The 71062-nt window shown below is 47.2% G+C and overlaps 1 protein-coding gene and 1 long non-coding RNA gene across 3 annotated transcripts; both read right to left on the bottom strand.

Moving 5' to 3' along the window:
- Positions 1-13085: 13085 nt before the first annotated feature.
- Positions 13086-44337, bottom strand: LOC126913383 (uncharacterized). Of its 2 annotated transcripts, none has more exons than XR_007708584.1 (6): positions 43657-44337; positions 18775-18841; positions 18564-18611; positions 17535-17740; positions 14646-14727; positions 13086-13222 (listed from the first exon to the last, which is right to left on the bottom strand). It is a non-coding gene; the product is annotated as an uncharacterized LOC126913383 (long non-coding RNA). The 2 variants fall into 2 exon arrangements; XR_007708583.1 differs by having other exon boundaries at positions 13132-13278.
- Positions 44338-46071: 1734 nt separating this feature from the next.
- SIK1 (salt inducible kinase 1) lies at positions 46072-59469 on the bottom strand. Its single transcript, XM_035546085.1, has 14 exons — positions 59296-59469; positions 58895-59109; positions 58039-58155; positions 55450-55513; positions 55085-55246; positions 54695-54819; positions 54457-54580; positions 53232-53455; positions 52846-52995; positions 52111-52233; positions 51630-51855; positions 50672-50947; positions 49926-50157; positions 46072-49129 (listed from the first exon to the last, which is right to left on the bottom strand). The coding sequence occupies exons 2-14, from the start codon at positions 59045-59047 to the stop codon at positions 48709-48711; spliced, it is 2397 nt and encodes a 798-aa protein (XP_035401978.1). The 5' UTR covers positions 59048-59109; positions 59296-59469; the 3' UTR covers positions 46072-48708.
- Positions 59470-71062: the final 11593 nt, after the last annotated feature.

Raw genomic sequence — 71062 nt, forward strand, 5'->3', positions numbered from 1 at the left:
GATTACCACTGTTTTGTTTTTGTTTTTGTTTTTTTTGTTTTGTTTTGTTTTGTTTTGTTTTGTTCTTTCTTGTCTCCTCTACATCTTTCCTCCAGCTTTTTGCACATCCTGTAGAGAGGCTACCCACAGCCTCCCCATGCTTCCCATTTTCCTCCGCTGACTTTTCTTTTGCTATTCACTGTGCCAGCACCCAAAGAATCACAGAATCACTGGGTGGTTGAGGTGGGAAGGGACCTCTGGAGGTCACCTCCTCCAACCTCCTGTTCAAGCAGGGCCACCCAGAGCAGGCTGCCCAGGAACACATCCAGATGACTTCTGAAGATCTCCAAGGTGAGAGACTCCACAACCTCTCTGGAAAACCTGTGCCAGTGCCTGGTCATGCTCACAGCACAGAAGTGCTTTGTGGTGTTCAGACAAAGCCTCCTGTGTCTCAGTTTGTGTCCACTGCCTCCTGTTCAGTCACTGGGCACCACTGCTAAGAACCTGGCTCCATCCTGTTCGGACCCTCCCTTCAGTTATTTATATACTTGATAAAATCTCCCTGAGCTTTCTCCTTTCCAGACTGAAACCATTTTGTGCATGGTTAACTGATAGAAGTGAAGGAAAACTCTCCCATGCAGGCCCTTTTGCACGTTGATGAAGGCACATATTTTAACCAGGGCTGCAAATGAAAGTTGCTTTGTCTTAGGTAGATCAGCCGGGTTGTCTGTGCTATAAGTAAAACACTAATACATAATACCCAGCTGGCATTATTCCACTGGGCATGGGTATGAGCAGAGAGTTCACTACAAAACCCACTAGAGAGCCAGGTGATGCTCAGGGGGTTGCTCCTGCTGAGCTTCCTGCTGCCCAGGCCCCACCATTTTGAGGGAGGCCACGGTGCAGGCCTGCCCTTGGTTCTCCTCACAACTGATGAGGAAGGGAAGAACAGCCTATTTATTCCCTGTCTGTTTTCTGAAAACCCTCCTGTGGTTCCCATCCAGCTGTAACCGCAGTGGTTGACGGCTTTGGGAAAGAGGCACCTGGCTGATCTGACCTTCACTATCTCACAGGGAGCAGTGGAGCACGACTGCGCTGTGAGAGGGAGAGAAAGGAGAGCATATCCCGATCTGCTCAGTCTTGGGTGGACTAATACTCTGAAACAGTTAGGATGACATTCGCAGGGTCCCAAAATGCAGCTTGGACCTGGCCATCCTGAAGAGAAATGGGACAGTACTTTTCCTTTTGGCTTAGCTTTAAAAATATCAGCTTGCATGCTGCGGCGGTGGCCACCGGTCAGGTTTCATCCTTGCTGCCAGGCAGAGGGATAATCCTGCTGTCATCTGTGCTGCTGGCACCTCACGCTGCGCTGCTGTGGAGATCCCCTCCTGCCCCTGCGTGTCCTCTGCCACCGGAGGAGAAGGCCTCGGGGCAGCAGTGCCCCTGCCACCAGCACTCAGGACCCCGAGGGAAAAGGGGGGCATTTGCTCTGCCACCCCCTGCATGGGTTTGGACTCAGCCGAGGCTTGGCCTGCTGCTGTGGTGGGTAGTGGGGGTGGCAGCACGGATGGTGGCCACTTTCCTCCTCCTTATGGAGGAGGCCGAGGGTGCAGGAAGGAAGGATGGATGATGGAGGGGACGCTGGATGGGGAGACAGGGTGGCAGTGGCAAGCAGGAGAAGTGGGGGGCTTCAGCAGGGGCTGGGGCCTGGAGAGGGACAGGGCTGGGTGCAGGGAAGGACAAAGACTGGGCAGGAGGTGAGGGGATATGTGACAGGGACAAGGGAGAGCACTGGGGGAAATCAGCCTTACCCTTAGGAAGAATGTAACATTTTTTTTTCTGTTCCAGCCTTTTCATTTTAATAGGAGACATTCTGTTTTTTTCTCCCAGCTTTCTTTGCCCATTCTTTCCCTCCTGTTATTTGACCCTCCATTGGTAATTCCGCTTCAGTGTTTGCTAATTTTCTGTCTCTTGCTCTGCCAATACAACTGTCATCGCATGCATTGTGTTCTGTCCTTTATGAAATGATGTGTGGATAGCAAACAGTCTGCATGTACAATACAAAGGCTGCTCTTACCTCCGAGCTGGCAGACAGCTTAGTCTCCCCATCTGCAATTATCCTTTCAGTTCTTCTCTTCATCCTTTTCTGTTCCTCGGGCCTTGATTTTCTCTTGTGTTTCCTGCAGCCTGGCCCCTTGCCAGCTTTGTTTTCTCCCCTCAAGCTGAGTCTGTCCCTGTCCCTGCTGTTGGTATCACTCGCAGCACTTCTCCCCCTTGCCCCGAGGAGCCTTGCTGAGGCAGCTGGAAGGCAGCAGTGCAGTGTAGCAGGGAGGATGTGAAGAACATCTATTGCAGATCTCTGTGGCCATGGCTAAGGTCAAAGAGCCAAACGTTTATGGTTTGTGCGTGGGTGTTATGTAAACAACAGCAATTATTCATTGTCAAAACTTCATAACTCAGCCAAAATTCAACCATTTTTGCTGGGTTATTCACAGAGGCTGCTACTTCTAAAGACTCGCAACCAAACTTCAGCCTTCCCCTCCCAGCTAGAGAATTTTGTTATTGCAATTAAGGTGAATAAGTCAGTCACAGTTATAGTAAGCTTCCCACCACACCTTCTCCTGCTGCTAGTGATGTGATCCTTGCTGGGTATGGCCCCAAAAATCATACTCACTTGCAAGTGGTACTTGCTCTTACATGACTCATACATGAGATGGCTTCTGATGACCCCTCAGTTGCCCTTTCAGAGACCCCAAGTGTAAGGCAGAGGGTAGAGTTTCTTTGTTATACCTAGATCCCCAAGAAAATCCCTTAGTAATCCCCGTCCTTACACTGCTTGCAAGAATGCTCTTCCATCCTCCTTCTGCCATCACATGCAGTGTAATCCTCCTTTTCCTGCGTCACCCGTTCAGTGATCCTTCTTATTCTGCAAGATCACATGCATTGTATATAGCAGCCTCCCTCACACTCACAGGGTGAGCAATGAGTCTGGGAGAAAAGACTCTTCCTGCCATCCTCCTACATGTTGCAAAGAAAGCCTCCCTTTTTGCCCGTCCCCCCAAAAGGCCAGGGCAGTTTAGATCCCCTTTCTCTCACTCCGATGCCATGAGACCACTCTTCCCTGAGTGGTACCAACAACAAAGGTGGTGCTTATTTACTTAATCAGCTAGCTTTTGCTGCCTGTCATTGATATCCGTCTCCCTGTGCTGCGATAACCTTTCCCACCCACCCTCCTCCTCTGAGGCCATGAGCAAGGCAACACCGTGCTGACGTCTTCATTCCTGACACAACAGTGGGACACGCTGAAAGAACAGACCCGGACTAGGTTATTCTGCCAGCTCTCCCATGCACTCATGTCCTTGCTCCACACAGAAAGCATTGTATTGCAAACCAGTGTACTGCTTAGTCACAAGGGAAGCCTGTACTAGCTTGTAGCCTCAGGTAAAGAGCTGCATTTTTTCAGTGTGAGAAACAGTGTGCAAAATGAAGAAAACATACTCTGTAAAAAGGCCTCCCCTGTATGTGCACTCCCAAAGGGCCAGGATTCACAGTCCTTCTTGTTGCAGTGTCACACACCCCACTGTAGCCACTGCAGTACTGGGGTAAGAGCTCCATGCATTATCCATCAGATGACCCTGGGATGAATAAGCAGGCTCAGAAGCCTCTGCTTCCTAGATTAGTGTCATCTCCAATGGAACAGCAAAATTGGGATGAAGATGCTAAGATCCAAAAGTGATGGTGGCTTGCCTACCTGTACAAGAGCATGTCTGTGCTTCTTCCAAGACAGCCTTTCTCGTCTTTGGTGGAGATGACTTAATCCAGAAGGAGTGATGAGAAGGAGAAAGATTTAAATCAAACCCGATTACTGTGACTTGATAGGCTTCCCTGGCAAGCTGTTCTGGGATTGACCCAGCAGTTGTCAGCTGGCTGCCTCCTCCCTTGACGACACTGCTCAGAGGGCTTGGGAGCCAGATGAACTAAGACTGAGCTCTTAACGCTCCTCTGGGCTCCAAGAACAAGCATCAACGTCTACCCTTACAGGTGTGCAATGACGATCTTGTGAGAGGCTGAGATTCGCATGGCTTTTAGCCAACCTTCATCGGTGGGCAAGCAAAAAGAAAAACGGCTCCACAAGTGCTTTGTACGAGACTCTGGAAATGGCACGCTCTCGTTGTGGCTTTGGAAATAATCCACCTAAGAGATTACTCTGGTGTGGCTGTCAGATAATACTGTGAAGCCATCGCGTGTGCTTAGCCACCATCCCCCAGGCACCTGAGCCCTCCCCAGGCCTTTCCCTAGCCATGTGAAGGACTCGTGAGGGCACCAGGCAGGACCGTACCCACTGGAGGTGCCCGTCTGTTGCAGGCAACAGATGCCTACAGCCATGAAATGAGAGGCAGGAGGAAAAGTGCAGCATGATGCAGGGGGAAAGCTTATATCCTGGACCAAGCTACAGCAAGGTCAGTTCATGCTGGCCAGCACCTGAGCCTCCCAGGGGGAATGCAGGCCATCAGAACTGCTGGAAAAACATTTCAGAAACGATTCTGAAATGAGTCAAACATGTCCATTTTTTTCCCCTCGATTCAGTCTTATATGCAGCTATTAAAACAGATTGGGTTATAAATAAAAAAATGGGCCAAAGCAGCATGAGCATTTTTGTTAAAAAAAGGAGAGTAATAAAGTAAAGCTGTAATAATAACACGAAAATGTTGACTAATATCTGTGAAAAGCTTGGAGAACCATGGAGGGAATGAGCTATTGTGTTTTGTGGCGGGTGGGGTGCTGGTGAAGTGTTTGTGGTTAGGACAAAGACTCTGACTTTTGCAAGCGGAGCTGATGAGTTTTAGGGTTTGCTTTCTGGAGACTCCCTGCACCCGTGAGGAAATGGCTGGTGCTCAGGGAAGGCCAAAACAGCCAGGGTTTTATTGAACTCATAAGAGCCTCTTCCAAGGGTTTTGTCTCTCCTTTTTGTCTCCCCCTTCTACTGCCTGGTGCCACCGATGAAACACGTTTCAATATCGCAGACAGAAAAGCGGTGGCAGATGAGGAAGGAGCTCCTTGTTTTGGAGAGCCGCCGGTGCACACCCAGTGGCACCTGCCATTTTACCTCGCTGAGCTGGCGCTGGTGGGGCCTGGCAGGGGGAAGGCTGCGTCTGTGAAAACGTCAGTGAAACACAAGTTCAAAGGCGGGGAAGGGACGGGGAGATAAGAGCGCTCCGAATCTTCATTTAAAAAAAGAAAAGACGATCTGATTAAGATGTGCTGGCTAACTCAACACACATGAGCCCCAACATCAAAAGGCTCGCAGCTCATACACGTGCTGTAGATAATTATCAGTTTCACTTGGTAGTTCCCGCAGCAACAGAGCTGAGTCGGGGCCACTCCAGAGACAGCCTTTCCGACCAGCCCTGACGCTGGTCCTCTCCCTGCCCCTTGCCCCGCTGCGCACACCCTGCCCGCACCCGCTTGGGCCTGTGTGGCAGGGCTGGGACAGAGCCCACTGCCCGCCCTCGTGGTGATTAGGCTGGGGGAGCCTGTCGTGAAATTTCCCACATGTTTCTGAAGCCGTAAGGTTATGGCAGAAGGCAGGTAAAGAATGCCAGGCCTTTCGAGAGAGATGTGCTTAGCCTTTACATGAGAATAATGTGACTTCAGGGGATGGCACAGCAAAAAGCCTCCCTTCTTTGTCTCTGTTCAGCACCAAACCCTCCTCCAGAGCTGAAATGACCTCTGTCCGCCTGTCCACGGGAGACAGAGACAGACAGAGACGGGACACAGGCAGAGACAGAGAGGTCATGCTTTTGTTGGAGGGAAGAAATAATCCAAAGAGCAGTGCTGAAACACTCCTAATCCCCACAGCACTTTGAAAGGGGGAGCTGGGAAGCCTCTCTCTCCCTCTACCCCTGCATGGCCCCACGACAGTTTTCTTTCACGAGAAGCTCTTTGCACTTCATCCACAACCCCAAGACCACCTTCACTACATCCCTTTTTAATTTGAAGATTTTATTGGACTGAGGGAGGAAGGGGAAAATGCTAACAATTACAACTAAGTCCCCTGCTGAGCACCCTCTCACTACTCTGTCCTTGTGGAAGACTTCTCTTCTTCTTCTTTTTTTTTTTTTTTTTTTTTTTTTTTATGCACTTAATCCTTCATTTAATGGATACCCAACTGCATGGGAAGCTTCAAGGTCTATAAAGAATGAAGCCGAACCTGCAAGACACTCTAGTAAGTCGACTGTTTACAGTAAGCACAGCAATCCATCAAAGTAGCTCTGAAGGCTTCTGAGGAACAGCTTGAGGCCAATAAAAAGCTGGATTTTGGGAGGGGATGGGGGGGGAGAAATATACCTATAAATAATACTTTATGTCTGTGCCAGATCCGAAATGCAGGCATCTAACTCCACAGAGAATAAGCCAGCTCACTTTATGGCAAAGTGGATTCGCACTCTGTTGAATATTAGACACACACCAGCTGATGGACCTCCTCTGGAAGTTCAGCTCTGTCCCACTTGGTAATCAATTGCACCTCTTCAAACAGAGCATAAAGCGTCATGCGTTTATTTTAGCAAAAGGAACTCCAGATACAGAACGTAAACCTATTCCCACAATGGTGCTTTAATTACCCAAAAAGGCTGACAATAAATTTACATTTTAATTAAGAGTAATGAATTATGCATGATTGCTTAGCTCTTTCTGCATAGTTAGCAGACAAGCACAGAGAAAGGTATGGTATGGATTGCAGGAATTTATCCTGACAATACAGAGAAAAGGCTATTTTGATTGCAGTGGCTGGGGATTTGATTGCTCCCAATAGGTGCCAGTCCACGAAAAAGGTCCTACTACACCACTGTAGTTCTGCTACAGGCTCCATGCTATACTATGGTGTACGAGAACTGAGTCCAGCTTCTCTCCCTGTCATGACAACACAACACTTGAAGATCATTTCACTAGAAATTTAGCCCTTCTGAACACTTTAGGACTGTGTACGTAGGAAGAGTGATGGCAAAATATTTCCCATCCTCAGCAGGGACATGGAAACACCAACATAACTGTTGATGTTGCAGACTCCCATGATTTTGCCTTGTTTTGTCAGCCTGTCTGTCATAAGTGTCACTCATCCCCACATAAAACCATAGCATCCATCCAAAGGAAAGAAAAAGGAGGAAGTTAGCTCTTCTGGATGCATAAAACAACATGCAAATTTGAGCACATATGGACATGAATCCTGAAAAACAAAACCCCTAGAGGACAAACTGGGCCTGCAATGAATGCTTGAACTGTGACTTTTGAGTTATTTTAAACCGTGGGTTCTTAGCATGAGTGGGCAATAGACCATTGGTGCAAAATTATTTGAAACTTCACTACCTCTTCTGCCTTGTAAGGCTTTGACCTTCAAAACAGTTTACATTTGAAAAAAAAATAAAATAGGAAAAGCAGGACAAAAATTGGAACCACCAGTGAAATAAAAGCATGAACATATAATTGGAATCATCCTGTCCTTATGTCAAATTCTAAGTTGACCGAGTTGCCTGACTTTCATATTTTAGCTGCTTGTTTTGGTATCATAACACTAATTTGCATTTTCAACTGCAATGTGATTGGTGCTTCAGACATTTCTCCTCCTTGCTGGAGACATCAACCTTTCATACCCTTGTCTCAGGGAAAGTACCACCTTGGAAAGTGGGGCAGTGGCACTTGGACCTCAAGGTGAGGAGCCACTGTGAACTTGACATGGGTGCAAATCTGAGTTTTGCAGCAGCCAGTAGGGCTAGCACAGAGGTAGCAGAAACTCAGGGCTAGTCAACAAAGCTGAGCTGAAGCACATAGTTCTGCAAGTGATGGCACTACATGAAATGGACTGGGGCCCAGCAATCCCATCTGGCCACAGCAGATCCAGGCCAGGGCCTCATGGATCCCAGCAGCTTTCAGTCAATGCAAGGGACAAATTATAAATGTTAGTAGGAGCATTGCAGGGGACTGTTCCTCAGCTGAATGACAATGACTGTGACCAGGACTTGCTATACAAGGAACCTTGTTCTTGATGGAGCTTTCCCATTAGCCTCAGCTGAAGATGGTCTCCCAACTTGTTTCACATAAAGATGCAAAGAGGTGGTTCTGTGCTCATTTTTCATTTTCTTTCCAGCCTGAGAGAAGTCAGTGAGCACAGATATGCCCTTCATGGAGACAGTTACTGAACTGACTGGGGCTTTCCCACCTTGGGCAGACCCCTAAGCCAGACCAAAGTCTTCTCTCAGACAACAGCCTACGCCACAGAGAAAGGGGCTATCCCTTATATTCAGTGGTCACATCAGTAGCTCACAGAACAAGATCTTCCCAAACTGCTCACTTAAAGGTATGCTTTTGACTCTTTTTATGTAATACTCCAATTTTGAAATATGCTGCTCTCCCCCCAACACACTTCTATCTTCCTAATTGCTTACTCATATAATGCTCACCATTCCCTCTCGTTTTCAGATGCTAACGCACCCTGAAGGACAACTGCAAACACTTGCTTAATATTATTGTTCCATTTAAGTGATCTGTCGTGTTGCCAGGGGGATATTATCCGCTCTCCAAGGAGAAGAAAGCATATTATAACATTCTGTCTGTACAGACACAGATCTCATGAGGAAAATATCCAAGAATCCCTGAGCTTAAATTCGGATCTATTTGTACCATCCCAAGCAATAAACAAAAATAACTTACAGCCTTTTGCAAAATGTTCTCAGTGAACTCTGTCTTTGCCACCTACCTCTGTGTTTTCTGCCTACTAGCAGTGGCTTCAGACTGCAGATTCTCCACAATTCAAAATATCAGGCGTATACACATAACCAGGTGTCAGGACTACACCTACAGCAACAAAGTGCAGTGGCTTTTTGTTTGATTTCCAGTGTTGCCAAGAGCAAATAACAGGAACATTTGCAAGAACCTAAAATTGACTAATCAGAGATTTAATGAAAATAAAGGCATCCTGCAAGTCTATCCCCAGTACCCAGGAAGTACCTTTGTTACCAGAGATTATCACTTTGGTTAACAATGGATTTTGGTACTTTGTTGATGAACATATATTACCACCAGAAAACAGAGGACAACATTTTTACTCTCTTCTTTCACTTTATTTTACAGGAATGAAAGATTTGACAGGCCTCTTTTTGGTCTTTCTTTACATTGTTGCTGATACTTACAGCATGTGTAATTTCTGTTACCCAAAGTTGCTTTAAAAGCACACAAATGAAAAGGCTGCTGCAGTACAGAAGTTTTGAAAGTATTTTACAGTAGTAAAAATATATGTGAAAGCCAAAACTGAATGCTACTGATACCTTCATCTTTAATTCGTTGAGTTCTGCAAAAGGAGAGCACAACACCACAGCACCACAGGACTTCACCAGAAGCTCTGAATTCTCCCTACAGAGAGATACAGAGCATAAAGCAGCCTGCATCTTTTCAGACAAGGTGTTCTCTGTAAGCTGTAATATAGAAGAGGCTCAGCATTTGGATGCTGCTATCTTATGGCACATTTAAAGTTGGAGTCGCATGTGATAGTAGAAAAAAAATATTTTGACGTGTTGCAAATATACAAAACATCTTTTGCTAACATTTGTGCCCTAAAGCTCTACCATCCATCTCCAACAAACAGGACAAAAGTTCAGGAGCAAAGAGATGTGAATACATCGTTATTCGATACATCGGTACAAAAGACTTCAGTGAACTTTGTTATTCATTACCACATGTCAGTCCATCAACGATTTTCATAGTTCTGTTTGGTGATATTTTTTACTAAACACACATCAATTACCTAGTTAAATTAAATGGCTACAAGAGACTACCCATTAATTTCACACAGGCCACTGAACAGCCACCATTACAGATTTTAGCTGCTGCTAAACCTTATCTCAAGTCAAATTTGTAACCTTGAACTGTGGCAGTATGATCTCATTACCAGTCCCTGTAAACTAGCCAGTCCCCTAGGTGGGACTTTTTTTGTTTCTCTTTTCCTGCTTGAATTTCCCCTTTCTCGTGACATTGAAGGGATTTTAATCGGTTCAGCCACCAGAAGCTACACCTATGCTCACGAGTTGCTGCCTTTTGAACGGCTGCTTAAACTGAAAAAGTGGCTGTGAAAAAGCGTGTGGAAAGAAACTTACTGAAGGCTTTGATGATGGAGGTGGAGGGAGGTTTCAACATCTCTCTGCTTCTCCGCAGACCTCCAGGTGACATGGTACTTTTTGATCTCAGTCCGAGTCTGCTGGGCTGTTGCCATGAAGAAAGCAAAAGAACACCCGCTTTCAGTTTGCTGATGTGTTTGCCTTTGTCTTGCTCTTTAGCTGAACTCTCCAGCACCAGAGGGGGATGTTTGACTCATGCTAGCGTGACTTTGCGTTTCACACAGCACGGTCCATTTCGTTGCTGCAGCTTTGCTTGAAGCAGGTCATGGGGAAGAATTAAGCTCCTTCCTTCACAGTCATGCAGAAGCACTCCAGTTCAGGCAGGCTTAGTGAACGGGAGAAGAGATTGTCTGTCTCCCCCTGTGCAGCTGTAAGCGTAGAGATAGCCTGCAAGAGTCTCAATAGCACAGCACTGCTCTAATGACCCCGACTCACAACCTTCACAAACCTCTTGATTCCAAAATGCCTTTTATGATGCACAGATGAGCTGGGTTTTCAGACAAAACAAACAAACAAACAAAAAACACACAAACTTTTCCCTCCTCTCCACAAACACACACTCACACACACTTCAGTCCTGGCAAATGCCACACTTTCTGGTTCAGTGGAGGGCCCAGCTGCACCAAGTGCAGTGAACTGATAAAGGCAGGCCAAGATGCAGGTTTGGTGCAGAACTCAGGGGCTTGTTTGTATCCACTGTTGGGTGGGTATAGAGCCAAATGGCAGGTTTTTCCTCGTGCTGGCTAGGGCACAGGGCTGCCTGCAGAAAGTCATGCAGCTTCTGGGCTGGAAGTGCCTCATTTCTGAGTGATGCAGTGTGAGTGCAATGAGATTGGGTCTGCTCTCACTTCCCCATGAAGCCCCATCCCAAGAAACACAAAGACACCAGAAGGTGAATGTCACATTTCCACGACCAATCTGGAAGAAGACAGTTTATAATGGAACCTGGCAAAAAAAGTAACTATGCTGAGAGGAAAGCCATCTCAAAGCTTTGGGCTTAGTAAGAGCTGGTACTCGATGGAGAGAGTGTGACCAGAGCAACTGAAAAGGATATATTTCCAGCCAGAAGGAAATTCAACTGAGCCAAAACTGGAAGTCCCCAAATAGTCAGGATAGTGATACTTGCAGCTGAGAAAGTCCTAAAGAGAAGTCTTGGGGACTGATGCAAACTCAGGGGTCAGTGTGCTTCTTGGCTGGTTTATTGGCTGGGGAAAAGAAAAAGCACAACATTGCCTAAATCTTTCATGTGAGTGTAAGCACAGCTTAACAGGATCTATAATTTTTGAAATGAAGGCAAAGGGAGGCAGGGGAGACAAAGCTCATGCCTATTCTTTGCGTGCTACAAGAAGCTGGTGAGAAGCATACCACAGCTATTAGATCAAGTCAAAGAATGATTATAGCATAAATAACCAAAGAAAACAAAGCACAGATTTGCTCACTTTCTTACAAGAAAGCTGCATTTATTCCACGGTATTACTTTCACTTTACTAAGAGAGCCATTTGGCTTTAGACATTTCACTGCTATCTCTATTGTACTGAGGTCAACATTTTGATTCTTTACCCGAACAGTGTTTTGGGTAAAGAAGCTCTGCTGGAAAGGGTGATGGGGCAGATACCAATCCTGTCAGCCAGGCACGATGCTCACAAGGCAGGTTTCCTCCTGCCGACAGGCAAGGTACAAACACACTAAGCACATGGCCAAAACAGCACCAGCTGCCTTCTCCCTGCTCTGAGCCCACCAAGCAGTACAAGAAATTAGTCTTAGGCAACCTCTCTCTTCCCAGATCAACCCAGGGTTTTGACCAGGCACCTCCAGCTGCAGGCTGATGGGATGCCTCTCCACACCTGCCCCAGATCCTGCCCTCCTCTATGTTCCTCCATGTCCCTACACATTCCTCCACGTCTTTCCACATCGCCCCATATCCTGCCATGTTTCTCCATGTCACTCCACCTCCCTCTGTGTGCCTCCCCATCCCTGGCAGGTTGCTACACCTTGAGAAGAAGAGGGAGCACTAAATCAAGTGTTCTGCTGGGCTGGGTACTTCTTTTATCTTTTCCTTTCTGCAAGGACAAGGAGAAATGCCAGGAAGGGCCAGTGCTGCCTAAATACAGGCAGCCTCCCTTGCCTCTGAATGCTGGGTGTGCTCCCTGCCTGCCCTATTTCTTGAGCTCAGCTGTGTTTGCTCCCTGGCAGGATCATTCCTTACAGATCCTGGCACAGGAACCCGGTCCTGTTCTGCGTCTCGGAGTACTAATAATGGCATGTGCGTGCCCACAGTAATGAGAAGGAGCTGAAAGGTGGAGTGGAGAGCACCCTGATGTGAAATGATAGCGGGCTGGGAATGACAGCACAGGAGTGCATAGGCATAAACTACAGTGCATTGGCTCACGGGAGACAGCTCAGCCTGTCAAAATCAGGCACAAAGTGATGGCTGCGCTGAAGAGAAGGAACAGGGGCACAGGGGTGGTCTCAAACAGGGCTGAGCACTCGTGGAAGATGGTTTCCCACAGAGTCAGGTCCTGGTCTCTGTCAATATCCAGTGCAGCTGGTTATAGTGGGGACAGAGCGGGTCAAATGTGCAATAGGGTAAGGTAAGGCACTGCGTTACTTAACAGGATTACCCTGCAGACGGGAAGGTGTTCCCTGGCTAAGTCCTGCTACAAGGCACATCTTCAGGCTTCTGCTTCCTTCCCCCAGCCACTGCTGAGGCTTTTGCCTTGTGCAATGTGGCCAACTTTGCCAGCCCTGCAGGGGCTGGGAAAAAGGCACAGTCAGACAGGGATCTGCAGCAGGCAGTGGTGCGATGCGAAGAGTGAGTGGAGAGACTGAAAGCAGCCACAACACATCTAAAATCCACAGCAATTCCATTGAGACCTCTTAGGGCTATGATTTATTTATTTATTTTCATTTTCTGCAGGCTGAAAATGCGGTTTGTTGGTTGAAAAGTGATGCAGGCTGGGGACCATGTGCAGCTAGTGCCTTGCCCTCCTTGCTGGTGCATGCAGTGGAAAGCCAGTGCAGGCTGACGTCTCTCCAGGTGGTGTTGAGGGCACGGCTGGGTTTAGCGTCATCCATCCTGCCCACAGAAGATGTAGATCTTGGCTAGGAGCTCTTGGTGAGGCTGGTACCCCACTATGAAACAAGGAGCCGAGTAGATGTGGTGCTGTGGTACATTTCCATTGCTCTCCTCCTTCCCACCCACTACCCCATTCCCCCCAGTTTTTGTACTAGAACTTACTGGGAAGAAATTGCACTGTTTAACCCAGATTTTCACTCTGAATGGCAAGTAGAGGATTTCAAGGAAACATGGGAAGGCAGGAACAGAGCAGGGAGAGCTCTCAACATGCTCGGGAATCACACTGTTTGTGGGAGCACTGAGGCACGAGCAGGGCTACCTGGAGAGCTCAGCAGCCACCTGCTGTCCCCAAGAGCTGTAGGCCCCTGAGAGGGACTGAAAAGCAATGAGTTTTTTCAACACCATGTCTCTTTTACTTTCCAGACAGTGGCTGAGGAGTCTTCGCAGCCCTGGTGTAAGCCCACAGAAATGCCAAACCCATCTCCAATTCCAGACTAGCAGAAATGCGATGTGATACACTGAGGGAGGGAATTTGTTGGGACTGACAGAAGCGCTTGGTATGTGTGCTCTTGGGCTTAATCTGTGCCATATCCTGGAGTAAATATACAACAGGATAAGGTGAAAAAAGGTCTAGAAATGGCTTCCTCTAGTAAGGTGGCAACTTTAAGCTAGGGCTTTCTGACATGTCACGCTGGCCTCAAGCTGCCCTTGCATTTCTGCACCACCATTGGAAGAACTGCACAAACTTCTCCTCAGGCTGCTCCTCTCCACGCATGCGGCGCGGCGTGGCACTTCCCAGCCAGGCAAGCCCTAACCCGAGAGTAAGCTGCTTTCACTTTGCAAATTGCTCATGGCATTTCCTGTAAACACGATCAACATCACCTACGGGCTGTGAGCAGGGAAGCACAGTGACATTACAAAATGTCTTCTGAAAGGGCAGGCTGCCTCATTTTTTCCATTGTTTCCCAGTTTCCATACTTAGGAGAGCTAGAAATTGCGGGCCGAGGTGGGGGAAATCCCATACTGATTGAGAGGGGGGCAACCACAGCAGAACTTCAGTGCTGGACTTTCCAAAGCTGTCCATAACCTCAGCGTGGTGCAGTCTTTTTTCCCTAGAAAACCGTGGGTAAGAAAAGATGAGTTCTCTGATGGATTACCAGTTTCCTATCCAACTTCTGTACTCACTGCTCCTGAGGAAAAAATGCAGTTGTGGTCTAATGTCAGGATAAAGAGCAAGCCTGAGGAGGATGTATAAGCAAGGAGAGTAACACAGAGCTGCTACCTAAATAAAATACAACCAATCTTGCGTGCTTAAAAGTTTGTGATTCAAGCTTCCCCACACCGTGACATTGGATTATAGTGACTTAAGCAGCGTGCTTTGAAAAGGACAAGAAGACAGGTAAACAACGAAACCTCAGCCTACCTGAAGGTCTATTTGTCTTCTGATATCCTTGTCTTCAGGTTCACTGTGGAGGACCTTAACCATTTCCCTGTGACCATGAGGCCTAGAAACAGCAGAAAAACTAATGTCTCAGATTCTCATGTGACCACAAACATCCAGGCTTTTAGAAAGCAACAAATATCACAAGATCCATGATAGATCACAAGAGCAAGGAACCATCACCAAACTTGCCACTAACACAAAGCAAAGCAGCCTGACAGTGTCACCTTACACAGGCAAATACTGATGAGGTGCTGTAAGAACTGGCTTCAAGGACTATTTGAAGTCAAACTTATTTTCCTTTTGTTTGTCTTATGCGGGCATTTGCCTACACCTCAGTCAGGACAGGGGGGTCACCTTGCCAGGAGCTTTATAAAACCCCTTTTTTTTGGTTTTCCTCAGAGGCTCACAATCCAGTGTGCAGTGAGGTCCAGTGAGCGGGACCTACAAAACTAAATCAATGAGCCAAGAAGATCCACGAGGACTGGATCTAAATTAATGCTCCAGAATAGATGGAGGAAAAGACACATGCACACACAAAATCCACATGATGTAGTATCACAAAAATGTGAAAGAAAGCTAAATACATGGCAGCAGCCAACACAAACTGGCAAGTTCCTGGGCTTTACTGGCGCTCGGCCAGAGGGGTTGTTGCCATCTGGCCCGCAGCCGTGCCAGAGGATTCGCTTAGATGAGGAGCAGTGCCTGATGAATGAGAAGGCACAGATGCGGGGCAGGTGGAAGGGGCACGAGGAGGGGAGACAGTGCAAGACGGAGCCAGTCGGGCAGCAGCACGCTTGGACATGCACAGCTATTAGAGTAAAATCTCCAAGGCTTAATTTTTTATTGCAAATTTCTGAGCCCACTTCCACTGAGTTCTGTCTTTTTCCAAGAACGGTCAAAACTCTCTTTCTGCTGTGCACAAGGGCTTCACGTCACAAGGGAGTGTGGTCTCTTTTGAGAGTCCTCATGCCCTTTTTATAGATCAGAACAATCTGGGACTATCCCAAGGAAAATTTCTCATACTCTCTCTGCTCCTGCAGATTAGCCTGGAAAGAGACTTGTAGAGGGGACAGCTAGTCAGTCTGTTCCTAAACCTCCCATAACCTGAATCTATTTTGGCCCAGCAGGATCAAAATAGCTGTAGCTGAGCAGGTTGGATTTTCACCTCAGGCCTCCTCCTTCCCCTCCAAAACCACACGGCACACACACAGTGTATCGTGTGGGATGTTTCTTTGCTGTTCTCGGTGTCATCTGAAGCCATTACCCCAAGTTACATATTGACCCACGGTGTTATGCCCAGTGAGCAGGAAAACTGGCAAGCAGGCAGGCATTGTGCACGGCCCGCCCGATACACCTGCTTCCTCAGCGTGGTCAGCAGCTCTCGCAGAGATTTTACAGAGCATTTTGCCTTCTGGCAGCAAAGCCTCAAGGTGAGATGGCAAGGCAGAGGGCTGGACCGTAGTAAAAGGATAGTATCGGCCAGCTACTGAATCAGAGAAGGGTTTCTATGCCTTCTTCTCCTGACCAGGATGAGGATGGCCCAGCTCATGACCAGCATGAAACCTTCACGCTCAGGAGGTACCAGAATGAGCAGCGCTGTCCTGAGGAGTTTTCAAAGAGCCCACAGTATGCTGGAGACAGGCTCTCAGCAGCACAGGCCTCAGGGCCATCTGGGAGACAGGGTTGGAGACAGTCACACCTAAAGCATGGACCAGGCAGGGACAGACAGCCCCAGGCCGAGCTGAAATTGGTCTCCTGGACCCATGGGCTGGGTGTGGGGGAAGGCCCCAGGTGAGACTGGTCCAGGCCATTAAGGGTTGTTAGTGTCCTCAAGACCCCGACAGATGTAAATGTAAGGGGAAAAAGGGTGTATCTCCTTTAAAAACAAGTCATTTCCCTCCCCTTAGATTATGTCCTGAAGGGCACCCGATATGAAGCCTTCCTATGGAAGCACCAGCTCCCTAAGTGGTGCCTGCAGACTTGTCTGCATGAGGAATGTCTGGAGGGTGGCCCTTCAGGCAAAGTCTGCCCTCATACCAGAGAAATCCTGCTCATATAGCTGATGTTTGTTCTTCAGCATCAGTTCCTCACAGCACGTAATGCGCTCCTTACAAACAACATTAATGGAGGTGCGGAGTCCAAAGTTAGGAAATGCTATGATTAAGGCCACCTGTGGCCTTACATCATCGTCTTTGTCTGTCTGCCTTGGGAAACAATTTCTAATTGCCTGCTCCTCAAGTTCTTACCTCACTCAGAGCATGAGATGGCCAGTGCACTGCTGTTTTAGTCTTCAGCCTGTTCTGTACCTATGAACTTGTGGCTGCAGGCCTTGTGTGCTGCACCTCTCTCCAGCACTGCTCTAAAACCCAATTATTTCAGTGTTTTCTGAACTCCCCATCACTAATGTATCATGACATTTGCCAAGTGGCCCCACCCAGCTTCACAAAATCCATTTAAAGCTGGAAAACTGAGGAAGAGGCAAGAAGAATGGATATATTAGTTTTGGTGCTGGAACTGGAAGTGTGACGCTCTCAGAGCCTGAGCTTTCCCAGCACTCAGCATTATAGAGGGCTCAGTGTCTTTGACAGACACTACCACATTAAGCTGCATCAGAAAGCCTGCAGCATGTCTGCAAATCAAATTCTCCTGCTTCCACTTATAGCCAAACTGAAGGAACAGCTGGTTACAGTTTGGTGTCAGCCACTTGTTTCCCATTGCAACACAAGCTTTGCAGAGTAGGTTCAAATAGAGTTCCAGACTCTAAGACATCATTTTAGACAAGACATATTTGAGATTCAGACTGGGAAAATATACAATATTCATTTTACACTTCCATGCACTTTAAGATACACTTTTAGATACACTTACTTGTATTTTACATGTATATGTATTTGGGGCATCCCTGTTACCAATCTATACATAAGCAGACACATGTAATTAGCACATTTCAGGAGGCTTTGTTGGCAGCAGAACAACCGTAGGACTCTCCAGCTTGGTTTCCAGTCTGTGTTCGAGAGTGGTGTACACTCAAGGCAGTAAGTGTTTTTCTGTGTGCCCTGTGCAGGCTTGACACCCTGGAGTTGGGAGGAAGAGTAAGAGGTCAGCAAGCATCTTTCTGGCAGCCCTGCCTTCTTCTCCCCTTTAACTCCCTGGCTGTCCTCTCCTGTGACTACAGCTGAAGTCCCCATCATTTCCAGCCAGCCTTCCCCCAGCCAGAGCTATCAGCCTTGCAGTTGGCAGCACTCAGCCTCTCTAGCATCTAAGGTCTAACAAACTCAGACAACTGAGGATTAGCTGCACGGTTCTCCAGCCACAACACAATCCTCCCCAGGTGCCCTCGGCTGCTCTGCCAGGCACCAACCTGTTGCCCTGTGCCCAAGCCCTGCCTCCTTGCAGCTCAGACCTGCTCCTGGTTCCAGTTCCTGCCTCCCAGCATCCTGACATTGAAGTCTAGTCTCTGATAAGGCTCTCTTCTTGCCCTTCAGCTTCCGTTTAGCCTTGTCTCTTCAAAGAGACAAACCAACCTTTATCTAACCACAGGGTTCTGCCTCCTGTGTCCCACTGAAGATGTCCCTCTGTTCTACAACACCAGAGGCCAAAGCACTGCTCCCTTGGACAACCTGTCCCTTTGCACTCTGCAGAAGGACCTCACCTCTCCTCAGTCTTTTCTCTCAAATTTCTGGGGGAAACCTCAGCCCTCTCCTAGTGACCCCAACTCCAAGTCCTTTCCCAGATATCTCCTCCTCCTTCCTTTCTCTGAATCAGACCAGCCTTTCTGCCTTCCCTTCACAAACTGTCCTGATACCCATATCCTTTTCTCTTCTGCTCATGTGCCCCCATCTCACCTCCCTTACCTTCTCCCAGGCCTTACTCTTTTCTCTTAAAGCTCTGGCTTACCATCTTCTAGTCCATCTTCCTTTCTTCACCTGGCCTCCTCTTTATGTGCTATTCATGAGAAAGTTCATAATTTAAGTTGGTTTTTCACAGAAAAGGGGAAAAACACATCCATCCTTAACACAATTCCTGCCATATTTCAGACCTTGTGCTCTAGAACATGGGGACCAATACAGCAGTTTGAAGAACAGGTCCTTAAAAACAAGATACATACCTTGTTCTGCCCTAACCTTTTTCTAGGAAACATTTCAGTGGATGTACCTTCCAGATGATGCAGACACCTGTAATGAAAAACTTGATTTCAAACAGTTGCAGTCTGGCAAATGTCTAGCCATCTTAACACAGGGTTTTATGTAATGGGAGACACTAGGCATCCTAAAACATAGACTTTGTGTTTTGCCCCACCTGTAATAATTTTGCCTATGGAGAACTGAAAGACAGAGATAGGCCCATCTCTTCTACTTCATGTTATGAGCATGCAGCTCCGAGTTACGCTGCTCTCAAGGCAGCTGTCCTCTGGAAAGGTGGAAGATCAGACTTGGAGATGACAGAACTGGCTGTATGTTCTTTGAACTCATTCTCACACATTTCTGAAAAACTGGACACACATAACAAGCAAAACTCAGCCAAACTGTTTACCACAAACTGAGTGCTCTTCCCTTTACTCAGATATCCTTTTAGCTCAGGAAGGAAATACCACATCTATATGTGCACAGGACAGGCTGTAGGCAGGTGTTTTGTGGTTTTTGTTGTTCAAGGGAGCAGCCAGATTTGCACTAGAGGCAGAAGGCAAAAATAAACTGAGGAGACAGATTAGGGACAACCACAACAAGTGATGTGGAAATGCCCCTCTTTCCTCCCCGTTCTTTACCAATCACCCGTCTAAATGGACATTTGATTAAAAAATGCCAGCAGTTCTTCCTCTTGGTGGTATGAAGACAGAGTACAAGTAGTTCCCACCCTCTCCAAAATGAGGGTGACCAGAGGTGAATGACTGAATAGCTGAAGCAGTTTCTTCACTGATCATTATCAATCAGGCCAGCATCATTCAGCATGGCTAATTCCACCCACCACAGATTTGTTTTGAAAGCAAGATGGTGCCATTACTTGTTGTGGATGCACTGTTTAGGCATGTTGCAGTATTGCCTAAGCTCAGCAGGAAAGAGAATAACATTGCTAAGGGCAGGTGATGATATCATTTCTGACTGAAAGCAAGGACATGTCTTTCCCAGCACCTATAGGGAGTAGAAACACTGACAATAAGTAAGCAGCAGGAAAGAGAGGAATTGCACAGAGTCCGATTCTTTAGGAAGGTCCTGATACAGCCAAGGCCCTGAGCCCATGCCCAATCCCATGTTCACGGGTGGCCCCCTCTGGCTGGAGCCAGGCATGCAAATATGTCACTGAATCGGGGCCACGATAATGCGGAAATACCAGACAGAAGCCCTGTCTTGAAACTCACCAGGCCCCCAAACAAGAATCCAGCTATCTGCTCCAGAGAGAAGGGTAGGAGGGAGCAGACCAACTGGAGAACAATGGTATCTGCGATTTATTTTTGTACGGTGCCTACAGCTCCCTGATCTGTAACAGAACGTAAATACATATTCAACACATCAAAGAGACAAAATTCTTGTAGGCAAGCAACATTTTTTCCTAGCTGAAGCACAGCTATTGCATCAAGACTCGGTCACCCACTCCTCCAAAGGATGCCACGCAACCAGGTGGCAACCAGTCTTCCAGATTTGGGTTCTTAAATCACACCTGGGAGGAGGGAACAGAGAGGGCTAGTCCCTGAAGTATCACAGGACAGAATTCATCTGCAGTCCCAAAACAACTGTAGATGAGAAATCATAAAAGAAAAGGGTAGAGGAGGAGGAAATTTCTTTTTCCTTTGGAAACATCTGTGTTTGTGAACAAATAGGAAACAAAGGCCTAAAACATTTACACCTGAGTTAGCTGTGTATGGAAAATGGGGAGAAGCAGGCATTTCTAGGACACAGTTTGCCTCATCCTTGGGTAGACGACGTCTAAAAGAGACGTGATGACTCACGGCACGGGAATGCCTGCTATTCCCCACTGACGATAAAGGGAGCCTAGAGCAAACAGAGCTATCTGCAGGCGCTCACAGTGGGACGAGGTACACCCACCCCATCTGCACCATCCCCAGGTGCCTGTAAAGACCTCCTGTAAGTGACTGAGTCACGGTTGCTTGATTAAAAAGAGACCGTGGTCACAGAGAGGATTGTCTTCAGGGTGACCTGTAGCTGCACCTAGGCTTTCCTTGGGAAAATCTGGTGACATGGTTGACTTGCTCTGGGAGGCCAGGCAGAGCCGAAGGCTCAGCTGAAGAAGGACAGGGGCTCAATGGCTATGGTAACACAAATCCTCTCCTTCAGAAAGGAACGGAAAACAAAATAAATAATAAAAGCTTCGTAATTTGCTCAGAGAGACTTTTCGCAGTCGTTTGAGGGAATCCCTTGACGCCGCCGAATAACCTTTAAAGCGGAAGGTGGTGGCTGGCAGGGCTTTCTGACAGGCACCTCCGGCACGTCACCGAGAGAAAGCGGCGTGATTCAGGAGCGCGGTGAAACCCCGGCGCTTTGCTCGGGGAACTCCTTTCACTGCATCCTTTAGCAGGGCAAAGCCAAGGCGAGGGGCAGCCAGCTGCAGCCAGCAGCCCCGTGAGGAAGAGGAGGGGGGGACCTTTTGTTCCTCGGAGCTTTTGAATGCGACCATCTGGGCTCTCCTTCCTCCTTGCCCTTGTCCCCAGAGCGAATGCAGGGCAGCACCAAGAAAGCAGCATTACACGGGGCAGGAAGCGAGGCACAGCAGTTAAAACCTCTCTGCTGCTCGAGAGGAAGCACGGCAGCACCCTCTCAGCAGTGGCTGCTGTGTCATTTCCCTCACTCGGTGGTCTTGGCTCCTTGTGGCAGTGGGTGGTGCAGGTGTGGGGTGGGCTTCAGCTGAAGAGCCCTCTCCTGTGCCCCTGGGGAGCACCCTGCAGATGCGTTTGGGAGGACCCAAAGGAGTAAGGTCGTGTTGACCCAAACCTGGCGCTACAACTGGCTGGATGCTGGCTGGTCCCATGGAGACCCTTTCAGGCGTCCGGACTCAGCATTTTCCACAACCCGTATTACCCAGGACTTTTTTCCCCACTATAATCTACTGTATCCTGCCCTTTCTCCTTTGATAATGGCAGTTCTTAGGTCCATACCTCCAGCAAACCAAGTTCTCAGTGGCCATGCAAGCATCGTACCATTTGACCTTGGCATTTTCCAGCCTGCAATGCAGCACCGTTTCCCCTCTTTGTTTCTTCTAGTGAAGCAGAAGAGGCAGCTGCTATATCGAGGCACGCGGCCACTTGAAGAGCACAGCAAGATGTTCGTGTATAGATAAACTACAGAAAATACCCGTCTGAAAATCCCAGTGGCCGCATGATTTACTTCAACTCACTGCAGAGAGAGACTGACAAAAACTGAGATCAGATGTTCAAAGGGACACCAAGCCTCAGTTGCAGAAGGATTTCCAGAGACTCTCATGTATATTTTCATCACTAAAAATAGACACTGGGTTTTCTGAAGTATTCTGCCTGCTCACAGAAGTTACCTCTTTGGCTACAGGCTCAGGATGCTGAAATGCTGTCCCTTCTTTAGACGCCGAAGCACGGTTTAAGCTCTCCTGAAAGCCTCTGGCTCCTGAGGTGTCTTTGTGTGTGCTTAAAAGATTCCTCGACATTTCTGGAGTTTTTCTCCTCGACATTTCTGGCATACATTTAGCACAGAAACATGCTTGTCCATGGGTGCTGCTGCTGTGGCCTGCTGCCCAGAAATACGCCATCTGCAAGTGAGATCGGCGCAGTGTTCGCTTAGAGGCAGGCAAAAGTGGGTACACAGCAAATGGATGTTGTTATTCCTGGGTACACGAGAGCAAGATTTCCTCCCTTTGGGAAGCATACAGATTGTGTCTGGCTTGATCTACGGCAAGGATGCCTTTTAAACGAAAGATAACCTTTCCAGCTTATCTGGGGCTTGTGTTTACATGTTGCTGGTGCTCTTGTTGCCACAACTAAAAAAAGTTCGCGGTCCTCCGATGTGTCTTGTCCTTGACGAGCCCTTTGCCAGGAAAAAAACTGTGAAGAGCAAGTCCCGGGAACCTCTGCCTACCTTTTATTTTAATAGCAATGAGTCTACCACCATTAGTTGTTCACACGTCTGTCTGCTTTGTGATAGTACTGGGCCTTCTCTTTAATGTGAGCAACCATCGCAAATTCTTTTTTTTTTTTTTTTTCAGTAAAAGAATACACATTGAGCATTTTGGTAGCAGCATATCATATCATATCGTATCACCTCCAGATCGTCTCAAAGCCTCTCACCCATCTGTCAGATTAGTTGTTTTACAGGGCTGCGTAACACACAGTGCAGCCCTGAGCACTGCTGGTGACACCAGTCTGGATCACAGGCCTAAATTATTGGGTGTTTGGCACCAAATATTTACAGGGTATCCTTGAAAAATAAATTAAAAGCTTGCAGAACCTAATAAACACAGACTGATGGTAAGAAAAGTAAAAGCGGGAAGAGCATGCATAAGGAAAACTAAAAGATTCACTTATTCTTTGATCGTTTTCAGTATTTCTGCAGGATTATTTATTCAGTGCTGAGAGATAAAGACTTCCTATTCACCACGGGAGAGCCGATATTTTCCCATTCTCTATGCAAAGGAGCCTGACTCCCCCCCCCTTGTGTCCTCTAGATGCCTGTCCTGAGCGTATGAGATGACACACAAAGGGAGGAAGAAAGGTGCAGCTCGGTTTCACCTGTTGACAACATTTCACTTTGCATGACAACTTAAAACCCACGCTTAAGGAGAGATGAGGGGTCCCAACCCATCGACCAGGCACGTGGCTCCGCCATGAGGCTGGAATTTCATCCGCGTCCCTCCGCGAGAGCTCCGGAGTGTCCTCACTTCTTAATAGCTAGGACAAAAACGAAAGGCAATTCTCACACTGAGCTTCCAACACCAGCCTCTGCAGGCAAAACAGCCGAGAAGAATAAAGAATAAGACCAAACCAAGCCAAATTTCATGAGAAACCAGTCAACCAAACCGAAAAGGGAAAACCAACTGTGCAGCACCTTTGTGCTTCCAGGTCCCAGTGGAGCATCCAAACTTCTGAGGCTTCCCACACACAGCTCATGAAACCCAACACTGCAGCCCGTGTTCTTAGATGTTAGATCAGGTTTTCTTGGCTTTCAGTCCAGTTCCACGGCATGTTTATTTTTTACGGTAGGTTTGTAAATATCCATGTGGCTACTAACAATGCATACTTTCAGAAGCAGCGAACCTTATCTCGGTTTGTTGGGAAAGCTTTCCAAATGTTACTTGTCTCCGTGGAGTCAGAAGAGGGAGAAACTCCGTGTTTTGAAGCCAAATTAGGCTGCTGGGTGCTATGAAGCTATCAGATTATCCAGAGGAGGCTTCACGCACAAACTTCACGCACAAACTTACTGTAAGTGGTGTCTCGCACGCACTGCCATTTACCATGGGCCCTAAGAAACAAGATAAAAGCTACTGGTGAGTAAAAGCCAGGTGTCTAGCTGCACCATCTGCTGTGGGAACTGTACTTTTTACCTGGCTTGAGAAAAACCCACAAAGGGAGAAGGAGATGGACAAGACTGCCAGCAGCGTCATCTGGGCAAAGCTGAAAAGAAAAAGCCTCGCCCCCAAAACTCCCGAAGGAAATGCGGTGGGAGCTGCTAGGGCCCCGCTGTTCCTTCTGTAGGACTGCCAGCGTGCTTTATCTGCCTATCTGGGCTGCGGCGGGGAGACTACAACCTGCAGCGATGCTGACTAAGGTTAGACCTTAGAGGAAAGGAACGGCGTGGTCCTCCTGGACTAAAGCAAACACAGGGTCAGAGGCCAGCAGGACCATGCTGTGTTTCTGTGACTCTGGATACATAATTGAAAGTGGTCCGCCGATACTCACCTTAAGTACATTACGTAGCTGAAAATTTTTTGGCCACTTGAGAATTTCAAGTGGCCACACCCAGGAATGTGTTAATGCTGTTGTAATTAGGGGTGGGACAACCGGTTCAGATAAAATAAAGAACAACCTGAAACTACACCCAAAACTTGAAATGATTCTCTCTCATTCTGCTCAGAGTTGTTTTGCCTTTAATCTTTTTTTTTTCTTTTTTTTTTTTTTTTTTTTTCCCCACATACCTTTCCAAGGAGGAAGCAGAAACACTGACTGTAATATAGCAGGCTTGTCTCATTTCAGTAACTGAAATCAGCAAATATCACAAATCTCATAAAAAGCTGAAATTCTCAGTCTCCAGAATGTTTTACACAAGTTGTCTGTGCTTTATAAAATCCCTCTTAGATATATATTTCCTAGACAACTTCCATGTTTCAAACAAAGAAACACAATTACCATCCAGTGATCATATTTGTTTGTGCCTTATGCTTGCACTTCAGATAATCACACCTTGCTGGTGACAGGCTGCAGCGGCTGGAAAACACCTCTCCTTCCAGGCTCCTTCCATACCCCAGCTCGTCATACTGGGGGATGCAGCTCAAGACAGGACACGGGACAGGAAGACCTGTTTATGGCATTGAAAGTCTTTCAGAGTCCTCAAGGTTAAATCATTTATTAGATGCAGAATAAGGGAGTGGTGTAACCCTTCGGTCCATGTGGGCAGAGGACAAGGCTCTTGTCACTCCTTTGTCTGTAGCATGGAGCATCACCCGCTCCTAGCATCACCCAAGGACTGACGACTTGCTCTTTTTCCACATTTCTTGAAGCACTTCTGGCTCCTGGACTGAGGTGCTTTCATTTGCTAGAGCGTGGGTTTATGGAGGAGGGATCCTGGAGGAAATCACTATTATAGTGACTATTTAGTGGCCCCCTGGGCCAATAGGTTTTTATGCACTTGTGTACAAATCATGCCTAATCCCTACAAGTGACTACTCAAGGCCTAGCAACAAGAAGGAAAAGAAATTGGAGCAGAAAAATTAAGAATGTGCTGAGACATCACCAAGGAGTCGTACTTGTAAAGTAGTCCTGAAAGGTTCTTTGGTTTTGTTGTTGCTGTTGTTTATTAAAACCATATGTTTTAATACCTTAATATATATAATACCTTAATATATATAATACCTTTTAATGTTTTAAACCTTAATATTATCAGGGATGCCCAGCTTCCTCTTTATATCTTGTTAGCGGTCAGCCTGAAAAAGCAAAAACAAGGGGCTTTGCTTGAGACAGCTCTCAGAAGGAGAATCCTTAATGCATGGGCTGAAGTTAGCTTGTTTTTTTGCTCCCGCTGCCTCAGGTACTCAAGTTACGTTTGGCTGTATTAACTGAAGGATAACAAACATTGAGTCGTCTGGCTAAAAATGACTTCCCTTCCAGCGAGGTAGCATTTCTATAGTGGCAAACGTCCCCGGCTTCCTATGTTTCTTTGATGCTCTGTAACCTTAAAATAAATAAATAAAGCCAAGGCAACAAAACCCGTGCAGGAAGCAAGCTGTTCGCTAGGCTGCTAAAAACCCCACGTATTGTTTCACCCCAGGGATGTGGACTCCTGTGTTGTAGAGAGCCAAGCGAGGGGGCTGGGGGCAAGAGCTTGGCATCTCCCACCCGCGACAGCTTTGCCTCGTACCCAAATGCTGACTGCAAAGAGCACCCGAGGCCATGAGCAGAGCCCAGCCCCAGCGACGCCGAGCACTTATATCCCTCGGGCATCCCCATGCAGCCCTGAAGCCCTGATCCTCTGAGGTCCATAAGCACCCACAATTCGGCACAGGCAGCACATAGGTGGAGAGCCGGCCACCAGCCCCAGTGCTATCGGTGTGCTGGGGAGAGGTAGGGGCAGCGGAGAGGGCTCCCAAACTTTTTAATTTCCACCTCTTCTTGCACATACTTTTCCATTTTTTCTCCTCTCCCGTTTTTCTCCCCGCCACACCGTGACCTTGGTGCAGGAGGAGCGCGGTTAATCAAAAAGGAAAGGAAAACAAGCGCAGCCTTGTGCCGCCACCTGCAAGCTGCCCCGAATCCATTACCTGTGCAGTGCCAGACAGTGACGTTCGCAGCCACGGCGAGCGGAGCACAAACACCACCTCACACGAATGGCATGTGCGTAGGAACAAAAAACAACAACAGAATTCCTGTACACATCGCTTCAGACTCGCCAGCCTTTTTTTTTTTTTTTTTTTTTACTGTTATTTTGCCTCAACATGGTCATAGAGGTACGGCATCTATTTTATTATTTCTTCAGCTATTTTTGTAGCTAGTTAGCTGATTGTGCTGCTTTCTAAACCTCTTTACATGCTTACTTTAAAAAAGCTGAACAATATCCCAAGATTATAGAGAAGGCTCCTTGCTGGTTTAAAACCTAGGAGGTATTACAAGATGGTAAACACCAGATTGTCTCTACTTGCCTCTGGTTTTGAGCTCTCTGGTGCATGCTATCAAGTTGCTAAGCTCCCCTGTTGCAGCCACAAGAGCAGGAAACTCATCTGGCTTTTTCTTGCATCCTGCACTGCGCCCCTTCTCACTGCAGCAGCCGGCTAGCAGAGCTGCAGGCGGCTCCCACAGTGCGCAGGAACTTCATGAGAGCTCACAACATGGATCATATATGTATAAAGGACAGACTGAAGGCAGCAGCAATGCTTTTGGCAGCAGCATGCCAGTCTCTTTGCTCTTTGAATGCTGCTCTACAGTGGACATGCCACAGGTGCTCGATGGGCCAGGTCAGCATGGGCATCTGCTGCTGCTCTGGTGCCTTACCTCCTCCTTTCCTCTGGAGCTGGGAATCACAGAATCAAAGAATTTCCTGAGCTGGAAGGGACCCACAAGGATCATCAGGTCCAACTCCTGGCTCCACACAGGACCACACAAAAATCATACCCTATGTCTGAGAGCCTTGTCCAAAGGCTTCTTGAACTCTGACAGGCTCAGTGCCACGACCACGTCCCTGAGGAGCCTGTCCCAGTGCCCGACCACCTCTGGGTGCAGAACCTTTTCCTGACACCCAGCCTGACCCTCTCCTGAAGTGCAGCAGCCATCTGAAAGGCATTGCACTCATCTCCTTTGTGACAAGCCCTTTTCAGCATAACCTTCGTGTGGCTAGAGCCAGCACGCTGGCACTTTTCAGCTCAGTGGCTGCCCACAGCATCGCTGCGTCCCTGCCAGGAGGAGGACATACTGTGCCTCTGTGACCCCTTGGTCCTTCTTATTATGGAGGATCCCGGGGGTGCTTATCTTATTGACGTTCCTCACTCCTGAAGGCACCTACTGGTTTTCCAGAGGCAGAGACACCCCGCAGGAAGATGGCACAAAGAAACAGCCATCTTCCAGCTGCCTCATTCACCCGCAGAACATGGATTCCTCTTCAAAAGGAAGAAGAATTCCTCTTCATTCTTTATTCCTCTTTACCAGAATCCTCGTTAACACAGTTCCATCCTCAGCATCCACGGTGTCACCTGGGTGGTGGCCAAAGTCCTCTGTCAGCGATGGCAAGTCCCAGCCGTGCTTGGTAGCCTCCAGAGCACATCAGCCACAGATGAAGGCTTCAGCATCGCCTTACCATGCCTGGGGCAGGCAGCTCCATGCTCTCTGCTGTATCGTCTTGCCTCTTGAGGATATCTGGTAGTTTCAGGTTCACAGCCATAATAAGTTTAAAGGGGGAAAAAAAGAGGTTCTTCAATTATAAGACCACCCAACTCTTTTAATTCATGGTTTGAGCTTTTTGTTCTTCAACGTATCAGCTTTTCACAGATCGTATTTTACCACGTCTCTGTGCTGTTTCCCAAGCCGAGGTTTGGTCAATGAAACACTAGATCATAATGAAACAGCAGTGGCTCTGCGCTCAGAAATGCAAGAAGCTTTTCTGACTGTGGCTTTGCTCTTATCAAATTTCAAAGATTCACTGGGAGAGTTGTGAAACTAGCCCACTCAAAGCATGAATCAGGAGCTTGCTCTGAGCTCCTACGCTGCGCCCGAGAAGGAAGTCTGCCCTCCCTCCGTGCTGAGTCAGGCCGTGAACCCACCCGAGACGCGTGTGCAGGGGATTCACGCAGCACCCACTTACGTCTCACCACGACCTGCCTTGCTCCCACAAGCAAATTCAGCCGCGTAGAAGGGGCAGCATTGCCCACACGTTTCCAAAGTTGAAGCACTGTCCTTCTGCACCATCCTCTGTCTCCCCAGCCTCAGAGGCTTCCCCATCTCTCCCCATAACCCCATCGTTCGAGTCACAGCAGCCAAGACCCTGTCCCCAGTGCCTGGCAAGGGCTCTCCCACCACTCAATTGCTCCCTCAGCCTGGTGCCCTTCCTCTGGGGCTGCCGCTCGCACAGCTCTTGCCAGAGTCCAGAGGTTGGGAGCAGGGATGGGCTTTGTTGCCTGCAACAAGTTGGGCTGGTTGCTGTTGCCTAAACAGAGGAAGGATAATTATAACTGGTCAGCAGTCCTCCGCGCTTTTTTTCCAATCGGAAGAAAAGCCTTTTTTGGCCCGAATTGTCACAGCTGTACAGAAAGTGCTTGTTCTCATCTGAGTTTTTTTGCAACGTCAACATTCAGGGCATGGTTTTCTGCCTTTAATACTCCCTAAGCATCAAAAAATCTTATTAAAAAAAAACTCACAGGAAAAAAAAATTACCTTTGCCTCCGATGAATTCCACATAGTGCCACATCAAAACAATACAGCAAACCTTCCAGAGTGACACTGTTTGCTCTAGGTGAGGTGAGGCCAGGCCTCCTATTTTGTCTCCTAGCAAGGGGCGCAGCACTGGGAGCAGACCATCACGGTGCTGGTCCCAGTCACTTAGGAAGGTGTGATCAGCTGGCAGTCAGAGCTGAGCAAAATATTGGTGTTGGGTACCATAAATAATAAAAGTGGAAAGGGGAGAGCTAAGTGCCATTTACATATTTTAATAACTGCTTACATATTTTAGTCTGTTTAACAAACTAAAAGTATTAAAAAGAAAAAAAGGATTGGCGATAAATTTCAGGAAAGGCACTGACGTTTTAAAAATTAGGCAATCTGTTAATTCTAAAATAGAGCTTTAGTTTCAAACTGCATACGTGTAAAATAGGAAAGGCGTAAGAAGAAAAATCTTGCCCTGAAGATGAAACACGCTCCTTGGTCTGAGCCTGAATGAGAGTCCTTTGCTGACTCAGAATGAAGTGGGGTGTGCGGAGAGGGGAACAGAAACAGACCCCAAACGTTGCACGCCGGGTTTTTGCTCTTGCTTTTCCTTTATTGCAGCTCAGCTACCAGACTAAGGATGTATACTTGTCCATTATTTATACATCTATAATTAATGGGTATGAGCATAAGTGGTGACCTCTTGCATCACGAGCACCGCGCGCTGTTATATTTAAAGTGAATCCGAGGACCTGAGTAAGCAGGCAAAGCGAACGACTGTTTGTTGTAGCAACAGCTCCTTCGTTTTTTCAGGGAAAACTTCCCATGGCCTCCAGACACTTACATAAACGAGAGGAACCACCTTCGAGAAGTGGAAGGTGCTGATTCAGTTTTTCCCCCACCCTACAGAACGGGAGGGTGAAAATAACCCGTGGTTTCACGGGGAAAGCAGTAAATTAGGCATGTCAAAGGTGCACTCGCTTAGGCCTGGAAGAAGGCAGCTTAGTGTTCAAGGAAAATGAGAGCGCCCCCCTCCCCACCCCGATATGCATTTCCTACCAAAAAATCAGGGCTGGGAAGACCAGGGGGGATGGCACGTCATGCTTGTGCCAGTGCCAGAGCGGTGGGAAAACGCGGCAAAACTCCTCGCCCGGCAGTGACCTGTTTGCCTTGGGGCACAATGGGAGATCTCCTCACGTACTGTGGTTTTATCCAGAGACTCCTATTTTTGCAATCACAGCCCTCGTCAGCTCGTCTGTTTGGAAGCTGCCTGCGATGAAGGATGCATTTTCCCTGGGTCCTCTTCCTACAGCTGCCCCCAGTTTGAATACCACTGTGCTGCTTTCTACCAGAAAAAATCTGTATTTTTCAGGAAATCTGTCACACCTAAGCAGACTGATAAGCCATGCAGAAATTTTAAGATGCCTGCCTGTTAAAGCTTTAAGAAAACAAATTTCCTTCCAACAAATCTAAAAAAGCAAATTAACAAGCCCTGGGCAGAAAGTTCATTGGGCTGGCTAACAAGCAGATTTTTGTGAGGCCCTTTACGTGGGTATCATTTACCTTATCTTCTGTAATCTTTCCTCCTCGTATTAACTTGCCAAAGGTTTTGATGGCTCACCTGGGCTTGCTAAGCTTGGACCCAAAAGCTATAAGGAGAGAAGGGTTCGAGGTGGTGCTGATCTGACCGGGTCACATCTGCGTTTGGAAAAATATGTTGTTCTTCGGGTGTTCGCATGCTTGCAGTTAGTTTTCGGTTCCTATTTATTTATAGCCTTTCAAATAAAGGATCTCTTTCATGGAAGAGTGCTGCAGCCAAGTCATACCAAGTGTATCTAGCATCCACCCAACTCCAACAGAGTTCGTGAGCTAAGAGATGTTGTTTTTCAGCTATATAACAATTCATTTGATACCAATAAAGTGCTGTTCTGTGCTTGGGGTTTAGCAAAAAGGAATTCCACATGCCACCATTTAGTAGTTTTTCATTGTTTCTTTTCAAATGAAGTCTGTGAGCAGCAGAACTTGACTTCTGGGGCAGTTTAGGTTGAACGACTTTGATGCGGACTCAGAGGACAAGTGCTGGCCACTGGAGAAGCTTGAAATGTTGAAAGTGTCTGGGTTTTTGGTGGAAATATACAACTTCTGTGAAAAAAAATAAAATAAAATGCAGCGCCTGGAGCATTTACCCAGCTGCCCCAATTATTCAAATTATAAGCACACTTCAGATGGGGGCTTACCCTGGCAGTGCATTTGCTAACCTGAATTTTGATAATGCTCCTCTGTCCCCGTCACTCAAATCTGTCTCCGTTTGGAGAGTGCAAGTCTGTATTGATGCTTGCTGAGACCCTCCCCACGGGAATTAATGCCAACCGGTGACTGCACTCATAAAAATGAATTGGAGAACAAAGTCTAGGGTATGACTTTTTGTTTGCTGTGCAGAGGAAAGTCCCCCAGGCTGAGGTTTTTCCTTCAGCTTGCACCACAACAGAGCTGCCTGCTAAAACCCCATGCAGCAGCCCTGCCTCAGGGTCTGTGTGGATGGTAATGGTTCCTTCGGGTGCCACCAGGAGCCTGGTTTAGCTAGCAGCATCTTGGTTCCTAACACCGGGTAGGTGGCCTAAGGCAGAAAGGTTCTCCTTCGAGGCTGAGCTAGAAAAGCAGCTCCATAAAGACACCTCTTTCATCTCATAAGGTCACCTCATTTTCATTTGTCGCTCAGTCTCCACAGAACCAGTTTTCATACTGAAAGACACTTTTCAAGCAAGAGGAGAACCATGGAGAACCTCAGCATTCGTAAGCCCTTCCCCAGCTGACGGACACTCACTTGGGATTACGTTCAAAAAGCACCTAGCTGACACTTTATGGTTTTGAATCTAGCTCTGAAATTTTCAGAAACACTTCTCCAAAGCTGCTGATCTTTTACATTCCCTCGGTATCCTATCGCTAAAGCGTAGTAGATGCCATCATTTGGACAGCTATTCATGCACAGCAAGTTCACCTGGGTCCACACATTTTGACAACTCAGACCCGGAAAGTTTCACAAAGTAAGTGTTCATCCATCTGATCTGGCAGGAGTTCTCCAAACAAGCCGAGCAGATGTGGCTCCACGCTGACCACAGCAGGGAGCAGCACGAGATCCAAGGTCAGGTCCACCCTCTGCCCGGCCTAGGACATGTGGCCTGGCAAAGAGGAAGGGTATGGATCTGAGGGAAACCAGGAAGGTTTTTCCCCAGTACTTTCCATAAACCAGATTATTTTCAGAAGCATACAGACATCCATTCTTCATGGGCACACTGGCTTCATCGCAGGTCGCTGCAAAGCCCTGAGAGGATCCCTTCCCACATGGGGTGTGAGGGTGATCCCAGAGGTCACCTTCCAAGAAGTTTCAGATGTCCCCATTTTGGGGGAGGTGCTCAAGAGCATCAGATCTCGGCTGCAGGTTTGCCTGCCCCACAAAAGACAGGTCAGGCCAAGGCACCTTTCCTTCATCTAAGCTGAATGTGGTTTCATGGACCTTCTCCTGACTTGCAGTGACAATTTGCTCCCCTTTTTAAATTTCATTTCCATGTTTGTCGTGCAGGAATTAAAAAATCAGCTGGGTTTTATTCTGGGCCTTTTCTTCAGGGTAAGTTCATCAACACAAAACCCCCCAAAGTCATCTGAGCTCCCGAATCTTGCGCTGTGTATTATGTATGGCTCCCGGTCATCCTCCTTCTAGATCACAAGCTCTTGGAGGCAAAGGCTGCTATGTTCTCTGCATTTGGGCAGCATGTGGCACATCTGAAGCTTGCCATTTTTAAAATCCCCCCAAAAATCCCAGGCACCTGAGGCAAGCAGCTGCTGTCCATGCCCACAGGACTGCGGGCTACTGGCAACTCCGTAGTAAAACCAGCCAGGTTGATTGGAAACTGGCCAGATGGCAGCTCCTGCAAGCTAAAAGGATTAATTATTTGGGGATCATGCCTGGAGAGCAGGCGTGATTAATGCAATATATAATTCTTTGTCACAACTGTGTGTCAGTGCTGGGAAAGGAGGAACAGCCTGGGATTCAACAGCAGCCATCTTTGATCTCTCTGGGGATGCAACAATTTTTTTATAATGCTCACGAGACAAAAAAATCTCTCTTTTAGCCTGAAATTCTAGGTGTGAAACGCTATCATTTACCACTCTTCACTTTCCTGCAATTACACTGATGTCATACAGTCTTATTATTACGTATTTCACAACTGTAGTGTTAATTAACTATTTTATTGGGTCTGTGTAATTAACCATGTAATGACTCAAACACCTACAAGATGGCTTTGTTTTTTTTCCCTTTTAACTCACCATGTATGACACTGCAGCTACTTCTTCTGACCGGGTATTTCACTACAAGGCCCTACCTCTCATGGCCGAAGAAAACCTCCAAGAGATTGTCCAGTCTAATTAAGAGCTGTTTGTCTAAGTGGAAAAATCCACTTACGGGGTTGCGGCCAAGTGCCCCTAACGGAGCTCCTCTGGGGTTATGGCTCCTGCTGTGGGTAACTGTGGTGGGGCTTGGTGATCTTCTCCAACCTTGGCTGTGCAAGTGGCTGATGTTAGAGTTGGGGGGATGCGACCCACCCAACACAGCCGGTGGGGAAATTCCTCCCAAAACCACTCCATGGCTTTCGATCTACATATCCTTTATCCAGGGAAATCAGGCAAATCCCTGACACGGCCCATTCTCCCCACCGGGCAGTGAGGTCCTGGCTGCCCTCCTGTTCAAGCATGACCACCATTTTTAACAGCCATGTATGAGCACGGTTATTTCTAGCACAGTTTCCCTGAACTGTGCCAGCAGAGAGACTCTTTTTGTTTTTCCATTCAGACCCCAGCAATCCAAACCATGCTCTGTTCTCCACCTACACGCGAGTGTAGCATTACAGACGCTGACCAAAGCTGCGGGGAGGAGGGAGGACGAAAGGACACGTCTCTTGTCTTCGGTCATTGCATCACCAGCTTCGGTCCCAAGATCAAAGGCACTTCCAACCGGCCCCATTCAGATGAGACCCAAATGTGGGACAGAAGATCCCAGATTTCCAGGGTGCTTTTCTGGGCACAACACTACAGCCCTCTCCTCAGCCCTCCTAGCCCCCTCCCCATTTGTTTCCATGATTTCTTTAGCCTTAATCTGCAACTTTTCTGCTGCGGAGAAGGAGCCAACGCGTAAACAATGCAAACCAAACAGGGAGTCCTCTTAATGCCTCTCTGCAGCGGTTCCTCGGAGCCCAAGTGGGTTTTAAGAGCTGGCCTGGGCCCGTTGCTGTTCCCTCACCTGAAGCCGTAATCCTCTCTTTGTGCCCTCAGTCACTGCCATAGCAACTGGTTGTGATGGCCCCGAGGATTAGAGCCTTGGGAAGGAAATTAGTGGGGAGGGAAGGAAAAAAATAAAAAGCCCGCAAGAAACGCTCTGATGCTGTTTTTGTTACGGTGGAACGAATGGGTTTAAATGAAACAAAGAGCCCTGCTAGCCCTCGGCTGATCTCCAGGCAGCTGCCAAGCTGAACGACTGGCGGGCTGCAAGGTTTGGGCCGTTTCCTCCTGTTCTGTGAGTCACCGTGTTTTGGCCTCCTCGCTGAGCCAAAGCAAGAGGAATGTGCTCACCAAGGGCCTGCTCACCTTGCTTGGCTGACCCATCCACCTAAATCAGTTTGTGTGAGCAAGTAGACGTTCATCCCAAAGGACCGCTTGTCTGTCTGTAATGCACCACAGAGGATTTGTGCAAGTTCCTGGGGTAATAAAAGCAGCCTGAGAAAAGGAGATAGATAATACATGCCCAGTGCACCCATAATGAATCCTGGGTGAATAAACAGAAAAGCCTTATGAGCGTTTGCCCAGAGCTGATCAAAGAGTCCTCTAAGTAACTGTACTGAAGACAGACTTTTAGACATCACCAGCAACACCTCATTTCTCTTCAGTGCTGCCGCCAAATCAAGCAGCCCAGATATCTGAAGGCATAAGAAACAACATGGAGGACAATACAGGGGAAATAACAAAGCCTGAGTCCATGAGGCACAGCCAGGGCCTCTGCCAGAAGGCCATTGCCTTCAGAAGAAGGCTGAGTACCGGGGCAGTGTGGTAGAGGGGCACATCTGTAGCAGTTCCTCTCCCGGCCTCAGAGACCTAGAGCCAGTGCAACAGCTAGGGGAATTGAGCCAGGGTCTGCCAGAGAAGAGACCTTCTGCCTCGTGTTCACAGCGTGTCTGCTGTGAGAGGCCTAGAGAGGAACGGCATAGTTTGTGTCCTCCGGGTGGGAGGCACTCCATGGATGTGGGCATCCCTTGTGGAGCAACACCCTCCAAGCCTCCTGCAGCCTCCTGCACCCTGGAGGAACTGAGCCAGTGGGCAGGGGCCACCATGTGCCAGCCAGCAGGAGAAGAACAGTGGTGCCAGGGCCTTCAGAAGTGATCCACACATGCGGATGCAGCCAGGTAGGATCACGCCTCCCCGTTGCCCCACATGCTGATGCTCAGAGCTGAATGCCTCAAGCGAGGGAAGGTGGGGTAAAGGCAGGTGACTTTGAAAAGTTGGAGAGAAAGCTATTTGCATGTGAACTATACTAAATATCTTGAATGAGTTTAACGAAAGCTCCAATCTTCTACCTTCGAGCATTCAGTAATGACAAAGGGAAGCTCAAAACCATGAGCGGGGCAATGCGCTGAACTAATACATATTCACCATTGCACACGTGGAAGTTGCATCAATCAGATCTGCTTCATTCTTCACAGCCCGATCTGAGACAGGTCATTCATAATCTTTTTCTTTTAACTTAACTATGTGCTGGAGGCTGGTGCTTACAAGCTCTGTTTACCAGGCTGTGCCACTGGAATGGTTTAGCTGATGACTTTGGTGTGGTGTGTTAGAAAGGATTAGCTTCTTTGTGTGCATGTGCACCTGCACATAAAAAATGAAGGTTTTTCTTGCTGAGAACTTCTACGGGAAATCCATGCTAAGATATCTATAGGGGAAAGCCCCAAAGGAACATTTTTCAGACTTTGTTTTTTCCTTTTTGCTAGTCCTTTATTTCTCCTAAGATGAAAAGAAAAAAAGGAATAAAGACCATGTGAGAGAATAAGACAAAAAGGAGATGACAAAGCTTTGCTAGGATTTGTAGGGATGAAAGCATACAAACCCAGGACTGCAGAATCACACAAAAAGGAGGCTGGAAGAGACATAACTAGATCATGCAGTCCCATGAAGCAGGACCAGCTGGACACAGACTGCTGTACTGCAGGTCTGACGTGGTCCAAATCTGTTGTGAGAACTCCGCCTGCTCCCACGTGCCCCCTCCTCACAGCAGCTTGCTTTACATTCACCTTTCTCAGACCCTTTAGTTATAAGATGGCAGAGACCTATGGAGCACAGGTTGAGAGCTGCTGTTCACAGAAACACAGCAAGCTTGCAGTGCATTCAAATAAAAGAAACAAAAGAAAACAAAAAAAGACCAGTGATGTATTAAGCTAGTAACTAAAGCTCTTCACACAAGCTTCTTCTTTAATTAGTGCCTTTAGCACTGCTGGCGTAATCACGAATGTATTGCTGTGAGTGTTCAGTCAGCCATGACAGACCCAGCACATCCCCACTTCTTGCCAAGTTCCCTGAAGCCTTTGCAACAGCATCCTTCAGTCTCCGACCCTGCAGCCAAGGGAATGAATGAAGGATGGATACTGAAATATATCTGTATGTGATGTATGCCAAAATGAATAATGTTGATATGCCTACATTATACCAAATACCTACAAGCCACACAAATCTTCAAAGCTAAAACCAACTTGGCAAACTTAACTTAGGCTGTGTTTTTTTTTAAATTACAATTCCTGGGGAAGCAGATCCGTTCCTGCTCTCCTCTGCTCTGCTGTACATATGGCTACCCCACCGCAGCTGTGGCCATCTAGGTGATTAGCTCCACTCTAAGCTAATTTTGCAAAATGACCTAGTCTAAAAATATTTTTAAAGAAATCTGTATTTGGAGTGTGGGTTTTTGCAAGCTGAATCAATTCAGAGCTCTTGTTTCAAGAACGCCCATCGAATGCATTGGGCTGGTGCACCAGGGAGCTGTGGGAGTTAGGTTTGGGACCAGGAACAGTGGTGAGTGTCTGGGGGAAAGAGGGTAGGGATCCCAAGGGATGGCAGTAATGGCAAAGTTATCAGACTGGAAGTTCCTATTCACCTGTCACTTAGTATACTAAGTTATACCTCTACATCCTCTCCTCTATAAGGAGGCCTTTTCCACCACCGTGACAATGTAAAATGTCCTTGAGGGGACAAGTGAAATTCCTGTCTGCTTTAAAACTAATGCCTGGGTTGCTAAGGGCTCTAGCTCTGCACAAACATGAATCCGATAGTAGTGCTCGTTATGACATGAAGTACTTGGGTGGTGGAATAACGCCAAGTTCGTGTTGTTTGGGAAACCCCATTATTATTACACTCCTTTTTAATTTCCTGACTTCCTGATGGCTTGTCTTCCAACCCGAACTTTGCATTCTTTTCTCTTTTTCTCATCTCTTAATTATAGCTAATGAAAGGTGGAGGAGGTAAATGTTAAAGAAACTTTAAATAGAGCATCAAATTCCTTATGAATAGTTGTTATTTTCCAGGTTTCCACACAGCTTTAGCAGTCTCACTCTCAAGTACCATTGCAGATGCATTACATTCATACCAAAGCTTAAGGGATTTGTTCAGAATGAAAATGAGGTGGAAAAATGTATCTGTGCATCTAATTCTTCCATTCTGGCCCCCTCCAACTTCCATAAGCACCTATCAGACTGTCTCAGTTGGAAGCTGGACTGCAGTCCCTGGAGAGGGGTGTGAGGTGATAACCACCAAGGATGACAGGGTTGGTTGGGATCATCAAAAATAGTGTAACAGGAATTAGCTGAATAAGTGAGAAATAGATGTCATATTCCTACAGTCCTGTTCCTCATCAGTGTTCCACAGAAAGCATAAATAACTAAAGTAAGCAGAGGAACCTTTAGAAGGAATATGACAGGAAACAAAATCCTGACAGCAAGGTCTGTCAGGCTCCGAAACAGTCCCTCAAGGGAAGCAGTGGACACCTGAGTCATTTGAACAATAGACAGGACCAAGCACTGGAAAACACACAGGAGGGAATAAATCCGCATTAGCAGAGAAACATCTCAGATGACCTCATGGGCTGTTTCCGTCCATAAATCTATGATTCTGTGACAAGACCTTAGCCAGAAGAGGGCTGTGGCAACATCAGAAATGGATACACCCATATTATGTACATTGGACCTTGGAGTGGCCACAGTGACCTATGTGTTACGTGAATGACAACTCATATTTTTGGAACATTTTAGTACCTTAGCTATTTTCCATCGCCCATAGATTCTGGATCTGACTTAGGCAAGCATCCCACCACCCAGTTCACGTCATTATTACAGGGTGATGGAAGAGGGCTGGGACATTTGTGTCTCTTAGTTGTTCTTCAGACTTAAAATACTCAGTCTGCTCTGAGAACACTAGGTTTGGGGACCTTCCAGCTTTTTTTTTTTCTTTCTTTCTGTGATTGACTTTTTGGGGAACTCCACCTGGGAATCTCTGTGAGAAGAAAGTGCCCAAAAGTCTATTGATTTTAATCTGGGAATGACAAACAGTAAGCCTTTCTCCCTGCACCAGAAATAAAAAAATATAGTAGGAAAGCAAATAAACAAACAACACAGATTAAATGATTTTAAAAACAGTGATCATATTGGTTTATAGTAATGCTTATGACTCACCTCTTAGATTTTTAATACCCTTAGTACCAACATCATCCCTTCAAGCACTTCAATTCTTGAAGAAACCATTCTCTTCTCCTCCCCGTACAGCTCTGCTCTGTTCAACCTTCACGCTCATTAGAGGCACCAGGGAACAATTTAGTTTTCATAGAATCACAGAATATCCCGAGTTGGAAAGGACCCACAAAGATCATCGAGTCCAGCTCCTGGCTCCACACAGGACCACACAAAAACCAGACCTTATGTCTGAGAGCCTTGTTCAAGCGCTTCTTGAACTCCAGCAGCTTGGTGCTGTGACCACTGCCCTGGGGAGCCTGTCCCAGTGCCCGACCACCCTCTGGGTGCAGAACCTTTCCCTAGCACCCAGCCTGACCCTCCCCTGTCCCAGCCCCATGCCGTTCCCTCAGGTCCTGTCACTGTCCCCAGAGAGCAGAGCTCAGCGCCTGCCCCTCCACTCCCCTCCTGAGGGAGCTGCAGGCCGCCATGAGGCCTCCCCTCAGCCTGCTCTGCTCGGGGCTGAACAAACCAAGGGACCTCAGCCACTCCTCATACATCATGTCCTCCAGACCCTTCACAATCTTTGTAGCCCTCCTTTGGACACTCTAATAGTTTTATAGCCTTCTCGTATTGTGGCACCCAAAACTGCACACAGGTGAGGCCACACCAATGCTGAGTATAGTGGACCTCACTGTGTCTACAATACTGCCAGGAGAAATCAGGGACAGCTTTGATCCCCAACACATGGGAAAGAGGGAGTTAGCATTAGGTGTTCCCTTTCTTATCCCCTTAAAAGTAAATCTCTCTTTCATACCCATCTTTATACATGCCTATACAACATTTCTGATGGCTCAGCCAAAAGTCAATCCTCTAAACAGAAATGAGGGTTCAAACCCCCCAACAGGTCCTCTGAGCTCCCAACCCTTCTCTACTTCATCTCTCCAAGAAAAAGCCACCAGTGTCCTTCTTCAGGTCTTTTTCTGCTCTGCATCACCAAAACTCAGCACCTCTCCTGCCCTCCATCATTTTGAAAGCATCAGAAACCACCGGGTGCTGACCACTGCCCATCACACCTCAGCAAAAGGCAGCCAGCCTGCGTGTAGCTTCCCCTGCCTTCACACAGCCTGTGCAGAGAGGGAATAGCTCAGTTTTGGTGTCCACCAGGCGAAGTTTCCTGTGCTGTGAGTGAGTTCTGAAAAGCCTTATTAGCCCCTCATTACCGCTCAGTGCTGACAAAAGGTAATAATCGACAAAGCCATTTAAGCAAAGAGCTCCAGAGTGGGCCATTATTAATTCTGGGAACATGATTTTGAGCAGTACTGAGAAACCATGCTGATTCAGGCTCTCAATGCACCGCCCACCGTTCAAAGCACACCGTGTGCGTGTGCATTCACGCACAGAGGTACATGTGTGCATGTGTCTTCCCTCTCTCAATGCCTATCAGGCAGCAGAAGGGATGTGAGCTAGTCTGCGCTGCGCCAGTTGGACTGGGCAGGTCAAACTGCTGGTGCTGAGCAGCACCCTGCAGTGACAGCTCCCATTTCCCTGTGCCACAGCCAGCTTCTGCCAGCAGGACACAAACACCAGCTTCCAGCTTGGCTCCAGGGACAAAGTGCAGAAGGAGCAGGGCAGGGACCTCTCCCGAGCGCCTGCTCCAGCACAGCCCCAGTGATAGCTGAAGGAGGAAGGCATCTCATCTCTCAGAAGAGAGGGGAGTCTGCCCTTTAACACTTGAGTGTTTCAGTGTCCTGTTTCAGTGATGCAATGAGGTTTGAACACGCAGGGGAGTGACTAGGACAGTCTCGACATGCAAGGTCTGTTGCCGAGCGCAATTAGAAGCTGCTGTGATTTCCTCATAAACTTTGCGAAATGCTCATGTGGCAAGGGGAAAAAAAAGAAAACTGGTAACGCTGGAAGCTTTTATTCTTTTACTGGGATTTTATTCGTCCAGCAAAAAACATGCACCTGAAAGTATGATCTCAGACCACAAACCCAGGTGAAGTCACCTCAGCCAACAGGGAGGCAAGCTTGGCAGTGGGGTTGGAGGCCACGTGCTGGCACATCAAGCCGTGGTGAGCTGCAATGCAGCTGGTGAGCTGGCTGTGTATACTAAGCACCAGGAAAAGGCTGAATAACAACACACGCCAGGGGAGAAAATAAATCCCTCTTGCTTGCCCTGCTGCTCAGAGAGTCGATGCTTAAGGCCACATCCTGCCCCGAGGAACTGGTTAATCCTGCTCGCTGGAGGGACGAATGCACCCACTGCCTGGGACAGTCCCAGCATCTCCCACCGCCAGTACTTCCACACGTCAGACTCCTGCCAAATGGGACTTTCTTCCAAGCAAAAGTCAGTGTGCAGAAATGAGCAGACTGCCCTGAAGTCATCCTGTCCATCAAACCTCCTTTTCCTCTCTGCTTCTCACCGCTCTCGCTCTTGTGGGAACACAACCCACCGGGCCGCATACTTTGGATGCCTAAAACTCATCAGGTCTGTTGTTCAGTAATTTAAAATACAGAGCAGAGTAATTAAGAATTAAAGCTGCATTTCTGTGTCAGAGCTATTATGAAGACACTGCTGTAGCCTTTTGACGTGATCTTATCCCAAATAATTCACAGAGAAGCTTTTTCCTGCTCCAGGATAAAGATCCACCCGTTCACTCACACATTTAATTGAATACGAAGTGTTTAGACTCTTTCTGCAGAGAGCTATTAACCCCCTTATTCCAAAATCAAGACCGATGCCCCATTTTTTTCAGACATACCAATAAAGGGAAAGCAGCGTGGGTCATATGATTGCCCGACCTGTCTGGCTTTGCAGTTAATTTGGTGGCTTTGGGTTCTTGTTCCCGTTGTGCTCACTTTCCATGAACAGAAAGCAAAAATGTTCATGGAAAATGGATTTCAAAGGCATGTGCATAAGTGTTCCTGGAAATCTAATTTTACATTTTCAGTAAAAGCATCTGCTGCATACAAGGGCTGAGCAGTGAAAAGCAGTAAGACACTTAGCTGCACAACTCTCTTCACCCAGTGCAAAGAACAGAAAGTGTGACTGTATCCCAGTGAATGTAAGAGCTGTTTTCAGGTGTTAAGCAAGCAGGACGAAGCAGCTAAAATCAGATGGTTTGCTACATTATTTTTCATCTGGCATGAACAGAGGTGTTCAAAGCTCAATTTTTGCAAGATGCTGCTTGCAGGAGGAGATCTTTGTAAAAGAGATGTTTGTAAAAGCAGGGCTTGGGGGCAAATCGGTGTGTGACAGGCCCTGAGTACCACCTATCTACTGAGCGTGTAGAAGAGCTCACAGCATTACAGTGATGCTCCTTTACCAGGAAATGTGAAAGAAATGATCAGCAAGGATAGGCAGAAAGCACTTAGCTAGAATTTCTATAATCCCTCCCAGTTCTTGACTAAGATGTATCTGTTGTCACAGAATTAGCCAAGGACTGGGAAAAGAGCAATAGACCAGGGTGAGAGGAAAGGGGCATAAGGCACAGGAGATATAAAAACAAGCCTCAGTCTGGTTCAAGAAAAGCTCTGTCAAAAACAGTGCATCTAAATCCACTGCCTCAGTGGCTGAAGAAACTAAGGATGAGATTGTCTGGCTCTGGAGGTCAGAGCTTTAATGTGTTGTTAAAAGCATCTATATCATAAAGCAGTGCCGCTGCACCAGTTTTGATTTAGCAACACCAGGTTACATCAGCTGAGGAAGTGATCCAGAAATTGAAGTCTGCCTCTCTGTAAACACAGTGAAGGGAGAAAGGGTCTGCCATCTTGTGAGGATGGTCCAAAGGGCCCATGGTGCTGATCTGGGTACTCCCTCTTGCCCACCCCAATGTCACTGCTTTGTCACCCCCCTACAAGGAGCAGAAGGGACAACGTGGTCTGGCCACTGGCCGTGCAGACCTGTAGGTCTTCTCCGTTTCGTGCCCTGCTCCATCCCCACACCAGTGGCTGGCTCCACAGGGAACAAGCCTCAGAAAGTCTCCAAAACTGAAGCATCAGTAGAAAAGATTTGAGGACAAAACAATAAAAATAACAGCAGCAGATCACTCAGAGCAGACGGTTTCACTCAAGAGCTCTGAGGGAACTCAGACTTGAAACTGCTGACCTATTCAGTACAATACCACAACAGTTGTTGAAATGGCGTGGCACCGCAGGAATGGAAGGTGGCAAATGTTACATTCATTTTTAAAAAGGGCTTTTAGAGGCCATCCAGAGACCTGTGAGCTGGAAAGCTGGGCACCCATACAAAGCAAATGGAAATCAACTGTAACGAAGAGCAGAACAGCTCGATATGCAGATACATGTGGTACAACAGGACAGAGCGCAGTCTGCAGAGCGAGAGGTCAGGTGCTGTGAACGTGTTGGTGTCAAGACTTGGGCAACTTGGCACACTCATAAATGATCCAACTGCAAGGAGATGCAGAGCGAGCTCAGAAAAATGAATGACAGGTTGATAAAGCGACATACGCAATTCACTGGCAGTAAATACAAAGCGAGGGACACGAGGAACACCAGCCCTAGCCGTACGAAGTCCATCAGGGGCTCTAAATTATCACATCAGGAAGGAAACATCAGGGCCACCAGGCTGAAAAGTCCAGCTCACTGCTCAACAGTTTTCAACAAGGCAAAAAAAGAGCTTTAGGGATTACTGCAGAATGAATAGAGAATGACAAAGAGACCACTTGTTCTGTACCTCAAACACGGGGGCAGCTCTGCATAGGCAGAGGAGGATACAGAAGACTCAGAATATGGAAAAGATGGTGCAGAAATGTGCAGTAGTTTCCAGAGGCAGGAGGCTGACAGCAGCAGTGCTCTGCTTCGTCAGCTCTGCTGTGAAGGGATATGAGAGGTCTCACCAGCTCGTGAGCAGCACAGACGTGTGAACAGGCAAGTGTCGCTCTTTGTGTGTCCTGTAACAAGAGAAAGGGAGCACTGACCAGACTGTTGGGCTGTGGGTCCAGTATGAAGAAAAGGAAGCACTTCTTTCACACAATGCAAAGTTGAATTATGACACTCATTGTCACGGGATGCTTTGGAGGCCAGAAATATGAAAGAATTCCAGAAAGGGGTTAGCCAAATTCTTGCAGGCTTAACCCGTCTGCAGCTGTTAAACACAATGACCCAGATGCCAGTCAAAAATTCCCTTAACCACAGCTTGCTCATGACCGGGCTGGTAATGCCACGCAGGGATTGCGCTATACTTGCCTTCTCCCTGCGCGTCTGCTTCTGAAGCGAGCTGCTTGATTAGCTGTGCCTTTGGCCTGGGCCACTGACACTGCATAATACTTTATATACGACATAAAATGTGTATTAAGAAACTAGAATGTATTACAGGAGACGATCAAGTCTGTTTACCTTATATGAATGTCTCGCCTTCGGCAGGCACTGATATCTGATGTCTTGGGAGAAAGGCACTTCTGTCCTCCAAATCTATCCATCATGCCCCCTGGCAGCCCGTACCAAAGACCAGCTCTTTCTTGATCTCTCACAGATGCGCTGCTAAATCCATAAACCATGACGCTGGATTACCTTTATCATTGATTTAGCTGTCACCACTCAAAGTAGTTAGCAGCCATGAAATAAGCCAGCGACCACACTTGAAGCGACGTTTTCCCGAGGCGCATATTTCCTTTTATTAGTTCTTAAATTAATTCTCCTTCGCTGCATGAAGTGTGCCTCATTCTCACTTTGCGGGGTGAGGAAAATGAAAGTCCCTATCACCTTCTATCTCATGCACCATGATTTTGTACAAGCAACTGCTCTCCTTTCTGCCGCTTCTCCTTTTCCAGCTGACACAGGCCGGGATGACACCAGGATGCCTCTAGTCCCCTCCTCACCGAGGTGCGACTGCTGCTGCTGGGGACACAGCCAGCGAGAAGGTTTAGGACGAGCCGTGCTTCACCCGGCGAGGGACAGTCCCTCGCCCCCAAGGCTGGGTCATGTTGGCAGCAAAGCGCTCAGCTTGCTGTTTTACACCCGATTTGCTCCATGTAAAAACAACGTGTGTTTTTCATTGCTACCGGCCTGGCATCCCCTGCCAGCTCTAAGCACTTCCTTTAAACCAAACCAAACCAAACAAAAAACACGCAAGATTTGATCATTCACTTTTGGGGCTACGTTACAGTTGCCGGCATCTGTCCCGTTTGAAAGGGAAGGGAAAAAACACCCCGATCCCAGGCAGGAAAAGGAAGGAAAAGGCACTAGGTGCTGCGCCGTGGTGTGAGAAACGAAGCCAAGAAAAACAGCATCTCAGGAGATACTGAAAACAAAACCAAACATGGTAAACAGGAGCAGAGGCAGCTTTCAGAAGAAATGCAGGAAGACAGTGACTAAAGCACCAGGAGTGGAACAGCAGACACATGGAAACCGAGCCCGGAGTGCCACGGTTTCTTTGCTCTTGTTTTCTTTACCATTTTACAGAAATCACGATGCTGGCGAGACCCTGCTATACCCAAGGGTCAGTCATGTCACTGCAAGCTGGTGGAGCCACGCTGGTTTATATCCACGAAGAAGCAACTTTCTCAGATTTCCCAGAATTACTGGGATTTAAAATAATGCCCTGAGAACCTCGCTGAAAACAGCAGCTGGGATTGTTCTCAAGCCAGGTCATACTAATAAGATAGATAAAAAATAACTAGGAGTACTTCTATTATTTTTGATAGTTGCAAAAACCCTAACTTTGGATGCAGCCGTGTTGAAAACACGACCCTAGAAAAACGTATGCATGACGCTTTGCTACCAGTGCAAGAGTCACAGCAAATGCACCCAGAGCTCTTTCAGATCAAGGTGACACGGATAGATTGCTCGTCCGGTAACGACTAAACCATGCTTGACCATTTTCACTCTATAGGCTTCTCTCCCTGTCAGGTTTTATAACCCGATTACTACAGACTTGGGTTAGATTCAGACAGATTGCCGGGCAGTGAAAGGCTCAATATCCCATTATCAGATTTGTGAGCTGGCCATTCCTCTTCATTTAGTATGTAATAGAAAGTGTCAGCAACGTCCTGTGGGCTCAGGCTTCACAATGAGCCTTAACTATGCAAGGTGTACGTGCGCATCTGGAGCTCGTGTGACGCTGCAGAGAAAAAAACTCCATGGAATCAGGTGCAGGACAACAATTTTAAAACATTTTTTATTTAAATATTAAATAAAACACATCGACTAATCATTTTGGTGTACATCTCTCATTTTAACATAAGAAATAAAATGATTGTTCAGTCATGATAAAAAATAAACTATACATCTTAATTAAACCAATCACATAGTGTCTTTAAATACCCTATTGCATTGCAGTCTGCAGAACAGCACTGTCAAGATATCTACAAAAAAAAAAAAACTTTTTAAAATGACCTCTTTCTGCTCCAGCAAGAATTCCAAAGAGGTTCTACAGCAATTGGAAAAGAAAAAAAAAAATACTATGAAAGTAAAGTGCTTGTCATTGCTTAGGACAGGAAACAAAAGAATCTGTGGCCTTTTGATCCATGGCATTTAAACAGAACAAATATTGAAGAGGAAATTCTGCGTTTTAAGTATGTGTGCTACCCCTTACAAAACTGAAGGCAAGTTGCTGCTTTGTGACGAGCTGGCTTCTTCTCACCCCCCTCTCTCCAGCCACCTCCAGATAACATTTTGTTGTTGTTTGCTTTGTTTTTAAACCGCTGTAATTTAGCACGAGACTTCGGTGTTTCCTCTGCTGCAAGGCACCACACATTCAGAAATTGAGCTCAAGCAATTTTCTCTCCCTGTGAAGCTTCCAGACCACGTAGCAGCAGTGGCAAGCTGGAGATGCACCAATACAGACACACAGGTACTACACACAGATAAAGAGGTTGTTTATGGAGAGCCACAGACAGAGCCACAGGACATCTTTAGCCATTCCTACTCCCACCAAGTAACCTAGTCAATCTTTGGCTTTTTTCTTTTTTTCTTTTTTTTTTTCTTTTTTTTTAAGAAACAAACCAAAAACAAGAAAACAGGTATCTATATTATTTGCAAACGCGTAATACTGCAGGTTGCACGAAGCCAAGGTAACTTGAAGGCACCCTGTGTCACGCTTGGGAGATGGGTCCTTAAAGCATTTTGACAAAAATGCGACTATTTTCCGACCTTCCAACGGTAACTTCCAGCTGTTTGCTCACCTGCTTCCAAAGCTTGAACGCCCTACCCTGCCCGTCGCTGTAGGGGCACGGCCTGCTCTCCCCCTTATACCTAAGCACATCTCCTGTTGACGCCAACAGAAGTCACGCTCCGCCTTGGGAGGAGGGGTGGGGTTTATACCAGAAACACAATATAAGCATATTACAAAATATAAAAAATAACTAGTGTTACATAGTTTTCTGCTTCCTATTTATATACATATACAGCATTAAAAACCATACGAAAAAACACCTACCTAATCCAAAACCTCATTTTGCTAGTATGCCAAAAACAAACCAACCCAAAACAAACACCCAAAGATTGTGCTGTTTTACTCACTTTTAATACAGTTTTGTTCAGAAATAGCTGTACTCCGTGAGAGTAGAATTCTGTTCTAGCCTGTTCCTTTTGTCTTTGTCAGTATAGAATTATAACCTCAATATTGCACATTTCCCCAAGAGTCAGTTCTATTTGGACCCTGATAATGAAATGCATAAAAACATAATTAGCAGCGGAAATAACGATGTGCAGCGCTAAGAAATACCCCTCAGGCAACTTGGAGGCAATCTCTAGGAGGGCTTTTTAGAAGGGGAAGCCCTTCCCGCCACCCCGCCAGCAATAATGGTTCCCTCCTCAGTGCCTCTGCAGGAATACGAAAAAACTTAGTGTTTATAAAGAGATTCCTAGTGATCATTTAGACCAACAAAATACACACGTGTGCACGCGTGTATACGTACGTATACACACAGCACCCCAAAAAACACATCCCTGCAGAAGACCAGACAGTACGTAATTTGGATCCTGATATCAAGGGATACATTTTTCAAGAGATTACTTGCTTCTGTGCTAATTATAAGGTTGTTTGGTTGTTGGTGTGGTTGGTTTTTAAAGGTTTTCCAGCTGATACATAAAGCAGAAAAGTTCACAGTTTTCATTTAAAGTATACATATCTGGGAGGTGCGGAATGGGGAGGTTGGTTCCTTTAAAATTAAAAGCGTTAACAGGAGGAGAAAAAAACAAATGGCAATGCTTCCATTTTTGTCTTCTGTGAATGCATAAATGCTGCATGCCACTGGTTTTCTGTTTATTTTCCTTAAAAGAGGTAATCATCTTCACAAACCCATAAGTGAATATTGTGAAAAAGGGAGGCTCTGGTCCCTTCTTTGAAAAGCCTCTCCCTGCTGTGTCACCACTACCGACAGCTGCTAATCTTGCATAACAGCGGAGCTGTATTGGTCTGACTTGAGTACAGTACCGAAGAGTTCTTCCCCAACCACATCCCTCCCTGTCCCCACAAATGCCCCACCCATCTTCCCCATCATTATTTTTCCTTTAAAAAAAAAATTCAATTTCTATTCGTATTTGTTCAGTGCAAGAGTAGTAGAAGCAAAAAGACAAACATATTGCTTGGTTCAGTTCTATAAAGTTGCTAGCTTTCTGAGCCAGACAGCCTCTTCACATACTTCAAAATTTATTGCTTCTGAGAGTCACTCGTCCGCACGACGCCAGCCAGCCACGGACCTACACGTGCCACGGAGCAGCGGTGCAAGTTCTTCGCAAAAAAAACAAAAAACCACAGCAGCGTCAGCTGCAGCAGCCAGAGCTCTCATTTGACCAGGACGAACTTCCCTAGCTGGTTGGAAGTCAGGTCCTCCATCTCACAGTCCCCGTGCTGCACAGTGACAGCCTCGTAGCTCGGAGACTGCGCGGAGAAACTCTGCTGCTGAGAGAAGGTGGTGCCAGCGGGAGAGACGCTGCTGCTGATGTACAGGTGAGTGTCTAGGAGGTGAGCTGCTGAGGACACCGGTGACACGCTGACACCAAAGAAGTGAGGTTGGAGCAGCCGGCTGTTGCCACCAAAGGCCAGCTCAAAGGAGTTCTCTCTTTGTAGCTCGGACAAGAGAAGAGAATTGGATGTTTTGCAGGTACCTGCGCTATCAGAGGAGGGGAGGCCGCTGGTCGCAGGTGTCTGAGACGTCTGGGGACAAGCTGGCTGGAGTAGCTGGTGATGCTGGAGCTGCAGCATTCTGAACAAAGGCCGAGGGTGGAAGAGGTTAACTTGCGTTGCCAGGACGGGTTCATGTTTTCCTTCCTCCTTTCCTGCCCCAACCCCCGATCCCAACTTGCCCCCCCCCTTTTTTTTTTTTTTTTTGTCGTCTTTCTCCACTGAACCTCTCCTTACCCAGCCAGCAAAATTAAAGCAACGACCACACCAGGTCGCTGTGTTTTCACTTGGTTTTTCCTCATGTCGGAGAGGGAGACTATCACCAGAAAGCTATCTAGTCACAGTGTGGCCAGCTAATAATAGATGCTGTAGAGACAACGTGTGCAGATAAACCGGAAGCACAATTTTCCATCTCGCTTCTCTGGGAATGAAGAGGTGCCACCGCACATGACATTTGAGGCCACTGGAACCGTGCCTCCTTTGTGGGCTGTAACTTTTCCAAATTACAAGGTCTCACTTCCTCGCCATGGGAAAATTACAGGAGGAGGCAGAGGAGGAAAGAAATCATTCCCAAAACTAACAAAGAAAAATACAGCTTGCAGTGGGGAGAAGTAATGTTTTCCCCCACGGTACCCAACTGCTTCTCAATCCAGCAACCTCCGAATGCTTGGCCATCGAGACTTTGGAGTGGAACTGCACGTCCTGCGTTACGCATGCCAGCGCAGGAAGCCACAAAGGAAGCTAAGCAGTTTATCTGCTGCCACACAGCACGGGTGAGAGGAAAGGAATCCCCAGTGACTCAACTCCCCAGTCTCTTTTGCCCCTAACCAAAGCAACCCCTAGGAAAATAGTAAAACTCCTCCAGGCCGGCTTCTCACCTCTGCTGCTGTAGCACCTCTTCCAGGAGGCTTCTTCCCTCTCTGCTGCTCCCGCCGTTGCTGTACAGGAAGGTGCTCGGCTGCGTGTGTTGGAAAGGGCTCATGGCACTCCTTGCTGCCCGAGATGAGGAGGACTGACACACCTGCCGAGCAAAGCCTTTGATTTTATTCAAGCCGAGAAACCCTTTGGCTCGAGCGTTCTTCCGCAGCTGCTGCCTAAAAGCCTTCAAGCCTGTGGGACACGAGGAAAAGAAACGCACTTTAATCCTCCTGAGCACTTGCCTAGGAGCCTGCTTTACAGATCGGCCCTTCTGGGCAGCTGCCTTCATTTGCGTGAGCACGCGCTACACGTACGCGTGACCCTTGGGCTCACGTTCATGGCTCTGCCTGATGGCCAGAGCAGAACTGACGTGACAGAACAGGGTCTGGGACAGCTGCACCCTCGTGTAGATGGGCACACGCACAGCAAGGGACAAAGCTGCTAGGAAACACAATGTGCATTCCGTATTTTAGGAAGAGGGTGGAGCTTGCCGTCCCACTCACAGCGGCAGAAATATCTTCATGGGCATGCTGAAGCAGCATGTGAGAGCCTCCCGTCTCAGAACCTTCCTCAGGGACTACGAACACGAGAGGCAGAATGCCTCAGGGTAACCCTAACACAGAGGAGCAAGCCCCTGCATGCTTCCCTCTCCCAGTGGCCGTCGGAAGGGTGCGAAACCCCAGCAGTAAAGCGAGGAAGGAGTTACCTTGAGTTAATGAGGTATCAGATGCTCGCCTTCCTTCTTGGAAGCTGACAGGCAGGAGGGAAGCACCTCCCGTGCAGCCCTGGGCCTGTAACACCGGAGCGTCAGACTGGGAAGCTAGGAAGGGTGATGTCATCCTGGCTGCGGCCGGGCTCCCCGTCATTACTTGACCTGCCAAGCAGCTGCTCAGGGCCACGGAGCTGTCATTTGAAGATGAAGTAAGGCAGCTGTCTGAACTAGTTCCCTCTGTGGGGCTCGCTGAGGAGGAAATGACTATACCTGCAGAGGGGAAGGAAGGACAGAAGGAGCATTCCCAAGATGAGTACGGGAAGGAACGAGCGTGACATCAGAGCATTCTGCCCACCTACACTGGCACTAATTAGCAGCTGCGAGCCAGCGAGGTGTCCAGCAGCTCGTGCTGTCACAGCGCCGGACTCCAGCACGGGGCCACCGACGTAAAACCTGCCTGGCTCCTGCCCAGCCAGCAGGGCTCTGCCAGCATCTCCGGGCTTACGGGGTTTCTTAGCACAACACTCCGACGTGGGATTTTTGCTTTGTGAGCATTTCTGCTTGTTTAGCTCAAGGGGGTTGGATGTGTACCCAATACAGTTAGTGATGATCTTGGGTTTTTTTGTTTGTTTTAAAAAAATCAGTCACACATGCGACCACACCCACCCACCCAAACAGTGAAACAAGCAGAGAAGGGTTATGTCCTGCTTGTGAGGACGCTTCCTCTAAAACGATCCAGGTAAAATTTAACAGTGCAGAGTCCCTTCCTGGAGAGCCCCACTTATTTAAGGGAAGACAGACATGAGGAGAGTAGACTAGACCTCTTTTCTGGGCTTTCCTACCCCAGTCAAGGTAAAATCAGCACATTCTCCCCAAACATTTGGCTGCTGGGGCGCTCCTTCTCTGTGCTTTTCCTCTAGCTAAGGACAACCTTCACCTCTCCCAGACTTACATGGAGGGGCATGCTGATAGAAATGAGTGGTGACTTCAGCCAGCGTGTGCCTCCGGCTGGTGTTGCTGGGGATGCGGATGGGGTGGTCGTACGCCTTAATTTCGTCTTCCAGCTCCTTCTCTTGCCTTACTTCTTCGCTAATGGTGGTCTCCAGCAGGCTGTTGGGGGAGATGGAGCGGTTCCGAAAGAGCCCATTGAAGTTGGGATCCACAGGAAAGAACACAGGCTGCAAAACACATCAGTTCACAGACTGAAGGGCGTTTCACTTATTTCCACACTCCATTTTAATACTCTTCACAGCTCTGGGGCATGCCTTCCGTAGGTGTACTGTTTGAGAAGCTACTGCAACACCATGCCCAAGTGCAAAACAAAAGATTCAAGGCAGAGAACAACAGTCACAAACTGTTGTTTTGGATCAACGCAACAATTAAAAAAAAACACAACAAGACAAGTTACACGCAGGGCAGCTGAGAACACCAACCTGTAATGGATTGTTCATGTCACAGTCCATTTCTGCCTGCAAGGATGGCTGAATCAGACTCTGAGGTTGCTGGTAAAGCAGAGATGATCGCAGGGTTTCACTAGTGAGACTGTCCTGAGGCATCTGAAGGCAGAGAGAGATGCACAGAAGCCATCACACACCGCAGTTCATGTGATTCTTCAAACACTCAAGGCTCAAGGAATTTCAGAGACACCTTCTGTGCGAGCCTTCTCCACGCACTTTCTATCAAAATTAACAAAGCTGCTCTTTCAATGCCAACACAAACGCAAAGTTCCTTCTCCTAACTCAGGCAATTAAACTGGAAGTACAGTTTGAAAAGGCACCAGGAGTGCACTTTAAAGGGGGGTGTGGGTGAGGAAAAGAAAAAGAATGTCAGAAAAAACACAAACTGAATCACCGAGTACTTCTGAGGATCCTACAGGGTGTGTAACAAAGAAAACGTAAGTGATCCATGCCTGAGAAGGCAGCCTAACCTTCTGGCTCATTACTGAGCCGCACCAGAGGCAAACTGCTCTCTGGATCACGACCCACAGGCCGTTAGTATTCCATCAGCATCCTGCTGACGAACAGTAGGCTGCATCCTGTCAGAGGGCACAGATATCGGAATCGGTTCTCAGAAGCCTCAGGGTTGCAGTCTTGTATTTCCCACAGAAAGTGGCAGGAAAAAAAGAGAAGACACATACAGCCTCCCAGGTAGGCAACGCCCTTCCTCACCTCGACATTGCTGATCTCGGAGCTCCTCGGCCTTTGCTGACGGCCAGTCGCTGGACGACTCGATAGCTGGCTGCTTCGATACTCCTTGAGCCGCTCCAAGAGCAGGTAATAAATTGCAGCAAAGTGGTTGTAGCTGCTGTTTTGTAGAGACTAGAAGACATCAAAAGAGCCTTTGAGTAACAGATAACTCGAGATATAAGCAGCCACAACTCATCGTTAAGGCTTCATAACACTGTACTCATAAAAATAGTTAAAATCCAGAAGGACAGTGTGAATTTTACTACACTGTGACACTGGATCAAGGCCGGTCACTGAACAACACACGACTGCACCACTGGCATGCTGGTAGTCGCTGAAAATATATTTAAGGGACAAGCACTTCTCACCTCCACAGTCCTCTGCCTGTCGATGCCAAGTGTCTGCATGATCCCAAGGACCTGTTCATTGTAGTCGCCCAGGTTGGAGTTGTAGTTTTGCATGGAGAAGGACAAAGACTGCTGCTGCTGAAGAAACGGGTCAGCTTGCATCCACTTGTGCTGCTTTATTTGGGAAATAGTTATTCGTTTTGTTGGGTCCACGACCAACATCCGTCGGATTAGCGTTTCACAGTCTGGATGACAAAGATAAACTCATGAGCAAGGGGTGAAAATGACAGTCCGGTCCCAGGTCATTGCTAAGAAACCTTCCCACCACCAATGTTTGTTGTCTGTGAAAATGGGAATTAAGAGATTTTTGAGCAGCTGATGCATGGTGTGACTACTAAATATTCAAACCAACACAGGAAAGGCCAACATACATTTCATAAAAGCAACGTGTCACTACAGGAAATGAAGCTGTACTGGCTAGCAGCAGGTTTCAGGTGGCTTTCTGCCTTGCAGTAGGGCTGAGTGGATGCAGGTTTAAATCCACTTGGAGCAGGTCAGAATTCAGTACAGAACTACTGTACAACTACTGTACATACTCAGATACAACTTCCTGGTCCATGCCTACTGCTAATTTGTTTATAACCGGGGAATCAAAGCCATTCATGGCTAAAACTGATAAAGGTCACACTTCAAAAGATATTATTCACTTGAAGAGAGAGGCACATTCACTTTTCTGCATCCAAATCAGGGACAGGTGATATTACGCCTCAGTTCCTTTTTCTCACCAGCCTGTTCGAGCGCAAGCATTCAAGAAACAGCGCTAAGCCTCACTATTTCTGCTCCCCTTGGCAGCAAAGCCACGCTGAAAAGTTCCCTTTCTGCATAGTTTGAGCATCTTAGAACTACACCCATGTCAGCATTGCAGGCTCATTAAAAGTCTGTTTTCTCTCTTTTCTAAATGATTATTTCTTCAGCTAGGGTTTCAATTATTTTTGTAATCCACAGAGGTACTCTGAGAAAGGAAACGACAGCGTTTTAGATGCGCCATGAAGTAGATATCAGCAAAGAAAGCATGTACAACCAGGCCCTGAAGTCCTACCCTACAGAAATTACTGGATGCATAACGACAAGGGGATTGCCAGCTGCAAAACCAGTCCCATCTGTCACTGCCCCAAGAAGAAACAGGACAACTATTCCTTTACTCGCAGTTCCTTTTTCTAACATTAAGGATCTGAATAAAAAGCACCTTCGGACATGAAGTATGGGATGCGGAACCGCCCCTCCAGCACTCTTTGCCTCAGAGTTGGTAAGTTGGGTCCGTCAAAAGGCAGAGAACCACAGACGAGGACGTACAGCACCACCCCAAGGCTCTGTCAACAGAAAACAGCACAGCGTATGAGCGACTCCAGCAGAAGCAATGGTTTTGAAAGCCCACAGCCCCTAAGAAACTGTGAAATGCAAATTCTGAGGAATTTCAAGCTCACCCATATATCAAGGTGAGGGCCTTCATATTCCTTGCCTTCAAACACTTCTGGAGCTGCATAGGGCGGGCTTCCACACCAAGTGGAGAGGGGTTCTCCTGACTTGTAGAAGTTTCCAAAGCCAAAGTCTGGAAGGAAGGTGAAAATCTTGGGTAAGACATTGCTCAACCACATGCAAACATTTCAGAAGTAGCAGAAAACGCGTTGCTTTGTTCTCCACACATCCATTTGAACTACTCTTTTTTTTTGTCCAGAACATACGTACATAGAACTATCAGTAACTTTTATTTAATTTTTAGTTACCGTAAGTACACTTATTGGATCACACTAGGGAAACTGAGTTTGACTACATGCCTAACGCTGTTTATAGAGTAAGCGTGCATTTCTTATTACCTGCTAACTTGATATTCATGTTAGCATCTAGCAGAAGGTTCTCTGTTTTGAGATCTCTATGCACTATGTGGTGGCTGTGACAATATTCCACCGCCGAAAGAATCTGCCAGAACTTCTTCCGTGCTTCGCTTTCACTCAAGTGCCCGTTGGAGGTCAGATGATCTAAAAGACCAAAAAGGACGCACAAAATTTAGAAACACCTGGAGGAAGCTTTTTGTAATATTCCATGTGCTGTACTTGCTTTTTGACAGCTGACAACACCAAGCCTGGATTTGTAGCCAGAACATATATTACTCAGGACTGGCAGCAACAAAGCCACAACTTCTAAACCTAAAGAACCATTAGCTACTGCAGCGAGAACTTACCAAACATTTCTCCATTCTTTGCAAACTCAGTAACAATGTAAAGCATATCCTTTGTCTCCATAACCTGTCAAGACACAAGAAAGGACACGCTTAAAGAAATGCAGACCTCTGTAGTTTCTTTCATTTAGAGAAATGTATTCTCAGACTTATCAGTTCAATTATTTATGTGCTGCAGCAGCTGGCAGCAAAGACATCTAATTTTGCACCACAACGATCTTTCCTAGCAAACTGGTAATGAAAAAGGTAACAAATCACTGCTCATGCCTACAACATACAACAGCTTCCCGTGCCATTGTTCTTCTCACCATTACCATGCCACCTAATCTCCATAAGATAACTGGTGAGCACTTCTGTACTTTCGTACACTTCCCTAAATTCCTTTTTTTTTTTGTTAAAATATGCATATAAAGTTTTATAATTCACTGGACATATTTTGAGCACTCAAAGACACTTAAATTTACTTAGTCATCTTTGTTTCATGGCTAGCAGGTACTCAGATCACAGGAGATACCTAGAACTTGGAAAATCAGGAAGTCATTCATATCAGACACCCCACTCCCATTCAGCGTTGGCTGGGGACGTGGCAAGCCTCCCATGCAAGTGAAGATAGGTAGCTGTTTGTGTAATTGCACTGCCTGAGGCACATCAACAACTGTCAATATATTGCTCAACATTCACCTATCAATCTTGTGTCAACTTCCTCTGACACTTGTTATTTTGCACATCTTTGGAGGGAAAAAGCAAACAAATAATGCTGAGTGTTTTCGAATTCATATTCGATTACTACGTCGTGTCTTTTAAATGTTGCCTTTCAGGTTTAAAAACAAAAAAAAAAGAACAAAAAAAACACACAAAAAAAACATTTCCCTAGAACTGGACACAAAAGGAACAGGTATTTTGTTTTGGAAGCAGGAGGCTCGCAACAGGTTAACAATCAAACGAGTGCCAATACGACTTCAAAGGCTGCAGTTTCCAGCCTCCTAAAAGTAACTTTTTTCAAAGTCTCTCGTCCTCCCCTCACTACAAGTACACACAGACACAAAACGAAAATAAACAAACAGGGAGCAAAGGAAGAGAGGTTCCCAATTTAAAAAAAATGAAGGAAAGTGTTCTGGGAAAGTTGCCAGCTGGATGAAATTAAGACGCCGCGCTGAAACTAAAACAATGATGAAATAATACAAGAACACACACCCTACATCGGCATGTCATCTAATTCCATCCCTGCTTCTCAGTCTCCACCAAACAGGTAAAGCATCGATTCCAACAACAAAGAAAAGAAAACTGCTGAAAAAAAATTACGGCGCACTACCAACGTCATTTGCTCAGTCAAGTGAAGTGGTTCAACTAGATGGAATTTAACCTGCTTTTCTAAAAGCTTCAAAATAGTATTTAGTATTTTCACCCACATCATTCCACTGAAATGAAATCAACAGGACTGTTAGAATGTTTCGGTATATCCTATACTGCCCTATGGGCAACGATGACGTCAGATGTTAACGCAGAACCATTTTTGTTATGATGTTTAATACTATAAATATCAGGCACTTTGTGTGTGTCAAGGTCTTTAAAAATAATGCCTTGCCGAAGCACCTGCCTTACTGGCTTTTCAGCCTTACACATTAATTAACTTTGTTTTTTTTTTAAGCTAACAAACCCAACGGTAAGATTGCAGCTGGTCATAGTGTGTGCTTCTGCACATGGCATTTCAGACCTGCTGCTTCTTTCTTCTGCTATTCCTCCCCCCTGCCCTTCTGGACAGGTCCAGACGGACTGTGATACCTCATCTTCTTCTCCAATCCACATGGCACTATTTAAGATGATTAAGAGGAACTTACACCAAATGCTAATTAGATCAAATGTTTAGAATTTGCAAAGCAGTCCTTGCTCACTAGACAGCTGTGATCCTGTTTTCTGCACAACACATTAATTTGTTCTGACTGTTAAAAAAAAAAAACGAACAGTACAGAAACTGAACAAAACTAAATCAAAATTCATACTGTGAAACTCTACAAGTGAAAAGATATTTTAAAATTATTTTTAAAACTATGTGAACTGGAGTGGAATAACCAAAAAGGTCATTTTCAGACATATTTTAAGATATCAACATTTGTAGACTTTTTTTTTTCCTGGTGATTTTAAAGCCCTTCCACTTATGGCAAGCCCAACTTTTGTGCACGCGACTCTGCTGTCCTAAAAGAGTTTAAGTCCTCCTCTTATCAAAAGTACATAAGAAGTTCTGACCTTCTACACTGGAAAAGCAGAGGAGTTAGGAAGGCAAGTTAACTGTAGAAGTTCAGACAGTTCGTTTCAGATCAAGAAACGGATTTCAGTCTGTTTTAATGGTTTTGTTTTGATCGTTTTGTTTTAATCAATTTGCCATATAGTCGTCTAATTACCAGAATCTTGTTCAAAGAATGATGAATGACTTTAAAAAAAACAAAAAATAAACAACAAAAAAAACAGTTTTTGTAGAAAACACTTTAAATAAACTATTTCAATTTGCGTTTTCTCTGCAAATATTTGATGTGAAATCATGTGCAAGACACACGTATGTCATTTGCATGCTGTGCTTCAAAGCCGACCTCTTACCTGGTATAGCTTGATAATGTGGGGATGATTCAAAAGCTTCATTATCTGAACTTCTCTATAAATCTTCTCCAGGTTGCTTGGGTCTAACCTTGTTTTGTCTATTATTTTTATTGCAACCTGCAGATTAAAGAATTAAGAAAATAAAACAACTCCAGGCATTGCAAAACAGGTATTCCTAGAAAAAAAAACCAAACACAGCACCACATGCAAAACCACACGCAAACTCACAAAATCCACGTAAAGTAGCCTCTAAAGTACAGTCCCGACAAAGCTGATTTTTCTGAACTGCACTGAATTTACAACAAAGCGTTTTCATTTTTCTTTTCTACGTCAAAGGATTACACGTAAGGTAGCGAACAGAACTGCAGAAATTAGCACTGTGCAGGATTTGGTAAGTCTTTTAATCCACCCCATGCTAGCGAAAAACTGATTTCTGTAACAGACTGTTTTCTACTCGAGCGATCGGTGTGACTTTGACATGTACCAAACATGGAAATACAGTTGCATGCCCATTAGGAAATCATCTCCGCGAACATTGCAAGTTCTTTGTTCTCCAAATGTACGTGCTGAATGAAAAAATTAAACCTGTCTAAAGAGTTCAAGAGCTCCTCAGTCTGTTGGACTCTTAGAGAAGTAGAAGGGATGGAGAGAAGGTATCGTGGTAGTTGGTGATGTTATTTTTGATGTGTTCTTGCTTTAGTTTTACACCAACTCCGTGGGGCACGGGCTGCTGGTACTGCGGTGAGAAAGCACGGAGTTTGCTGCCGGGCTTTTCACCTTCTGTGCCGCTTCCTTTTGTTGTGTTTGTAAAGAAAACCCCGTCTGGGCTCTCCCCTATCTCCCTAGCCGCACTCACCTGCGTTTTGGTCACCCTGTGCCGGGCCAGCTTCACCACGGCGAAGTTGCCTTTCCCCAGCGTCCTCTCGATGTCGTAGAAGCCGACTCGCAGCGGCCGCTGCTGGGCTGGCTTGGCGGCGGGCACGGCGGCGTACTCTGACATGATCACCATGGTTCAGGCGGGCGGCGGGCGAAGGCACCGCCGCGTTCAGGACGGCAGCATGGGCGCTGCACCTGCACGGGAGACACCGGAGTCGGTCAGGGTCCCCCTCACACCGGCGGCCGCGGGTCCGCCGGGCGGCGGGAGGCGCCCGGCGGAGCCGCGGCCGCCCCGCTCCCCTCACAGCCCTCCGCGCTCCCCTCACAGCCGCGACCGTTGGTGCGCGACCGTTGAGCGGGCGGCCGTTGCCGCGCCCGTACCTGGCGCGCGCTCCCCGCGGCTCGCGCCGGGCTCTGCCGCCGCGCGGCTAGGGTGTGAGGGAGGGAGGGAGGCAGCGCGCATGCGCGGCGACGAGGGGGAGGGAGGGGGGCATCCCGCGTGCTCCCTCCTCCCTCCTCCCTCCTCCCCCCTCCCCTCCTCCTCCCCCCGCCCCTCCTCGGCCCGCTCCTCCTCCCCCGCCCACCGGCGAAAAGCCGAGCCGGGCCCCATTGACGTCACGTTTGACGCCAGAGAGACGCGCGGCCCGGCGCGGGGCTGGAGGGGAGCGAGACGGCGCGGCGTTGCCAGGCAACGGGCGGCGCTGACGCGCGCGCTGATGGAGCCGTCGCCAGGGAGACGGGGGGGCGGTGACGTCAGGGAGGGAGGGGAGGGGGCACCTGGGTCTCCGGCCCGCTCCCCTTCCCGCCCCGCCCCGCTGCTGTCACGTGACGCCCGCCATCTCGCGGCGGGGTCGCCCCCTGCCGGCGCGCGGCCGTTAACCGCCGTTAAGCGCCCGTTAACGGGCAAGGCGAGCAGCAGTAGCGAAGCGACGAGCCCCTTACCCTGCCTTACTGCCTGCACCTGCGGAGGTGGCAGCTCCGCGAGCGGGGCTTGGAAGTGAGCCCTTTTGCACCCCCAGGCTGACTGGGGGTCCCGAACGTGCCCGGTGGGCTCCTCTCAAGGCTCGTTGCCAAAAGCCGGGTGGCAGATGCCTTCAATAAAGTTCAGTCTTCGCACAAAGTGCAGTCTTCACACCAAGTTCAGTCTTCAAAGTTCAGTCTTCACACAGCAACCAAAGTTTGCCCGCTTGGTCTCAAATTCCAGATAAGCCTTAAAAATACGGCTTGAATGATGCCTGGCGTGTCTGTTACATTCAGCTTACTCTCCTCTGTTAGAGTCAGTCCTAGACGTTTTTCAGACAAGTAATGCTCCACTCTGTGACCAGACTCCTGACCAGAAGGCTGTTTGCCTTAGTCTGAAGTCCTTTTCTGACCGTCATTGCCACTAACACACTGGACACTTACCTTCCATCCAGCAGCTACCACCGCTACAAATGGATGTGCCAGGCTCCTCGCAATAAAAATATGAGTTTCACAGGAGGGATATAGCTCTGCATCATACCAAACTTTGCAAAGCAATTTATGTTTTTTTCACCTGTAGCTGATGGTCTCCTTAAGGTCCTTGAGTGATTTCTGAAGGGCTCAAGGTGGACCCCCTATGGGAGGAGAGCCAACATTGTTGGCTTTTTTGTATTATTATTATTATTTAAGATTTACACTGTGAAGACCTGATGAGAAAAATGTGGTTTATATAAACCAAATTACGTGATATGCAAGCTGTGTGTCATAAATATGAATGAGAGAGATCTGTCAGCATGTTCTAGTGAAGCAAACCGGACTTTCTCTGCTTCTCTTATCTAATGAGTTATATTGCTCTTGTCGCCCTCAGTAACTTGGCTGCTAGGCTGGTTATGCTGCAGGATCCTTCATCTAGAAACATGGAGAAGTAACACCTGAGCACCTGCAGGGCTTGAAATGGAGGTGATAGAGAGCCGTGGCTTGCAGAGCTGGTGGCTAGGAGCCTGAGCACGGGCACTGCTTGCACGGAGGCACTGGTATGGCCCCGGTCATGGGACTCCTGCCATTTGGTGTAAGAGGGTAATAGCATACAGCCTTCCCTGGCTATCGTGACGTTCAATTAGTGCTTACACAGTGCTTTGAATAACTCACATGAAAAGCTGGCTTATTATTATTATTATTATTATTATTGTTATTTTTAAGCTAACAATGTATTCTCCGTGGAGCTCACGAAGAGGAGGTGACGTACAAACAGCATATACAGTAGCAACTGCATGTGAACAGTGCCCCAGGAGTTATAAAGAAAAAAATTACCTTAATAATGGTTCCTCTGCTGTGGTGGGATTTTCCTCCCTTTAATTATAGTTGCTGTTTTCATTTCAAATTGATTAAGTGTTTTCGGATGGCAAACAGAACCAGGCTTTTTAGAAAGAACACGCAAGGCAGACAGCCCCAGCTAGGAAGGTAACATTTTTATTTCTTTTTAAAGGACTCTTTTTTTTTTTCTTTTTTTTTTTTCCTTACTAAATGGGAAAAAGTGAACTGGATTTGGTGTTCTGTCTAACATCTCATGATTTTTCCATCCGAAGGAGTGGCAGACACCTGTGCCATGGGACTGCCTGGAGATTGTAAGACGGCACCAGAGGGTTAGAATCCTCGATCCTGGTTTTAATTACCCGCATTAGATGGAAGAGGCAAGAAGAACAGGCAAGTGTTGCTGTCTGGGGAAGGTGCTTATGCAGATCTGCCTCTCTAGTCCAGAGGGTGGGATACATATAGCTTCTTTAGCAGAGGAGGGAGCACACGGTTTTTAGGAGTGATCACGCTATTGTATGATTCATTGAGAATTAAAGGCCTCCTGTATCTATTACTCTCAGCAGCCTTTCAGTATTTCTCTTCCATTTTCACGCATGTGGGTTATGACAGTTTCCATCAGTGCTGCTCAGAAGTAACCATTGCAAGGTTTTGGTAGTATCATAATTACATTGTTTTTCTTCCACTTTCACTATGAATCAATAAAATCTAGGCATTATGAACCTCATACATGGTCCCGTTTCTCTGTCCTGGTGGTGCTTTTCTGGGAAGGTCGATGCTTTTGCAATTCCTGCTCTAACACTTCTGCTGCCCTCTGGTGTTTTGGATATCCTGAGTGAGGAGTCACTTCTGAGAAATATCCATGGTCAGCAGAGGGATAATTACGGAGCCGGCTTGTATGTAACAAGGATAGGAAAGCAAGGAAAGTGGCGCGGCACTTTCCAAAGTGTCTCCACCAGGATGTTCCTCTGAGTTCTCTACAAGGACGGAGAAGCTGGGAGGCCACAAGTGCTCATTTTTTCCATTGCAGTAGTCCTGTGCCCCCTCGCTGAGGGTGGCATGGTCTACGGATGGGAATGTGTATGAAGACTGCTGCCTTCCAAAACTCATCTCACAGATATTTCCAGCAATTCAGTCTTTGGTCGTTTCACTCAGCATTTTCTATCAGTTTCAAAACAAACTAACAACAATAGCAACTTTCTTCACTTGGGGAAAAAAAGCAAAACTGAGAAACGGAAGCATTCCTTTCTGCCCGTTCCACCTTCCATAGTTACAGTCAGCCTGGTCTGCTGTCGTAGGATTGTTGGGGCACTGCTTCCAGTATAGCTGCGTTTTTCTCTTTTCTTTCTTTTTCTTTTCTTTTTTATTTTTCAGAAAAGACCAGTGATTATTTTGAAATTCATATTTGTTGGGCCGTTTTCAGTGTCCCATCATTTACACAGTGTAACTGAATAAAACCTTGCTGAAGTCAATAGAGTTGTTCCAGGTAACACCATCTGGCCTAGAAAAACATAAAATGGAAGGTGTCACATTCCGAAAAGCGTAGGCACATTTGAAGCAAGGGAGTTGAGAAAATCAACTAAAATATTTGTAGGCTTATTTTAAAGCCAAAAATTTTAAGCCAAAAGCATTGTCTTGGGGAGGGGAGAGTGCCTAAAAATTTCTAATATGATTTCAAAGTGTCCTTGAATTTGAAAAAATATATGTCTGCGAGCGCAGTTTTGGCAAAAACACTCGTGACTCTCAAAGCTAGCATATCCTTACTGAGGCACCACAGTAGTATCCAGAAATACATTTCAGACCACTGGAATGTCTTTGGTCACAGTATTGCATCACAGTAACATAATTATCATCACAACAATGAGCTTTTGTCGTTAATGTTTATGTCATTTCATAATTAATGAGGCGATGGCATTTCTCTGACCTAATACATAGAGCTTGTCTTGCAGAAGAAAGGTACGTAGTGCTCCTCTTCAGCCTTCGTCCTTATCTAGGGCTATAAAACAGCTTTTTAAAGGGTAAGCACCAGGTATGTAGGGTTCTTTCCTAAATATGAAGCGCTACAAAATCCACTGTTAATACCAAGGCTTTGACTATTTTTGTTTGTATTAGGGGAAGTACAAACACAGAACAATCAAGACAGTTTATGCCCTTGAGAGTGTCTTTCTTTTATTGTCATCATTTCCCTTCCCTGTTTGTCACTCTGATAATGCTACACTGTGTTGGGGCATACGAACCTGACTGACAACTGGCTACAAACACATGAAATAATTATGAAAAAAGAGAAGTGGGCCAGGTTATTTCCATTGCCCGTATAAATGAAATGCAGAAACTAAACAGTCAGCACCGAAGAGCTGCTTATGAATTGAAGTTGTTTTTCTTCCCTTCGGTTGTTTAAACTTAATGACCAGAAGTGGTAACAGTACTGAAAGTGCACCGTGTGATCTAACCACGTCCAATTAGCAGGAACTCATTTTTTGCAGTATGTGGGCTGATTTTCAGAGATGGTGAGCATCCACAGTTTCTGCTTTTTAATGGAAGTTGCCGTTGCTCAGCATCTCTGCAAATGCATCTGTGTCTCCTGCAAGGCAAGGCACGTATTCTGCCAGAGGCTTTGACCAGGGAGGACTGCAACCAAGAGCCCCTGGGGGTGGGTACGTCTGTGTTCAGCTGCTGCTGCCCTCAGCATCGAGTGCAGCCAGGTGGGTGAGAGCTCTGTCCTTCCTGGGACAGCGCACAGAGAGCTCAGGTGCCTACGGGGCAGTACTTGGAAATGGATCTTTTTCACGACGAAACTGTGGTCTTCATAGTCAACACGGAGAGCAGATAAATGGCTCCCCCCATTTGCTGTGCCTGCTTTACTACTGGGAGGGCAAAAGACTGCAAGATAAATGCCATGCCCACGGTGACGTGGCAAGCCTGTGGCAAAGCTGTGGCAGACATTTTGTGTGTCCTGAGCTCAGGCAAAGTGCTTTAAGTGCGAGGCCATCCTTCACTCTCTAATTGAGTGACTGATGTTGATTTACAGCTGGTGTAAAAAAGCTACATACATGCCGTGTACACAGCAGACAGCTCTTGCACGCCGTTCTTCACATCAGGCTGGGCTTTCTGTAGGGTTAGCACGTGCAGTTTAACATCAGCCCCCCGCTTCCCGCTGGAATGTGGGCAGGCAGGCAGGCCAAACGTGGACAGCTAGCTTTCTGCTGCTCACGGGCTTTGCAACCGCTTGCCGGCAGTTTCTGTTGAGAGTGTGTATTACCTCTGACTGCTCCCTGAAACACCCTGCATGCTGTGTTAGCTCGTGTATCGTTTTGTTGTTTGGGGTTTTTTAGGCCACACCTGACAGAGAAGCTCAGCAGTAAGGGATCTGCCAGAAGCTGCTAAGCCAAAACCAAACAGTAAATAGGCTTCAGAGCAGATGTGAAAGCCTAGGTGGGAGGAAGACATGTCCACGTATCTGTTTGACAGGTGAAATTTCCCTTCCCGCCTCTCTGGCCTCGCATCCTCCCCGCTCTCTGCCAACCCCCTGTGCCATTTGGAGCCATCATTTTCCCGGGGCCCCAGGCAGAGCTGGAGGCTGAGGAGGAGGCAAAGGGCCCCACAGTGAAGAGGCTACAGATGGGGTGAGCTGGAAACACCTCTGGTGTAAAGGTGAGGGAAGGAAATCCACTGATAGTGCTGCAGGAAGACTGCTTGTGTGGAAAAGCCTTGCTGGGGCAGGAACGAGCTGCAGAGGCTGCCCTGCATGGGCCCCGAGCTGTCAAAGAGGAGTCAGAAGGCTTGGTCACCTTGTGGTGGCTTCACCACCCTTGGACACCCCAGCCCAAGGCAGGGCTCCACCTCCAAGCTGTGAATGAGAGCCCAAACTGTGGAGGCCAAACTTTCGTGTGCCCCCCTCTTGCCTTGCCCAGGATCTTTTCTCTTTGGCATCCCTACAAATACTTAGGGGCAGTTCGGCAGGCCTGATGGACATGGTAGGAAACCCTTGCGTTCATTCAACAAGTCTGGGAGCCCTCCTGTGGGCAGGCCAGAAGGCTGAAGACCATTGCTCATGGCTTTACAGCTGCTGGGGTTGCCCTGAAGTTTTCCTGCTTGGGCAAGGCCTGCCAGTTATTCTCCTGCCGGTGTGGACACCCTCACAGGGGACCATGTGCCTGCCCCTATGCTGTGCTGGAGGGACTCCCTGCGCGGGCAGGAAGGTAATTCAGCCTCGTTCCTTGGGGCCTGACCTTCACCAGCATCCTATTGCTTTTTACAGCCGTGGCATAGGATGCGGCGGTGCCCCGGCGGTGCAGCTGTGGGTGATGTGGACACGTGCCCAAAAGGAAGCAGCCTGAGACAATGGGGTGCGTTGCACATGTATGTTGTTTATAGCCTCCAATGGTGCCTGCTGTGCTGGAAATAGTGACCCAAATGTGACAGTTTTTACGTCCCCTCGTTCCATCCTCTGCTCCCCTCACTCGTGTGACTCAATGCAGAAACCTACACGTCCTTCCCTGGGGGCAACATGAATGAGGGCCCCCTTGCCTTTCCTCCATATTAGCACTCCAGCCTCTGAGATCCATCATGCTCCTGCTCCAGTCTGAAATGGAAAGGGCAGTCGCTTTCCTGATGTCCCAGGTAATTGCTTTATCCGCTTGTGGCCGTCTGCACCTCTGCCAGGCAAAGGGGTAAGCCCTGCCTCTTTGGAAGAGGGCACTAACAGCATTTCTCCACAGCATGCTGAAAAATCAGGAGCTTCTCCCCTCCCCCTTCCCCCTCTCTACTTTGCTTGCTCTGAAAGAAAACAGAAACAAAATAGAAGTCGCATTCGCAGCACCGTGCCTGTGGTACAGTTATTCCACGGGGAAAACCTGATATATCCACCTATTGTCTGAGCCACTACTAAGAGACCTTAGTGAATGACCAAGCTACGAAAACAGGTATCCTTCCTTAGAGATTAATGCGATATTTGCGTCTGATGTTTCCTGCCATACAGCACAGATTGTTTGTGCTGATGGACAAGTGAGAAATATGGCTTTCCAGAGGGGGGGAAGGACTGTTGCAACACACCTTTATTGTCGTCCTCTGGAACAGCATATTAAATTCGTTTTCCATCCATCCCTGCAAATACATTTCCTATAATTGCTACTATGTCAGATGCACTGTAATCCGTCCCCTCCTACGTCAGCTGCATTGTTGTAAACCCCCCTCCCTCCGATGTCAGGAAAGCTGTAATCCTCCTCTTACGTTACACAGGAGCTGCATCTCTGACATTTTCAATTGCATTCACCCCAAGCCAGACAGAGAGGGGATGGAGAACAAAACACCAGTTTCTAGACCATGAACGTAATGAGTTCTCCGGGGCTTTGGGCGTGCATGTGGGTGTTTGAAAGTAAGGTCAAACACATTTTACACACTCAGCTGGCTTTCTCCAGTCACAGACCAGACAAAGATTACTATTGCTGCAGAACATGAGAAGCTCAGCAGAATTTCTGCATGACATTGAATCATGCATCATATATCCTTACATACTGGTTCTGTGTGTAGGCTGGGATGAAGGGTAAGACGATAAATAGCACTTCAGAGAAAAGGGTTAGCAAAAATCTTGCTTCATAAGCCCCAAATGGTGAAATGACTTCCATGAAGGAGTGAGGGAGGTGGGTTGGCTCATGGTTTGTGAGTGGGACACCAAGACAATCTATTTTCAAGTACGTACGCGTATGTTACGCTTCAGTCCCAGGGGCTGAGCAAGAGCCTATGAACAATAACACACAAAAGGAGAATTTCTTACGTGCAAGTCTTGGCACAAGCCATGTCTGAGCTTCCAAGGAAGGAGAATACAGGGCATATGGCATCTAAATATATGCAATCATGGATGACAAGAAACATAGAAGAACTTTTTGGACGGAGCTGTTTGTTAACGTCCTGAAAATATCTTTCACAAGATGGATACTGACAAGACAACTCAAATCCAGATGGTTCTCCCGTGATTGTTTCAAAAGAGCTCTAACTCCGGGGTGGAATAAGCAGCTTGTGCTACTGCAGAAGGTTGCTTGTGACTCCTCGAATAGGAAGCCAGGTGTTTGTACTTCAGTGAGAAATACCCCTCCTGTCACACAGCTGATATAGCCAGAGGGCACACAGCTTTGTCCTCGTATCCAGCAGGACGTGGTATCTTCAGAAGCTCCTCATGTTCTAGACCAGTTTGGGGTTGGCTCAAACTCTCTTTTCTTTCTGCTGATAGCCATCACCTCTCAGAGGATCAGTGGCAATTTATTTCCCCGCTCAATTTACGCTTCTCTGTTTGGCAGACATTTCCCCAGTTTTATAGTGCATACCTGCAGAAAGCCTTTTCCATTAGGTCTGCAACTACTGACCTTTGTGGAGAAGGTAGACTGGTGTCTCAGCTTAAAGAGATGCCTTTTAAGAAGGCAATTTAGGATCAAGTATCCTCTGAAGCTATTTTTTTTATTACTATTTTATTTTTTGTCACCATCAAGATTATGTGAGTATAGAAAGACCATATTCTGCAACATTTATTTTAAAGAATAACACTGCTAGATGCTTAAAACATAGAGGATCAGGTTAGGAAGAGACCTAGTTACACAGCAATTCCCACTGCAAACCAAGATGAGAAAGTCAGGAGCTGAATTCATCTGAAACTTCTGGACACCTCGATGCCTGCACAGGCATGGATTCTTCCAGCCAGCCTGATTCCACTTAGGCAAGTCACTCATGTCAGCAGGGCGTTTTGAGCTTAAGGCATCCAAATTCTGTCATTTGCAACAGAAGCAGAAAGAGCATGAAGGAAAACAAAATGGGTATTGATCGATTTGCACTGGATCCCAGTGCAAAACCCCTTCTGGTGGGGCTGTGCATGGGTGTGGGTGTGCGTGTGCATTACCCTGCAGCTGCAGCCGGCACATCCCATCAGAGGTAAAGATCTGGGACTGACAGGACTGGCCGTAATAGAGAGTATAGTCTGGAAGGCCTCCAGAGACATCTCCTTGCTTCACTGCTTGTCGATAAAACACAATCTGATGGGCAAACCTTTCTAAAATGTCATTCGTTAATGACGATAAGAGATTACAGATAGGAAAGCCTATATATTTTCTAGTTCATTCCTTTGATGGGATGGAAACATTTTCATTGCTTGAAATATCAAGTACAGCTTAACCTGGGATCGAAGGCTTTAGCTTACAGCGATATCGGCAAATATTTTCCTCAGTCAAAAAGTAAATTTCTCACATTTGAAATCAAAGGGATCAGCCTTAAAGGGATATGTGCCTTCTCTGTTAATGCTGGAAGGTCTTCCTCCTGATGCTTTTTGGCTGCCTCACAGAACACACATCAGAGCGGACGAGTACAAGCTCTCAGTGTGGTACAAACAAAGTATGGGGCACAGCAACTCATCTCCACAAGTAGGATGGGTCTGTGGTGAAAACATCTACCCTGCACCTTCACAGGATTGGAAGGTATTATGGAGCAGCCTACAGCAGGCTCCTCTGTTTCCAGAATCTCACTTTTTTTGCTGTTTTTCATAAACAGAAGGCTTGTTAAATAACACAGCAGCTGCATGAGTGTTTAGAGAGGTTGTACTCCTGCAACAACCTTTATGAAAGGGAAATATTGGTTTGGGAATTGGGGGCTAGAAAAAAATGCCAAGACCAAACCCACAGAATGAGCAATGAGTATTAAAGGCATGAACGGCTGTACAGTTCACCAGTGATCCTGTGCTGGTCACTGAAGCTGTTCACTAAGGAGTTACCAGTGATAATGAACTCTCAAGAACCTGTGTCCAGCTTCAGAAATAGATATTTTTTCCTGAACATGTTGTTAGTGGAGGCAGACACAGGTTTTGCTCTTGGGCTTTGTGCTCGCTCAGGGGACAGTGGCACATGAGGCCGGAGATTGGAGATTGGAGAGAGGATAACAATAGTTAGACTGGAATGAAAAAAGAAAAAAAGTAGAAGGAAGCAAAAACTGCAGTGTTTTCTCTTTCTGCATATGTGTTTCAGTGCCTTATGGAAACTTGCATTTCTCCCTCCATCACAAATACAAATTGCACCTCATTGCAAACTTTTACCCTTCATCGCCTTTCTCTCTCTGCCTTCATTTCCCAATCTGTAAAGCATGTAATGACTCTACCCATCCTTCCTGGCCTCAGGGCTGGCGGAGGGGAAGGACTACCCCTGGGGTTCCCAAGTGCGCAGCTTCAGCTCTCAGCAGCTCCCTGGGCCATGCGGTTTGTTATCCGTGAAAGCCCTCACAGCTGTCCAGTCTTTCATTAGCTCTGGAGCCGGGAGAATTGGTGTGCTCCAGGCTCAAAATAGTTTAAGACAACTGCATCCTGTCCACCTAAAAGTCCCCCCGCAGGTTCTTGCGGATGGTCCCAAACAGCTGTTCAACAGCTGTATTTCAGAAACGAAGGGACACGTGTAGCGTGTCGAGTTGTCAGAGCTGTCTTGGAAAGGAAGAGCATGCCTGCCTGTCCCGGCTTGGCCGAAAATGCCCCCAGCCAGTGCTAACTGTGCCAAAACCACTATTAGCTCATCTTCCTTGTTCTTCTGGGATAACCGAGAGCTGGCTTTTAGATGCCATAATAGTAGTGCTGCTTTGTCTCCTAACAAGCTCACCTGAGTTGTTTCTGAGAGTTGCATGTGTTGAGCACGAGCACAAGCAAAAGAGATCCCCAGAACGCTCCATAATTACGAGCTAAATGCCAGGCACAGAGGTGGTGCCTTCTGCCTGCTTTGAGGCTGATGGGCTTTGGGCCAGGGCATCACCTGGAGAGCAGAGGCAATGGGAGAAGGGGGCAGGCAGCCACCAAAAAACAAAGTGTGGTGGTGTGTGGTCTGCAGATTTCAAAAGCTGCCGTGCCTTTCTGCGTAAGCAGCCCCAAGCAGTCAGTAGATCAGCACATTCTCATCATTCACCCTGTGAAATATATGAGGCATCTGCAAAATTTGGACGAGTGCATACAAAAGATTTGGACAAGTCCCGGTAACACTCCGGGTATCCCCGCAGAGTGGATGCGGTGCGGCTGGCAGGGCTGGCTGCCCACCCACCGGCACAGATTTTCTGCTCAGTGACCAGGATTAAGTTTTGGCTCTAATTTATGCACAAGGGAAAAAATAGGGAGGAAAAAAAAAAAAAAGGGAGCCTTTGCATCAGACCCCTGTGTGTGCAGTTACACAGCTTTCCTGATCTGGCCCCAAGGTCCCATCCGCAACCCAGAGAGAACATGCTGATACCGTGGGCCCTGGGCAGACAAGGCTGACAGCCCTTCCCTGCACACGTGGCATTTTTAATGCCGATGTTGTGTCAAACAGTGAAAATGAATGCTTCCCTAATAACTGCTCTCAGGAGAAGTCACATTGTAGTCTGCGTCCCACAGAAACATCATGAGTCAGAAGAGAGGTAGTTCCGCGACAATTGTGCTGTTAGCTGGGGTCTGGGCTGTGATGAGCAGGCAGGTCCCAGTAGGATGGTAATTTTGGTTCTGTCATCCTACATTTACCTTTTTTACTGCTAAGGTGTTCCTACTCTGAACCCCTGCCCAGGCGTGTTGCACTGCCCGTGTTCGCAGAGGTAGAAGCACCTTTTAGATGCATGGTTTGCATCATTTGTCACAGACTTTGGCCCTTCTGCTCCTGTTTTCTCTGTGGCAAGAGCCCAATCTCTCTTTCTGACACCATTCTGCAGGGCCAAGTCCCTTTGCCACTGCACTGAGCAGCACTAAAAGCTTTTCAATAGCTCATCAAGAGTCCAGTGACCCAGCTGCAGGTGGAAATGCCGAAAATATTCTGATATGTTCTGATGACATCTAAACTTTGCTGAGCAATAAAACACAGGAGGGCTGGTGCGATACTCCTGGAGGAGAGCAGGGCCCTCT

The sequence above is a fragment of the Cygnus atratus genome, chromosome 1 (assembly GCF_013377495.2).
Source record: "Cygnus atratus isolate AKBS03 ecotype Queensland, Australia chromosome 1, CAtr_DNAZoo_HiC_assembly, whole genome shotgun sequence".
Classification (NCBI taxonomy): Eukaryota; Metazoa; Chordata; class Aves; order Anseriformes; family Anatidae; genus Cygnus; species Cygnus atratus.

Coding starts and splice junctions, on each gene's coding strand:
- SIK1 (XM_035546085.1), bottom strand. CDS start 59,047: ATGGTGATCATGTCAGAGTACGCCGCCGTGCCCGCCGCCAAGCCAGCC. Junction 55,514..58,038: donor ACATTATCAAGCTATACCAG/GTAAGAGGTCGG, acceptor GTGTCTTGACAG/GTTATGGAGACAAAGGATAT. Junction 53,456..54,456: donor CCCATACTTCATGTCCGAAG/GTGCTTTTTATT, acceptor TTTGTCATCCAG/ACTGTGAAACGCTAATCCGA.